The sequence below is a fragment of the Zalophus californianus genome, chromosome 17, assembly GCF_009762305.2.
Source record: "Zalophus californianus isolate mZalCal1 chromosome 17, mZalCal1.pri.v2, whole genome shotgun sequence".
Lineage (NCBI taxonomy): Eukaryota > Metazoa > Chordata > Mammalia > Carnivora > Otariidae > Zalophus > Zalophus californianus.
Genome location: NC_045611.1, coordinates 14,560,229 through 14,632,317, shown reverse-complemented (window position 1 = coordinate 14,632,317; position 72,089 = coordinate 14,560,229).

Here is a 72,089-nt window from a genome sequence, read left to right as displayed (position 1 = left end):
CACAGCTGTTAGGATGTTTTCAAGCAAGCTACTATTATTCTTCCTTGATATTTCAATATAATTTATGAACCCCTAAAAATTGTGAACTCCTTTGGGGGGGCAGAGAGGACAAATTAGGGAATGCCTAAACAAATAATGTTTCTTCAGTGCCTACCAATAATCAGATACGTGCATTATCCCATGGCATTAATTCACTTCTGCATTTCTTTCACACACTAACTTCACTTAGTATACATTCTGGATTTTCTACTAGTACCTAGTACCTAGTATATTTAATCTGGAAAAAGCATGAGGAGAATGAGAGTAGAATATTTGCTTACAAGTTAAAAAAATCTTGTTTGTATGCTACTTCCACCATGTATTGGCTATTACCCTAGGCTCTTCACCTGGTCTTTCATATCTGTAATATGAGCATAATAAAAATATATAGTTTATATAAGCACCTACATAATGGACCTTCAAATAGTGTTAGTTCTGTCTAAACATTCTAAAGAAAAGCATCAAGACAAAATCAAAATGTGTTGTTAATGCAAAGATGGCATTAATTTTATACAAATAGGACATATAATTTCAGTTATTTATATAATAATAATGATGGGTTACTTCAAGCAATAAATATTTTAAAATTGAGGCTCCCTGTTTAACTGACAACACACATTTATGAGAAGACTCAGGATTTTTTACTCTGGAACAGTTTTTTATGCCAAATTTGTGTAAATCAAGCGTTTATCCTTGTTTTCATAATCCTTATGATAAATCTAAGTGGGATAATTTTTTTTTTTTTTTTATAAAGATTTTATTTATTTATTTGACAGAGACAGAGAGAGCGAGAGCAGGAACACAAGCAGGGCAGCAGGAGTGGGAGAGGGAGAAGCAGGCTTCCCGCCGAGCAGGGAGCCCGATGTGGGGCTCGATCTCAGGACCTCGGGATCATGACCTGAGCTGAAGGCAGACGCTTAACGACTGAGCCACCCAGGCGCCCCTAAGTGGGATAATTTACTTATACAAGTCAAATTATTCCAGCCTCATGTTCCATGCACCCTGCCTCATTTTATATACTGTTCCTTATTTCACAAGTATTATCCCACTTTCTTCTTTCATTCAACATTGACATCACATATGTGCTTCTATTTTACTCTTCCTAAGATAAAATTACCTGTGATGCTATCAATATAACTTTCTATCCTATTGAAACATCATAAATTCAAACCTGTGTGGGTGTCATATCAGATTCCCTAATGAGTTCCATTTCCTGGTTGTAGTACCTAATTTGCTTCTGAAACTGATTTTTACTTCTAATTCTCTTCCTGACTTGATCTATATTTGACTAGTCATTGTCTCATATCTAATTATTTCCTTTGCATATTCAGTTTTATTGAAACGTTATAAAGGTCATTGAGAAAGAATAGACACTTTTAGTAGTAATAGTAACTATTATTATCATTATTATTAAAGATTGAGTTCCTACTGTATATACTAGATATTGCTTTAGGCTATATAAATTTTTTCCCTTAATTTATGCAATTAGGTTAGAATTTCAAGTTCACAGATGAGGAAAATAAAGCATATATAAGTTAAGTAACTTACTCAAGGACACATAGCTAGTGAGTAAATAAAGCTAGGTTTCTAACATAGGTCTATTGACACCAAAGCCTGTGGTTGGCCATTATTGACTTTTGAGAAACTCAGCAAAATAAGTGCTGTTATTATATTGTAAAATGATAGGCATAGTTTCTTTTTTCATTTTATGTCATTATTCATAGAACAAAAGTTTAGTGTCAGTTTGAATTCTTGTGATGCCTTTCTTTTAAAAGAAATAGTGTGTATGGAAGTGCTTTGTACATTGTAAAGTCCTAGATAAATATAAGGTAAATTATAATAGTAAATGAATTTGAAGCACCTTTATATGCCCTTGTCAATAATTATGGATTTTTATCCCAAATATAGGTATATTTTAATCTGTGTAACAAATATTTTCCTGAAAAACTATAATTTTTAAAATTTTAAAAACAATACTATTTTAAATGTATAAAAGAGCTTATTATATTTGGGTGAAGCCTATAATAGTAAAGAATTAGTTTGTAATGTGACTAATTCCCTAATTATCTGCTTTGAATCTTAAATTTTTTAGCATTAAAATTTTTAAAGTAAGGTTCTCTTAAATAATGTTGACTGGCACCTGAAATCTCTTGAAATAATTGCCAAAAAGACCATGGGAAAGCTGCTAACATATTTTTGAGGTCAGAAACCATCATAATTAGAGCTACACATTACAGAATTCCTAGCTTTATGTTAATCCATAGCCTGAACTATCATCACTACACATTGATGTCCACTAAAATATCAACAACCAGACCTATTTCAGTAGGAAAAAAATTAAATCCCTGTCTATATTTCATTAGGAAAAAATTAAGTCCCTGTCTATAAATCAGTTCAAACATTTCATGTATGCTGTGAACATGCACAGTACTTCAATTTGAAAGATATTATGAGAGGCCAGATGATTTCCTATTACCTGTCATTCATTTCCAAAAAACATAATATCTAATTCTCTCTATTAAAACAGTATTTTTTAAATTTTTTTCTAAAAACCCAATAAAAACTTTTAAATCTTTCTTTGGTAATTAATTCTCAATGTAGGACATCCATCACCTCATAAGACTACCTTCCTTATGCTACATTCATTAATTATTTATTTTAACCTTCTGAAAAACACTATTTCTTCTTCATGCAAAGTTATGAAAGATATGTATTATCTATGTATGTATTTCCACACATAAAGAAGCACATACAAGCATTGTGATAATGAGTTAAGCCAAGAGTCATGTTGTTAATCCCTAAATTGGCCAGTTGGTTGTAATCTCTCCATGATCACAAAATACATTCCTAACTTTAGACATAGCATTCGTTAATGACTATTATGTCAATAGGGGGCAAATTGAGTGGAAACGTGGTAGAAAGCATCTGGGTAAGCATAAAAATAGGTATTGCCTTAGGGTAGATATTCTACAGTTTGCTTGGCTAAGTAAAGATTATGTATCTAGCCATCCTGATTCAGATCCTGAAAAAAGTACAAGCTCATGATATAATGATCATATAGAGTCAACTATTCAAATGCATGCTCAAAGTCTCATTATACTGAAAGTAGAATTTCTGATAGATTCATGGTTTACATTGCTAATAATTTGCATCCTCAGTAGATGGAAGAAATGATTGGGAGACTAATTATATTAACCTATTTTTGATCAACAAGTGAGAACTTCTCAGAGAGGTAGAAAAAAATTAGAACCCTGGAAGAAAGTAGTCATTGATTCTTAGAGCTTAAAATATCCAGGAATGATGAATATTGGACATAATCGACATGTACCCTACAGCTACCTGTCCAATAAGTTAGCCCCTTTAATTAAAATTAAATTAAAGATTCAGTTTTTCAATTGTACTAACTGGTGGCTACCCACATCAGATTTCCATCAATGCAGTCAGTTCTTTTGGACATTGTTATCCTGGACTTCAGAAAGAGAAATTTTTAAATATTCAGATTAAGGATAAATATAACTTTAGGGACATCATCTCTAGAAAGGTACTCAAGAAAAAATAGGACAACACTAAAATTGCACCTAACACATGTCACATTGTATTATAATTGGCTTATTGCTATATTGCATACCAATCTTTAAGGAGGAGTATGTCTTTCTGTTTCACTGAGTCTGAGACATAGTAAGTACATTAATAGGAACTTAGTAATTGATGAATAAAATAAAAAATTGTCAGAGAAAAGGCAAGGGGGATAAGGTGAAGAAGAGCAATGTGATTTTTAGGGATCTATTTGATTAATTTTAGATAATAAATTAATATAAAAGATATAAGGAGGAACATAGAGAAAATTTGGGAGCTGTTTTGGGGGAAAAGTAAAAGAGACTTACTGCAGAATTTTGATGTTCTGTTAAGAAATTACTAAAAGAATAGGAGAGACTAAGGGAGAGAGAATGAACTATTCTTCAATTTTTTTTCTGTCAATACTAATGAACTTCAGATTAAAAAGGACAAGAATAAGATTTGTTAGTAAGGGTTATAGCCCAAGATTGGGTAAAGAGATTAAAAGAGAACAACTAATTGTTGGAATTAAGTCTCCTATCCCAGGTAGATTACTTTCAAAGGTACTATTATATTTTGCAGTGAGCTTGTGGAACTATATCTGCAGTTGCCTTGAGGAATTACAAGTTTTTAGGAAAATAAGCAGATTTAGCGATATGCCAAAAGCCTGAACAAGAAGAAAAAATCATTCCCAATTTTCAGAAATGTTAAGTGTTAATTGTCGAATCAGTTATTTAAAAGTTGTTTTCTGCATGCACTTGGAAAAGCAAATTTTGATCACTAGGAATAAATATAGATTCACAAAGAACAAATATCCTCACTTGCTTTTTTGATGGAATTATTTTTTAAAAATTCCATAATCAGAATATATCTCAAACTTTCAGTTTTCTTTATTTAAGACAAGATGCTAAGAAGCAGATCGGAAAGCTGCTGAAAGCTAAGTAGAGCTTTCACATTCTTACAATGCTAGGAAGACAAAAATTGGAGTTTAAGAGCTGTCAAGGAAGTGGGACTTAAGAGATGAGGTGAACCAGATGTAATCTGAGCTTTACAAAGACTACAGTCTAGCTTTAAATCAACTTATTCATTTATTGGATTGAGGTGATCTGCCCTTGTTCTGCCTTTCTGCCTTAAATGATACAGTACATTTTCTTCAGAGGAAGATATTATCATCCAGAGCCTGTAAAATTTTCACACACAATATCTGGCATCAATTTAATACTTTCCAGGAATATCAAGAATCAGAACCAAAAGGGTGGGGGGGGGGAAGCAGATAGTAGAAACAGACTCACAGAAAACCAGATATTGGAGTTATCAGAAATAGATATTTACCTCCATAATGATAATATTTTAGAGAACAAAAGAACTGCAACTCACAAAAAAGAATCAAACATACTCTAGAACTGAGAAAACACAATAACTGAAATTAAGGCACCAATAACTAGGTTTAACAGCAGATAGGAAACAGATGAAGAGAGGATTATTGTATGATAGATCAGTTAAAATTATTCAAGCCAAAGCATAAAGAGTTAAAAGAATGGAAAATAAACAGTATAAAATACATGAGACATATTGAAAATGTCTAGCATATGTGTAATTGGAATCCTACAAGGAAAAGAGAGATTGTAATAAAAGTAATGTCTAAACTGATAAGAACCAACAATTTCCAAAAGGGAGAAAAGATATCAAGTCACAGATAGCCCAATCACAATAAACACAAAGAAAAGCACACCAAAGCACATCAGTAAAACTGCTGAAAATAAAAGATGAGGAGAAAACCTTAAATGAAGGTAAAGAAAGACGTATTATTTCATAGAAGCAACAATAAGACTGACGGCTGACTTCTCAATGGAAATGATGGGGACCCAAAGCCAATGGAATGACATCTTTAAAATGCTGAAAGAAAAGACCTGCCAATCTAGAATGCTACACTCAGTTAAAATATCCTTCAAAACTGAAGATGAATTAACTTGATAGACAAACAAGAACGGAGAGAACTTATGAGCAGCAGACCTGCCCCAAAAACCAAAGGGAATTCTTTAGATAGAAGGAAAGCAGTCCCAGAAGGGAACATGGAAATGGAGGAATGAACAAAGAGCAATGCACAAAGTAAATATATTGGTAGTCTAAATGAATTTTGACTGTACAATAAAAAAATTAAAATATGTGAGATTTAAAATACATGAACAATTAAAATTCATGTTAATAAACATAAGGGGGTAAAAAAATGAGACTAAAGTTCTAATATTGTCTGGGAAGTGATAAAAGCGCTAATTCATAATAAGATATAATAATAATATAAATAAATAAATATAGTAAGTTCAGGGATGCGTGTTGTAATGTTTAGGGTAACACTTAATAGCAAAATAATGTATTACTAATAAGCTAAAAGAAAAAATGGAATAAGAAAAAATATTTTCATTAATCCTAAGGAACACAAAAAAGGAGTGAAAGAACATAAATCAGGTAGAATGAATAGGAAACAAATAATAAGCTGATATGTATATAATTTAAAATATATCCATAATTATATTAAATGTAAATGGACTCAATTCTGCTAAAAGACAAACTTGTTAAATTGGATAAAAGATAATAGCATAACACATAGAGAAGTTGAATCACTATGTTGTATACCTGAAACTAACATAACATTGTGTATGAAGTATACTCAAAAAAAATTTTTTTAAGAGAATGTTAAAAAGAAGATAAAAGCCAACAAAAAAAAAAAGAAACAAAAAGTTGAAGGTAACAAGCTGTACCAAAATATAACTGGAATAACTATATTAACATTAGACAAAGTAGATTTTAAGGCAAGCGATAAAGATGTATATGGTATAATTATTAAAGGGTCAGTTAAACAGAATATAATTATTCTTAATTTGTTTGCATCTAATAACATAGAAAATATATGAAGCAAAAATTGACAAAACCAGAAAATACATACACCAATTTGCAGCTTGGTATAAGACTTTAGTACATCTTTCTTGTGGTAAACAATAAAACAAGTACACAAGCTGAAGAATAAATCAGTAAGAATATAGGTGAACTAAATAACATAATTATCCAATATAACTTAGTTATATGTAGAACACTGCATCCAACAATGGCAGGATTCATTTTATTCAAGTAGACATTTCCTAAAATTGACCATAAAACAAGTCTGAAAAAGGTTTAAATCATTCAAAGTAGACTCTGATGACAGAAATTTGGAAAACAAGAACAAGAAACTAAAAATCAAGAACAGTAAGATAACTAAAAATTTTGTGAATGCTACACTTCTGAATAACCTATAGACCAAAGAGGAAATTATGATGTAAATTGGGAAATATTTTGAACCAAGTGATGATAAAAATATGACATATGAAAACCTGGGAATTGTATCTAAAGCTATGCTTAGAGGGAAAAGAAGAGCCTTTAAACAAATGTTAAAAAAAGAAAAATAGGCTGAAAATCAATGATATAAATACCTTCTCAGGAAATTAGAAATAGAATAGAAAGGAAACCCAAAGAAAGTAGAAGAAAGAAGGTAAGAAAAGAAGATAATAGCAATCAACTTTATAATGCAGGAAATCAATAGCAGAATATCTTCTCAAGTACAGATGGAATTTCAAAAAGTAGACTATCAGGCCATAAAACAAATCTTGAGTTGAAATTATACAGAATATATCCCCTTAATATAGTAATGTTAAGTTAGAAATCCATAGTAATGAGATGCCTAGAAAATAACCAGATATTTGGAAATAAGCAGCATACTTCTAAATAACACGTGTGCAAGATTGGAAATTACAAGAAAAATTGTTCTTTAAATCTCTAATAAGTGATAATGAATTCACATCCTATGAAAGTATGTGGGATGCAACTAAAACAATTCTTAGACAGAAGCATATGGCTCTACATATCTATATTAGAAAAGAAGAAAAGTGTAAAATTAATTATCTAAGGTTCGATGTTGTGAATCTAAAGAGAAGCAAATTAAACCAAAGTAAGTACAAGAAAGGAAATTATAAAATTAAGAGTAGAAATCAAAGGAAATTCAACAGATAGAAGTTGATTCGTTGAAAAGATTAATAAAATTGATTAAGAGACTGACCCCCCCAAAAAAGAAAGAAAAAAGAAATCACCAATATCACAAATGAAAGAGGGACATTACTAAGGTTTTGACAGGCAAAAAAGTAGGATAATAACAGGATATTATGAACAACTTTGTTCCAATCAATCTGATCACTAAGATGAGATGGATAAATTCCTTGAAAAACAAAGGTTGCAAAAATTGACACAAGAAACTGAAAATCTGAAGTGCTAGATCATTTTCCTAAAAATCAAATTTATGGGGGTGCCTGGGTGACTCAGTCGTTAAGCGTCTGCCTTCAGCTCAGGTCATGATCCCAGGGTCCTGGGATCAAGTCCCGCATCGGGGTCCCTGCTCAGCGGGAAGCCTGCTTCTCCCTCTCCCACTCCCCCTGCTTGTGTTCCCTCTCTCGCTATCTCTCTCTGTCAAATAAATAAATAAAGTCTTTTAAAAAAAATCAAATTTATGATTGGAAAATTGCTCACAATTTGTAGGCCCAAAAGCTTCACTAGTATATTCTATCCAACATTTAATGACAAAATAATAACCATCTTACACAAACTTTCTCAGTGTATCGAGGAGGAGGACACTTTCCAACTCATTTCATAAAGTCAGCAAGACCCTGATAACAATACCAAAGTTATTTTAAGAAAAGAAAATTATAGACCAATAGCTCTCATGAACATGGATTCAAAAATCCTTAACAAAAAACATTAATAGGTCAAATATGCAATATATTTATATACATATACATATTACATATATATATATGATTGATAGATCAGTCAATCGTGACCAAGTACCATTTGTCCCAGGATTGCAAGGTTGGTTTAACATGTAAATCAGTCATTGAAATCACCATGGCAGCAACTCTAAGCTGTTATTTGTTTCAATAGAGGCAGAAAAGACATTTGACAAAATTTAACAACCATTCATGAGTTTAAAAAATTCTTGGCAACTTAGCAAGATGGAAACCTCTTCCACTTGATAAAGGCATTTTTCTTAATGATGAAAGACTGTATTTTTTCTCCCCTAAGTTCAGAAACAAGGCAATGATGTCCGCGAAGATTAGAAGCAAGGCAAAAATGTTCATTCTCACCACACACCATTTCTATTCAACATGGTACTAGAAGTCCTCACCAATAAAATAAGACAAGTTAAAAACAAAAATTAATGGACATGATTACTACAAATGAAGATGTTAAGCAATCTACTCACAGATAAAATTACTGCATTTGTAAAAAATTCTATTACCTTTTTTAAAAATACCATTTGTGCACAAAAAAATGGGAGAGAAAATATATTAATAACTTATTAATATCTGGGTATAGATATTATGTCTGGAAGGATAAAGAGGCCAATAACAGTGATTACCAATTTGGAGGTGAGGTTAAAAACTCATGGCTAGAAGAGGGACTAGAGAGAGACTTTTTGCTTTCTACATTATTGAAATTATTATTTTAAAATAGTTCATATTTTACCTATTCAAAAATATTTTTTTGAAAAAAAAAGTACTTAAAATTGACATTGCCCTGTCAATGTGGTAAATAATGAGCATCTCTCAGTTACCATAGTCTACACCAGCCATGATAGAATTCTCTTATCAGACTGTAGATTCCATGCAGCATGATCATCATTTCCAAATTACACATGCATTTTTAAAGGAAACTTTTCAAGGATCTTATATGAACTGCCTTAATACAAACTATAGTTTGACTTTTGATTATTGATCATTCGTAATCTATCCACCATGGAAATCTATTTAATGCTTTCTCATTAAACCTTTTCCATGAATCACTACTTAATAAAGATTGAATGTTATTTCCCTCTCCCTATTTCTCTCAAATACTAACCAATACACTGAAGTAACAACAATATAGCAACAATAAAATATAACGTTATTTAGCATTTATGTGCAAATACTATGCTGAATTCTTTACATGCATTGTTTCAATATTTAACAGCCATAATTCTGTCAACAAAGATGGAAAAAATAAGAGGTTAAAGGCCTGATTTAGATTCAGATTAAATAGCCATTCTCCACATAATCATTAAGTCTTTGTACTCTATAGTTTGGTACACTTTACCAGTTGAGAATCATGTAGCAATTGAGAAGTGTGTGTGTGTGTGTGTGTGTGTGTGTGTGTGTGTGTGTGTGTGTGTATGTTATAAGGGAAACTCATAAATGAAAATACCGGAGATTAATGGGTGAAGAGCAGCAGAATTTAGAACAGGCTTACATGCTCATATATAAATAAAGACCAGTTCCAGGTTAACATTATGCATTCAAAGAAATTTGTACAAGTACATAGACCAAAGCAAAACTGTCTTTGTCTTTAGGTAATTTAAACAGAAGTATAAAATTGTTTTAACCTAAATTATTAAAGTAATTTGAACTATGTACACCTGACCAAGCAATGAATTCTCTCTTTTTTTTTCTGACCGCTGCTTCTTGTTTCAGTTTTCTTTTTTAATCTTTTAAGGCTGTAGTAATATTCGAAATATTTTATCAGTTTTGAATCCACCCAACAGGCTCATTCACTATCTGTTCATCCCTATTCATCGTAAACATGCACTAATCCATACTGGTAATTTCAACGTTCCAAAAGTGTTAAAAAAAAAAAAAAAACACACGCAGTAATCTTTACCCCGAGAATTAACCAGCAATGATATTATCAGGCCTGCTTAAGCACCCAGATGATTCCATCTGTTCTTTAGCAATGTATACTGTGATAGCACCAAGAATTCCCTCTGTCACAAATACCTGGACCAGGAGGCACTCTACTGCATCCCCAAATTAGGAGTAGATGTGCTTTTGGCTTCCGAGCTGTAGACAGCTTGGTGGGGGACAGGCACCAAGTTGCCGCTGCTTTCCTCAGCCTCAGACCTAGAGGGCCTGTCTCGGTGCTCATCTTGGTAAACCCTGATAGCTCCCTGCAACAGGAGCCCCCATCTGAGACTAATGAAGTAAAGATGGTTTCTGAAAACCTCGTGTACTACAAAACATTATGCTGTGGCTCTGAATATACTCCTCTTCATATATTCTCTCTTCTCCTCTCCCTTCCATATCCGTGCCCTTGTTTAGTTCCAGTTTCCATTAGAAATGCTATTTGGGCAGCAAATTTCACAGATTGGATCCTTCTCGAGATGCTGCCATGCAAAGAAAACACATCTGTCTGACTCTTCATTTAAAATAAGGAAAAAATTGAAATAGCAAAATGCTGTAGTCGCTCTGAGCTATTTCCTAATGAGCCAGTTTGTCCCATGAGCTGTACTGAGGAGCTTCTTCTCCTCGGTGAGAACTCTTTATGCATATTAATATTATGCATGTTTTCCATGTGACTCCTTCTGACTTGCCCTCACCCCACCCTTTGAATTCATTTAAATAAAAATAATTTATGTGGACATTCCTTCAGTCAGGATTTTCTCTCCCCTTTTCTTAAAGACATTCATAATATTTCGTTGATGCTTTGCATCCAAACCGAGTCGTTATGCTTTTGCATATCATTAGGGCTTTATAAAGAACAACAGCGACATCTGCATGTGCTGCAGCGCCAAGGAGATAGGAAAACTACCGAAAACAAACTCCGTATTGGCTTGAAGGCTGTCTTGCTCTCTGTCTCCCCAGCAGCCCCTGCCACCACTATGGAGAGGAGTAATTGTACAGTGTAATCACATCATGCCTCATCTGAATATTCATAACAGAGACAAAGCTTTGCAGGATAAGGGAGGAGTGGGGATAATTTAAATATAAAACAGCATCTCATTTCCAAATCAAGTTGTGCCAGTTAGACTGTGTGCACCAGGATTCAATATTAAACCAACATCGTTTTACAGTTTGGAAATTGGAAGTGGAGAAGAAGATGGAAGAGAGAAGAGACTTGATAAAGAAGAGATGACATTATATTCTCATTCTTGACCGAAGAAAAACAAAACAAGACAACAACAACAACAGCGACAGAATAAAAATACTTCAAGTGATATTTGAAGAGTCACCAACAGTGGCTAACCAGCTGCTGTTTTACCAGGAATGAAATAGCCTATTGAGGGAGCTTTAAAAGCTCCCAATTAATATGTTGTGCATGTATTAGATCTACAAAGAACTCACTGTATTCCTCTCTCCCCACAAATCCCCCCACTACACACATATTCCCTAACCACCACCTTTCTTTCCTGTCGGGTGCAGGAGAAAAAGATCAGAGCTACAAAATAATTGACTAATCGCTTCAAAAGTGACAACATCCCCCTTAAAAGAAAGGACAAAAACAAACACATACAGAAAGGTGACTGTTCATTAATGAAGGGATAAATTACCGACGGCTTCTTCATTCTCTTTAGTTCATTACCCCCCAAAGGAAACAATATAATCCACGTGTTAATATTTCTTGTCTTCGCTTTCTTTTGTTTTAATATGATGCTCTTTATTATTTTTTTTTAACTGTTGGTATTTGTAGAAGCCTCTGCCACTGCATTCCCCAAAGAGCTACTAGTTTCAACCCACTGGAGTTTAATATTCCTTTAATTGTCTAGTGCAGGAACATTTCTGCTGTTTTTAAAAATATACCGCTCTGCAGGAATTAGAAGAATCCAAGGTTGTATCCAACTTCAAAGGTTTCCAAGTCATAATGATTTTAGCAAAAGTAGAAGACAGATCATGGAACAAGTCCCTGTTTGAAGATAAGCATCATAGGGACCTTTTTTTCTTCCCTCTCTCCCCAACTTTGTACTCCTGGCTCTGAATGCCCCTTGCTAACACGGTTTAATGATATGCAAATGAAATATGCATAAAACCATTCTACTGTATGATGATTAAACACTGGAGACATTAACAGCGGAGGCTTCACTCTTTGTAATAATCCTTCCCGACCATCCACTTTGATTGCAGAGTTATGGAAACCCATAGCAGTTGGCAGAGAGAGTGAAAGAGCAAGAAGGAAGGAAAGATGCAGGGACACATCACCCATCTCGGTGCTTCTCCCACTCCAGGAGAGGTCCCCCCCTTTGTACTGCGTTCCTAGTGCTGTCTTTTGTAATCCATCCATGCAGTCGCACCAGAGCGATTAACGGAAAAAACCTCTTTTCTCTTAATGTTTCAAAGCTCATTAGCCAAACGATTATTCCTCATTAACAGCGAAAGCTCATTCATTAAAAGGAAGAATATGCCCAAAAGATGCCAGCGCGGTTAATCCTGAGTCCTGTACTGGGCTGTAAATCCCATACTACTTGTATATTCCATGCGAAAGGGACACGCGCCAATCCACATTTAAAAAAAAAAGAAAGAAAAAGAAAACAGTTTGTGTGTTTTGTAAAATCCACAAGAGCAGCAATTAATATTCCCATAGAATGACTTTATTTTTTTAATTTATTATTATATATATATATATATATATATATATTTTTTTTTTTTTTTTGTCTCTCCCTTTTGTTTCCAGCACCTGCCCCTGGCTCAGCGCCTGGTGCCAACAGAACACCTTTCAGGATCCACAGCAACGCAGACAACGTAAGTACCAGCCGTTTCCTGAAACCCTTTTTCAGATTTTTTTTTTTAAACGACCACCTAAAACATAAAGAGAGAGAGACAACCCTCTTTCCCCTTCTTTCCCCTTCTTCTCCCCTGCGTTATGCCACCAGGGTTTCCTAAGTAGCACCTTCCAAATCCCTCTGCCTTCAAGTTTGTGCATGTCTGTGTGGCATCCCTCCTCCTCCTTCACTCCCATAGTGGATCTTGTAAAAGGGCTTCAGATCGGCCCCATTCATCTCCCTGGTGATAGCAGTGAATGTAGATAAATCTCTGACTGCCTGCTTGCTGCTGGAGTATGATTTTTATTTTGTCTTCTGTGTATACCTGGGTCAAAAAGTGGGATTGTATGCACACACATACATGCACATACACACATTTCCCTCTCCTTAGCTGTCCTCCTCTCCTTTTCCTCACACATGCATACATCCCACACTATGTGTATATATGCATAAACATATACACCTATATACATACCCATACCTAGAACACAAAAATATATACATATCTAAATGTTTAATTTGTCTGAAAATCATGTGTATTTATATACACATACAGCCTTACAAATGTGTCTATATGCAATCGATAGGTGCCTATCTTTTAATTTATACCCATCTATGTCTCCATTTAAAATTCCCTCTCTTCTCCCCGAAGAAGCTGTGTGCAATTGCAATCCGGGATTGTATAAGCGGTATTCTTTCCTTAGGATTTCTATTTGTAGACCTTTATGCTCCCTTCTCTGCCTTCTTCCCAGCTGTAGAATTGGCATCTTTCCCTGAGGTTTCCCGAATGGCAAGTGGCACCGGCTGTGGCATGTATTCATGCCGCTTCCTATGGCATTTCTCTTCCGATGTCTGCTTTTTCTCTTTGTTTGTTGTTGACTTGGCTGAATGGTGGGGTTGTTTTTTTTTTAAGTTAATTATAAACGAAGTTGAATAGCAAACAAACCAACAGCTTGCCCAAAAAGAAAAAAAAAAAAATAGCCCCACACAAGCGCCTTCTGCTGCAACAGATGCCCACATCACCCCTGGCATGGGCAAATGGGCACACGATTTTGGTGGTGGTTAATTTTTTTCTGTTTGTTGCTGTATTTGTTGTTTGTTTTCCTGGTTTCCTTTTGATTTTTCAAGGAGTCCAAGATCCCGGCCTCTGCTTGGAACGGAACAGTGTCATGGCGGAGGCGACGGCCTTTGTCTTGCTGGGTGTGAAAGCATCCGCGGCGCTGGCTCCACTGCGGCAGAATCAAGTTTAAAGGAAGAAAGTGATTAAAGTCAGCTTTGTGCCTCTTTGGTGTGGAAGACCCCCAAACCCCAAGTAGCCGAGTCTCTGGGTCCGAGGAAGGGCTCATAGTTGGAGCAGCCTAGGCTGTAATCCTGGCACTTGCGCCTTCGGTTGCTGCTTTCTGTTCGCTCCTGGGGGTCTGGATAATCTCCCTTGGCTTTACCGCACTGTCTGGCCCGCATACGGGGCCCTCGTAACATATACCCGCTGCTGCTATCACACGAAACTGTGGCGTTGCCCCTGAATGGATGGCACTGTGCCAACTCTTCTGCCATCCGCCCTTGCAGCTTTTTTCTTTCCTCCCTCCCTCCCCTTCTTCTCCTCCTCCTCCTCCCGTCGACTTGACGTTAATTAACACACGGGTTAATTGATTTTAAAAGCCGAAGAATTACAGTTAACTTTTCCCACAGGGTACAGACGCCAGCCGCTTGGCACACTCTGCCTTTCGCACTGGTGCAGGGGGGCAGGAAAAGCCCGCAGCAAAACTGGCAACTGCTGAGGGAACGTTGCCTGCTTATTGGAGTAGAGCCGATAGAAGTCGACGTGTTACTGCCTCGTCCTTACAGTATATATAGCCATTCTATATTTTGTTAAATAATCAGAGCACACCTGTCTTTCTTCTCCTTCGTGTGTCAAAACAGGAAAACCCTTCAGAAGTTCTCATAGGGGGGAAAAAATCCCTCCCCTAGCCCATTTTATCTCATCCGTAATATGCTTTTTTCCAATAATAAGAAAATACCTGAAGCCTTTTTTCTTTAAGTTACAAGGAGGAAGGCTACCCCTTCCCTAAATATCACACATAAAGAAGATTTTTTTTTTTTTTTTTTTAGGGAAAAAGTTCCATGAAGTTTCTTTCTCTGTATCTCAGTGTTTTAATTTGTTCCCATTCCTCTTGACTCAGACCGGTTATTTATGATGAAGGATTTCACTAAGAAAGTAGGTACATTGTAATTAAGAACAAAATTCATTTGAAAGCTCTTTTTGTTTGTTTGTATGTTTGCAGAATTTTGCTTTCTGTCCTTTTTACCCCTTTCCCTGTAGAAAATGAAAGCAATTGATACTGTAGTTGGGAAGGAGACAGGCAAAGCTGGAAACTTGATGCTTTCACCTTTTCATGCTTTCATTTTATTTCATTTTGTTTTTTAAAAGCATGCAGCAAGTGAAGCGACAAGAGGAATCCATTATGCAAATCATGTCACTTTGCATAATGTCTCATGACTGGAATATGCAAATGAGCTGTATAATTTATGAGTGCCAGTGTCTGTCTAAAAGTGTTTCACATAATTTACAAAGTGAGTCTGAGAGACATGGGGAAGGCAGCTCTTCCATCCCCACTGCCAAGGAAGCTCTATATTTTCCTACAAGTGCTCCCTGGTAGTATTGTCAAGTGCTATTTTCAAGAAATTAAGGTTCCAAATATTCCTGAAAGACGAAGATTTTCCTCTCACTCTCTTCACCCATATTCTTTGCCTAAAAATTTACAAGAAACTAATAGACTCTAAAGCATTAATTTTTGGATTCATTTTGGGGGGAAAAAAAAGCAAGTTTGAGCCAAACTTGCTATTTGTGTATGGATTTTCCTTCCTAAAGCAAGGACTGTCTTAGAGAAACAGACACCTTATCCATTTCTCTGGATATTTGAAGGCAGTAAAATGGGATTTCTCATTTTGGTTGGTTCTGTGTGTGCCCTGCTGTGTGCAACATTTTATAAATTATATTCTCTTGGATGTGTTAGACATATAATATGGAAGTCAGATGCATTTAAAATTCTTCTGAAGGTATAATTCTGCTTTCAGAGATGTCTTCAAAAGAGAAATGCCATTCATTAAAAACCAGGTTTAAGTTCATTAAGTCAGCTTAGTTGGCTGCTCCATGTCTCATTTTGGTAACTTTTATTGAGTTGATGATTTTAAACTTTTTGAGAAGTCATAACATCTTTGATAATCTGCTCTTATATTTTTCATTTTAATCATAATAAGTCCTATGAAAGAGACATACAGGGTGCCATGAAAATGTATACAACGAGGAACTGATCTTTGGAGAGAATGTCAGAAAAGGCTTCTTGAAGAAAGTGAATTCAAGGTGAATGCTGAAAGTTGAAGAGAAATTAGACAAAAAGAGGAAGAAAATATTTTCCATGTACAGTATATTCAGTAAATCCTAAGACAGAAAGAGATTTGGCTGCTTGGAAGAACTAAAAACCAGTGTGGCTAGGGCATAGACAGTGGATCATTGGATCATACTAGGAACAGATTAGAGGATAAGCATGTGAAGAGATAACTTATTCATTATCTGCATTTCTTTGCTGGTATGTTTCTTATGTCATTATTAGTTGTATATACATGTACTTTGTTAACTACTTACTATCATAATACTGTCTATAAAATAATTTTTTATTTTTCAGATTCATGCACTGAACCATCAGATTTCTGAATCCAACATTATGTGACCTATTCCTCCTCTTTGTGAAGTTTTATTTTCAAAAAGTTAATAGCCATTTAGGAAAATAAAAATAAGAGGAACATTCCACCTACCAAGAGCAAAATAGATTCCTTTCAAATATACATGAAAACAGATCACTTTCTGGTCTTAAAAAAAATTAAAAATACTGAAGTCAGACAAAGTGTATTATCTGACCACAAATTGAACTAGAAGTCAATAACAAAAATTTGGAAAATCCCAGTTTTTTGGAAATTAAGCAGATTTCTAAATAACACATAGGTCAAAGAAGCTGTCACAGGAAAATTAGAAAATATTTTGAATGACAATGAAAATGCACTACAAAATTTGTAAGGTACAGCTAAAGAAGTACCTACAAAGAAATCAGATTTAATGCCTTATTTTAGAAACCAAAAGTTTTGAATCAGTAATCTAACTGTCTTAAGAAAACAAACTCAAGACAAGAAGTAAGGAAATAATAAAGATAAGAGCATAAACCATGAAACTGAAAATAGTGGGGGAAATCAATATGCCCAAAAGTTGGTTCTTTGAAAAACATACAAAAGTTGATAAGCATCTAGACAGACTGAACAAGAAAAAAAGTGAGGACACAAATTATCACAACCAAGAATGAAAGAAGGGACATTACTAAACATCTGACAGATATTATATGGATAATAAGGGACAAGGAAATAACAACTTTGTCAATAAATATGATAACCTAAATGAAATGGAAAAATTCCTTGAATAACAATCAACGAAAATTCAGTGAAGAGGAAATAATCTGCTTAGTTTTATCTCTATTAAAGAAGTAGAATGTGGGGCACCTGGGTGGCTCAGTCATTAAGCATCTGCCCTCAGCTCGGGTCATGATCCCAGGGTCCTGGGATCGAGCCCCACATCAGGCTCCCTGCTCGGCGGGAAGCCTGCTTCTCCCTCTACCACTCCCCTGCTTGTGTTCCCTCTCTCGCTGTGTCTCTCTCTGTCAAATAAATAAATAAAATCTTAAAAAAAAAAAGTAGAATGTGTAGTTAAAATACCTTCCTATAAAGAAAACACCCAGCACAGATGGTATCACTGGCAAGCTCTTCCAACATTTAAGGAAGAAATCATGCCAGTTCTAAACAATCTCTTTTAGGAAATAGAAAATGAAGGAATAGTTTCCCACTCATTTTATGAGGTCAGCATTACTTTTTTTTTTTAAAGATTTTATTTATTTATTTGACAGAGACACAGCGAGAGAGGGAACACAAGCAAAAGGAGTGGGAGAGGAAGAAGCAGGCTTCCCGCCGAGCAGGGAGCCCGATGCGGGGCTCGATCCCAGGACCCTGGGATCGTGACCTGAGCCGAAGGCAGACGCTTAATGACTGGGCCACCCAGGCACCCCTGAGGTTAGCATTACTTTGATGCCAAAATCAGGCAAAGGCATTGTAAGAGCAGAGAACTACAGACCAGTAACTTTCATGAACACAAAAATCTATAACAAAATATTAACAAATTGAATTGAATGATATATAAAAAGAATACATCATAACCAAGTCAAGTTTATCCCAAGAATGAAAGGTTGGTTCAACTTTCTAAAATCAGTAGGATTCACCATATCACTGTATTTTTTAAATCATCAATTCAATGGATGTCTTGGTCCGGGGGGGGGGGGGGGGCGGGAACACAGTATCAAAACAGTGTGATAATGATGTAAGGATAGACTGAGAGATTAATGGAACAGAATAGAAAGCCCGAAGATAGACACAAATTTTTGACAAAGGGTCAAGACAATCCAATGGAGAGAGAAGAGTCTTTTCAATACATAGTGCTGGAACCAAGTAAATAAATACCTTTACCCATATTTCACTATATACAAATATTAATTTTAAATTGGTATTAAACACAAACCTAACACTCTACAAGTTCTTGAAGAAAATATAAAATCTTTGTGACCTTAGGCTAAGTAAAAGATTTTATAGATGGGGGAAAGAGACCTGACCCATAAATAAATAAAAAAAAAAAAAGTTGGACTTCAGCAAAATTGACAACTTCTGCTATTTGAATGACATTGTTAAATGAGTGAAAAAGTAAGCTACAGACTTGGACAAAATATTTACAACCCAGAATGAAGAGAACAATTAATCTAAATCAAACCAAAATGACACAGAAGACAGAATTAGTAGATGAAGACAGCTATCACAAATGAATTTCATATATTCACAAAGTTAGAGGAAATCAGGAATATATTAAATAGGCATATGAGAGGTAAAAAAAAAAAAATACTCTAATTAAACGTTTAGAGACTAAAACTACCATGTCTGGGATAAAGATTATCATGTCAGGAAGGAATTCAGAGATTAGATATTTCAGAAGAAAAGATGAGTCAACTTCAAATCTTATAAAAAGAAACTATTCAGAATGATACACAGAAAGAAAAATAACAGAAAAATAATGACCAAAGCATCTGTGAGTTGTGGGGTAACTTTTTGTGGCCTAATTTTTGTGTAACTGAAGCCCTGTGAAGGATAGACAGGAGTACAAAAAAACATTCCAAGAAATAGGTGAAAGTTTTCCAAATTTGATGAAAATTATAAACCCAACAGGTCCAACTATCTCAACAAACCCCAAGCACAAAAAATATGAAGAAAACTACAGTAAAGCACATTATACTCAAATTGCTTAAAATCAGTATGAAGCAGAACAATTTAAAAGCCTCTAAAGAAAAGAAGACACATTATGTATAGAGAAACAAAGTTAAAAATGACAGCAGATTTGTCACTGGAATCAATGCAAGCCACAGGACAGTGGAGAAACATCTTTAAAGTATTGGAAAAGAAAGAAAGTTAAACAGAAATTCTATACCAGCAAAAATACATTTGAAAGCAAAGATGAAACAAAAATTTTTTCGGATGTACAAAAGCTGAATTTATCATTAGCAGACCTGCACAACAAAATATCTTAAAGGAAACTTCAGACAAATGGAAAATTATACCACATAATGAAAAACCTTGGAAATGGTAATTATGTTGGTAAATTCTAAAAACTTTTTTATTAAGTATGTTTAAAGGTAACTGATTATTTGAAACAAAAACAATAGCAATGTATTGTTTTTATAACACATAAAAGTAAAATCCATGACAACAGGAGCACAGAAGCTATGGAAGAAAAAGGAAAAATGAAAGAATTGTTATAAGGTTCTTATACTGTATATGAAGTGGTATAATATCACTCAAAGGTGGCCTGATAGATTAAAGTTGTATACTATAAACTCTTAAAAAGCAGCTAAAATGACCTTTAAAAAGAGCTATAGTTAATAAGCTAACAAAAGAGAATGGAGTTATCAAAAAATGCTCAATTAATTCAAAACATTTAGCAAGATAATAGACTTAAATGTCATCTTCACTAATCACAGTAAATGTAAATGGCCTAAATATCCTAAATAAAGGACAGAGATTGCCAGATTGTGTGGAAAACAGCAAGACCCATATACATGCTGCCTACAATGAAAGCACTTCAAATATAATTTTTCAGATAGTTTAGAAGTTAAAGGATGGCAATAAATATGCCATATTAACACCAATCAAATGAAGGCTGGAGCATATATACTAAGATAGTATATTTCATTGCTCATAGAACCAGATCCTAGAAAGATGAAGTCAGCCACTACTGTATTCTTTTGCTGTCTGTAGACAATAAGGAGACCCTAGGTTCTCTTTCGATTGATGGATTCTGGATCTGAGAACTGGCTCTGGTCTGGAAATAGCAAGGGATTATGACTTTCCATTGAAGTGGCTGACTTCATCTTTTCTCATTCAGTCTTGATCTCTTTTGAATATATGTTATAAATATAAAACACATTTATTGGCTGCCTATTTATCTTGCCCCTAGTAACATCAAGTTCTATGAGCCATGTCCATAAATCCCTGTGCATCAGGCACCCCCTGGTTTCCATCTGAAACTTGCTGCCTATTATAGTACTAATTTCCACCATCCTCCTGATAATTAAGTGCTGCCACCTAATCTCTGCTTTTCCTGGATCATATCATCCACAGTTCTAGAAGGGATTCCATTTTCGATAACATTATCATCACCTTCAAAGTCCCCACCTACAGAAGACAGTCACTACTAAGCTACCCAGCAATGATGGTAAATGAAGCATCTTCCAAATCCTTCCAGGGAACATAGTAAGCTGGATCTTATGTATCATGTCCACTCCAGCATACCCACTTCTCTGAGGTTTTTATTACTTTCTGAATAGTTTATAACACCAGTTATCAAATCTCTATTTAATATGGGCCATCACTCTTTCACTTTTCCAAGAACCACCCCATCATTGTATTAAAAACTGACTCAAAGACCCCTTCCTAGGGCATTAAATCTGAGTCACAGGAAAGATTGCCCATTAAGCAATTTATATTCCAGTTCCTTGTTTCAGCACCCTCAAGATTTACTTCGAGGCATATTCTGGCAGTTCCTACATACTTTTTAGCCAGGTGCTTCCACTCTCTTTGGCATTAAATCTCCTCCCTTAGCAGACCCAAGATTTCTCCAGTGGGGCTATTCTGAGATTTGACACTCATTCCTCTGGTGCCCAGAAAGTGAAATGAAGTCAGGGTCTGAGAAAGGAAAGCATTACAAGGCATCTGCTTCATTTGAAACCTCTGTGTGGTCATCAAATCCCTATCCCCAACAAGTGGAAGTGGGTCCGTTTCATAGGTCCAAAGGATTGAGGATAATCAGGGTTTTCAAACTTCTCAACTGCATCATTAATATCCCCACCTCAGGGCTCAAGGTCCCAACTCTCCAATAGGGCCCTGACATTGGCATAGAAGACTTGACTGGGATGAGAAATCAGCCTTCTCTTTAGCTCTCCTACTCTTATAATTAAGTCACATTTCTAATTTTAAATCATGTTTACCCTTTAATTTTTATTCTTTGCTTTAAATTGGTGCTTAATTGACCTAAGTCCTCATTCTTTTCCTTCAGTAAATCACTGGTGTTCAGCAATAACCACCCAGTTCCACAGTCCTAATACTTAACTCTCTTCACCATTGCTCTGAAATGAAAGAGAAGTTACACAAGCTGGTATATTTCTTTCCACCTTTATCACATCTTATTCACCATGGATAAAAATCTTAACCTTTGCACTCATACAGCCTGCCAGACTCTAGGACCTTTCCTAGACTATGCTTCTAACTATCAGTCCTGGTAACAACTATGCTAGATAGGGTTCCCTAAAGGGAGAGCCTTTATTGGGCAGAGCCCTCATGGCATCTATAATAGCCCAGTAGCCAATAAACATATATAAGTGTGTTTATGTTCATTAGCTATGGAAATCAAAGCCCAATGAGATACCATATGTTCCACATGCATTGAAAAAAAATGTATACTCTGCAGTTGTTAGGTATAGGTTTCTAATTGGTTCTTTTGATACTTATTCCCATCTATATATTTTCTCACTTGTTTTCTGCTTGTTCTATCAATTGCTGAGAAAGGAGTGTTAAGATCTTCAATTATGAGTTGGTACTTTTTTATTTATCTTTATTTCTGGAGACTTGAGGAAAAGATGGCAAAGGAGTAGGGGACCCTATTCCAACCAGTCCCCAGAATTGAGCTGGATTTCTACCAGACCACAAAATCAGCCTGAGATGTAAGAAGATATATATGGATCTCTACAAACAGAATATCGCAGGTGATTGGTTTTGAGGTATGAAGCAGGGAGCAGTGATTCTGTGGGCCCATATCAGAAGATAAACAGAAGGGGGAGGGAGCCATGGGGCTCTTACACCACCAGTGAGCAATAGCCTCCCGCGTCGGGGACGGCAGACAGACTCTCAGACCTATAGTGGCAGGGAAAGGATTTTAGGGCAGCCCCCTGGACTGAAACCTCCAAGGATGCATGCAAACTGGGGGCAGCTGATGGTTTTAGAAGCACAAAGGTCAGAGACGTGTCCCTGTGCCCCCACCTGGAGGCGAGGACCAGGACCCCTGCTGAGGGACGCACAACCCAGGATGCTATGGTTTATAGCAGCACCGACAGAAAAGGAAATAGTGTGGCCTGGAGAGCTCATTGAAGAACAAACTGCAATCTCTCTGCTCTGAGGCAGAGTGTTGGAAATGATCCCTTCTGCTCTGACTCTTGGAAGAGATGTGGAAAGGCCAGGAAAGCTGCCAGAGAACAAAAGCCCCCCAAAAATGTTTTCACTGAGCCCATCCTCCCCACACAGGGGCAGGGAAACTCTGCCCAAACAGGGTTGCCTGAGTAACAGCCCAGCAAGCCCCTCCAAGAAGACAGGCTGGGACAACAAGAGGCCAGCAACCCTAAGGTCCCTATAAAACAGGTGCATCTTGCTTGGGTAGTGGTCAATAATTTGGACTCTGTACATTCCCTCAACCACCCCTGAACAGAATGACTAGGAGGAGGAACCCCCAAAATCGGAAAGACTCAGAGACTGTGACTTCTGCCACAGATTTACAAATGGATGCAGATATTACCAAGATGTCAGAGATGGATGTCAGGGTAGCAATGGTGAAGACAATAGCTAGAATGGAGAAATTGATTAATGGCAACACAGAGTCTCTAAGGGCAGAAATGAAAGCTGAACTGACAGAACTTAAAAATGCTATCAATGAGATCCAGTCTAAGCCAGATAATCTAACAGGGTAAGCAAGGCAGAAGAACAAATTAGTGATATAGAAGACCAATTGATAGAAAAAGGGGAGGATAGGGAGAAACAACTCAAAATCCATGAAAACAGAATCAGAGAAATAAGTGACACCATGAAACGTTCCAATGTCAGGATTATTGGGATCCCTGAGTGGGTGGAGAGAGAGGACTAGAAGATATATTTGAGCAAATTGTAGCTGAGAACTTCCCTAATCTGGGGAATGAAACAAACATTCATGTCCTAGAGGCAGAGAGGACCCCTCCCAATATCAAGGAAAACAGGCCAATGCCCTAGCCTGTAATAGTAAAACTCACAAATTTTAGAACCATGGAAACCATCTTAAGGGCAGTTAGGGGGAAGAGATTCCTTATGTACAGAGGGAGGAACATCAGACCTATCCACAGAGACCTGGCAAGCCAGAAAGGGTTGGCAAGACATACTCAGGGTACTAAATGAGAAGAATATGCAGCCAAAAATACTTTATCCAGCAAGGCTGTCATTTAGAATGGATAGAGATATGCAGAGCTTCCAAGACCGGCAGAAACTGAAAGAATATGTGACCATGAAGCTGGCCCTGCAAGAAATATTAAGGGGGGTTCTATAAAAGGAGAAAGACCCCAAGAGTGATATATAGAACAGAAATTTACAGAGACAATCTATAGAAACAAGGACTTCACAGGCAACATGATGACAATCAATTCATATTGTTCAATAATCACTCTCAATGTGAATGGCCTAAATGCTCCCATAAAATGGCACAGGCTTGCAGATTGGATAAAAAGACAGGACCCATCCATATCCTGTCTACAAGAGACTCATTTTGAACCTAAAGATACATCCAGACTGAAAGTGAAAGGATGGAGATCCATCTTCCATGCCAATGGACCTCAAAAGAAAGCTGGGGTAGCAATTCTTATATCAGACAAATTAGATTTTAAGCTAAAGACTGTAGTTAGAGACACATAAGGACACTATGTCATTCTTAAAGGGTCTATCCAACAAGAAGATCTAACAATTGTAAATATCTACGCCCCAACATGGGAGCAGCCATCTACATAAGCCAACTGTTAACCAAAATAGTCATATTGATAACAATAAGTTAATTGTAGAATACCTCAATACTCCACTCTCAGCAATAGACATATCATCTAAGCAGAAAATCAACAAAGAAAGAAGAGCTTTGAATGACACTCTGGACCAGATGGACCTCATAGATATATACAGAACATTCCACCCTAAAACAACAGAATACTCATTCTTATCAAGCGCACATGGAACTTTCTCCAGAATAGACCACATACTGGGTCACAAATCAGGTGTCAACGAATACCAAAAGATTGAGATTTTTCCCTGCATATTCTCAGACCATAATGCTTTAAAACTGGAACTCAATCACAAGAAAAAATTTGGAAGAAATTCAAACACTTGGAAGCTAAAGACCACTCTGCTCAAGAATGTTTGGGTCAACCAGGAAATCAAAGAAGAACTTAAACAATTCATGGAAACCAATGAAAACAAAAACACATCGGTCCAAAACCTATGGATACTGCAAAGGCGGTCCTAAGGGGGAAATACATAGCCATCCAAGCCTCACTCAAAAAAATAGAAAAATCCCAAAGTCAACTAACTCCACACCTTAAAGAACTAGAGAAAAAGCAACAAACAATGCCTAAGCCACGCATTAGAAGAGAAATAATTTAAAGCCAAGATCAATGAATTAGAAACCAGAAACACAGTAGATCAGATCAATGAAACTAGAAGCTTGTTCTTTGAAAGAATTAATAAGATCAATAAACCACTGACCAGACTTATCCAAAAGAAAAGAGAAAGGACCCAAATTAATAAAATTATGAATGAAAGAGGAGAGATCATGACTAACACTGAGGAAATAGAAACTATTATTAGAAATTATTATCAACAACTATATGCCAATAAGCTAAGCAACCTGGATGAAATGGATGCCTTCCTCGAAACTATATACTGCCAAGACTGAAACAGGAAGAAATTGACAACCTGAGTAGGCCAATAATCAGTAATGAGAGTGAAGCAGTGATCAATAACCTCCCAAAAAACAAGAGTCCAGGGCCTGATGGATTCCCTGGGGAATTCTACCAAGCATTCAAAGAAGAAATAATACCCCTTCTCCTGAAGCTGTTTCAAAAAATAGAAACAGAAGGAAAGCTTTCAGACTCATTCTATGAGGCCAGCATTACCTTAATCCCCAAACCAGGCAAAGACCCATCAAAAAGGAGAATTTCAGACTGATATCCCTGATGAATCCATATTCCAAAATTTTCAACAATATCCTAGCTAATAGGATCCAGCAGTACATTAAAAGGATCATCCACCACGACCAAGTGGGATTTATCCCCAGGATGCAAGGGTGGGTCAACATTCGCAAATCAATCAATGTGATAGAACACATTAATAAGAGGAGAGAGAACCATATGGTCCTCTCAATTGATGCAGAAAAAGCATTTGACAAAATACAGCATCCTTTCCTGATTAAAACTCTTCAGAGTAGAGGAATAAAGGGAACATACCTCAAGTTCATAAAATCCATCTATGAAAAACCCACAATAAATATCATCCTCAATGGGGAAAAGATGAGAACCTTTCCCTTAAGATCAGGAACATGACAAGGATGCCCACTCTCACCACTAATGTTCAACATACTACTAGAAGTCCTAGCAACAAGCAATCAGACAACAAAGAGAAATAAAAGGTATTCAAATTGGCAAAGAAGTCAAACTCTCTCTCTTTGCAGATGACATGATACTTTATGTGGAAAATCCAAAAGATTTCACCCCCAAATTACTAGAACTCATACAGCAATTCAGTAATGTGGCAGGATACAAAATCAATGCACAGAAATCAGTTGCTTTCTAAGAGAAATTAGAGAAACAATTCCATTTATAATAGCACCAAAAACCATAAGATACCGTGGAATAAACCTAACCAAAGAGGTAAAGGATCTATACTCTAGGAACTACAGAACACTCATGAAAGAAATTGAAGGAAGAAACAAAAAGATGGAAAAACATTCCATGCTCATGGATCAGAAGAATAAACAATGTTAAAATGTCTATGCTGCCCAGAGCAATCTATACCTTCAACGCCATCCTGATCAAAATTCCAGTGATATTTTTCAAAGTGCTGGAACAATCCTAAAATTTGTATGGAATCAGAAAAGACCCCAAATCACCAAGGAAATGTTGAAAAAGAAAAACAAAGCTGGGGGCATCACGTTGCCCAATTTCAAGCTATATTACAAAGCAGTGATCACCAAGACAGCGTGGTACTGGTACAGAAACAGACATATAGACCAATGGAACAGAATAGAGAACCCAGATATGGACCCTCAACTCTATGCTCAAATAATCTTCAACAAAGCAGGAAAAAATATGCAATGGAAAAAAGTCTCTTCAATAAATGGTGCTGGGAAAATTGGACAGCTAGATACAGAAGAGAAATTCGACCATTCTTTAACACCATACACAAAGAAAAACTCAAAGTGGATGAAAGACCTCAATGTGAGACAGGAATCCATCAAAATCCTAGAGGAGAACATAGGCAGTAACCTCTTTGACATCGGCCACAGCAACTTCTTTCAAGATACATCTCCTAAGGCTAGTGAAACAAAAGCAAAAATGAACTTTTGGGACTTCATCAAGATGAAAAGCTTCTGCACAGCAAAGGAAACAGTCAAGAAAACAAAGAGGCAACCCACAGAATGGGAGACGATATTTGCAAATGACACTACAGACAAAGCACTGATTTCCAAGATCTATAAGGAACTTCTCAAACTCAACACCCAAAAAACAAATAATCAAGTCAAAAACTGGGCAGAGGACATACAAATCGCTAACAGACACATGAAAAAATGTTCATCATCATTAACCATCAGGGAAATTCAAATCAGAACCACATTGAGGTACCACCTTAAACCAGTTAGAATGGCAAACATAGACAAGGCAAGAAACAACAAATGTTGGAGAGGTTGTGGAGAAAGGGGAACCCTCTTACACTGTTCATGGAAATGCAAGTTGGTACAGCCACTTTGGAAAACAGTGTGGAGGTTCCTGAAAAAATTAAAAATAGAGTTACCCTATGACCCCATCAATTGCACTTCTGGGTATTTAGCCCAAAGACACAGATGTAGTGAAAAGAAGGGCCATATGCACCCCAGTGTTCATAGCAGCAATGTCCCCAATAGCCAAACTGTGGAAAGAGCTGAGATGCCCTTCAACAGATGAATGGATAAAGATGTGGTCCATATTATACAATGGAATATTACTCAACCATCAGAAAGGATGAATACCGAAATTTTATATCAACATGTATGGGACTGGAAGAGATTATGCTATGTGAAATAAGTCAAGAATAGAAAGTCAATTATCTTTATTTCTGTCATTTTTGTTTCATATACTTTGAAGTTTTGTTATTAGATGCATACATGTTTAAGACTGCAGTACATTCTTAGTAAATTAAACTTTTTATCATTTGAAATGTTTTTCTTTGTCTCTGGCAATACTCCTTGTTTTGAAGTTTATTTTATGTGATATTAATATTAATTGTTAATCATGTTCCCATAATATAAATTGTTTCCTAAAGCATAGTTTTTAGTAATGCATACTTAGGTGGTAAATTTATTAGGGGAAGCTGGTAACTAGATAACTTAAATTCAAGGCATTAGTTTTGTTTAGGAAAGGTTGGGTATTAAGCAAGGATGATAACGAGAACATAGCACTTAGAATGTTTTTTTGTCACTAGCAGGATTGTACTTTTTTCACAACTGAGTGGTAACACAGATACCTGCTTTATAATAATTCGTTAAGCATATAATTATATATGGTGCCCTTCTATATGTTTTCTAGCTCACAATGAAAAAAATCAAAAGCAAAAAAGAATATTCATTATGTCATGCATAAAAAATATTTATAAAAAATTAGCCACATGCTTTGTTACAAAGGAAATTTCAATAAATGTCAAAAAATGATATTATTCAGATTGTGTTTTCTCAGCAACTCCCAATCATATTCAAAATCAACCATAAAAAGTAATTTTTAAGACCTCATGTGAATAGAATATATAATTAAAGTAATGGATTATAAATCATAGCATTAAATGAATATCTATGAAGCTACACTGATATAAAAATTGAATAATCTGGGGCAAAAGGACAGCTCTTCTTTGTAGTAAAATTCCAATAAATAAATACAGAAAGAATAATGTAAATAGAAAATCACTTCTTCGCAAATACTACATAAATAATTATTGCAGTCAATAATTATTCATCTGTGGGTGCTAAAATTGCTGGGTAGAAGTATGACAAGAAAGAGACTATCCTTTACTTGCTTCCTTATCCCAACTTAAAGTATCTCCCCTGTAAGATATAAATTAATTACAAAGGGAAAAATATAACTTTACTATGGGGAATCCTGGCATATACCACCTGAAGGACTTGTATTTGCTTGGCTGTTAACACCCAAATTATTTTTAGGGGTATATTTCACATTTAACTGTTTTCTTTAGTGTTAAGGATGTTGGAGGACAGACCCATTTAATCTACCAGTACTTATTTGTATTGTTGGAACATGGTTTGGATTAAGACTGAATTTAGCCATCCAAAATTGCTTTTGTGTGTGTGTGTGTGCTAAACTGTGAATAATGGTATGTCCCCTGCCTAAAACTATGTAATATTTGATCATCCTTTTATAATACAGATAATGTTTACCTAAAGCAGACCTGAAATCCATTTGCACTCCCAAAGTATTTTGAGAATTCCACTTGGCAGCAAAACTTAAATCAAGGAATAAATTTACACTGCTTTTTCTTCTTCATATAGTAAATCACTTTTAACCTCTTCCCCCAGTCATTGTAGGATATTACAGTAAAATGCTGGGATCATCTCAGTGTGTTCCCCAAATACCCAGCTTCCTGGCCAGGCACACTGCCTGAGGGTTCAATAAGTAGGTTAATTCTTCCTTCAGGGTTGGCCTGAGGGTTAAATTTCCTGATGAACTGAGTAGAACCTGCATACCAGAAGAAGGTGGGTTGATAAAGTATATGAGAGCTAGGGAAGAAAACTACTCTTGTGCAGCTGAGATCCCAAGATGATCTTTATTCTACTTCATGTATATCATCTATTTCTGATTTCTTGTTGATTCTTTGTTTTTGGCTTATTTTACAGTCCTATTATAGCCAAGCTCTTTCAACATCTGATGAATGATTATTATGAATACATCTTGCAGTATTTTCACACACTTGTTTTAGTGGAAGTTCTAGATCCTATTCCTTTTTGCTTTTGCATTTATTCCAAATCTTTGCCTATTTTACCTTTTTAGAATAAGATGAATTAAGGAAAGGAAATCCATGATAATATGGAAAAGTTTAGTTTTACTTGATTAAATATTTTTTCTATGACATCTCTAATAGTAATGATGATGATGATCTCATCTCATATGCTGGTATTTTATATGCTTTTTGTGTTAACCATTTTCCCCATTTTTAACAGACTTTACATTTTACTAGAGAAAAAAGCAGACTCCCTGAATTTAAGTAACTTGCCTAAAGTCATGCAGCAGGTAAGCAGCAGAATAAGAGTTAATAGCTACAAAATAGTTTCAAACACTGGTCTCTCTGGCTCCTAAGCCAAAACTTTTTCTTCCATGCCAGTTTTTCTCAATCTGGGAATCCTGAAAGGTTGTAGTGTCCCCAGATGTCATCTTATGACAAGTTTTTCATTCTTTCAGCACATTTACTGAGTGCTTATTATGTGTTGGATGCTATTCTAGGCCCTTGAAATACATTATGGAGGAGAAAAAGAAAATGTTGCTGCCCTAATGAGTTTACATTCTCATGGGGATGGAGGTTATAGTCAATGAACAAAGAGGTAAAGTATATATGTTAGAAGGTGATAAGTGCTATTAAAAAAAAAAGAATTCTGACAGTTTTAAATTGTGCTTTCATCTTATTGATTATAAATATTTAATGTGATGATATCATGAATAATCTTAATGACCTCCTATAACAAAGCACTGACTTGTGATTTCAGAACAATTATGTATATTTGTGTTTTCTCTCACATTTTTGGCTAGTGAATGCAAAGAAATGTCATGGTGCAATTCAAAAGTGAAGTTGTCATAGTGGTTCAAAAAGGATTCATAACAGCATGGCAGTAAAGGTCCATGAATCCAAAATTGCAGCATTTGGTTCCATATTGAATTTATATTACTGTTGTATTACACAGACCCTATCTTTGTGCCTTTTTGAAATAATTCTATGGTGTTCAATACCCTGTTCTAAGTCCCATCAGATTATTTAGTGTAGATTTGAATAACAGGAATATGTAAATGTATTTTCAAATAAAAGATAATCTCTACAATATTGATAATAATACCTTGTTAAAATAGGCACTCAAAGATTTTTATATAAACAGGAGTTAATTAAATATAAATCTGATCATACTATAGTATCAAGCAAAGCCTTTAAATTGTGAAAAAAAAGGTTTAGTTTGTATATGTTAAAGTATGGAAATATTTAGTGTGAGACTCAGTGAACATTAAGGCCATTTTATACAGTATACTTATGTGAAAAGGCAATGTCCACATTAGTAACATTAAAATTTAAAAATATAGAAACACATTAAATATAGAACCAGACCTGAGGAAATATCACCCTACATTAAACCCAACATTGGCAATTTAGTTTTAGTAAAACAAAATAATTTATTATTAAGTTATGTTTATTTAAATATTATTGGTTTTTTAAATGTTTTTAATTTATAAATTTTAGTTTTATAGTCATAGGAGCTTAAGAAAATGCATTATATCAAATTTTATGATATTATGTTTATACATATGTAAGTAATACAACATTAAGATTCTGTGGGATTACTTAGAGGTTTGCATATTTCTTTTTTTTTTAAGATTTTATTTATTTATCAAAGAGAGAGAGACAGAGGCAGTCAGAGGGAGAAGCAGGCTCCTTGCTCAGCAAGGAACCTGACGTGGGACTCCATCCCAGGACCCTGGGATCATGACCTGGGCGGAAGGCAGACGTTTAACCGACTGAGCCATCCAGGCGTCCCGGTTTTCATATTTCTTACATATGAGAAACACTGCAGTATGCAGCATTGTCCTCCTAAATAAAACTTATTTGGTAAACAATGAGTTTATTTGAGCACCTTTAATGCTCCAGCCAAACTCTCTTTGTTTGATTCCTAGTTACCATCTGGTAGGCTGTTGTGTTTTTGTTTTTGTTTTTTTAAGATTTTATTTATTTTTATTTATTTGACACAGAGAGAGAGAGAGATAGTGAGAGAGAGAGCACAAGCAGGGGGAGCGGCAGGCAGACAGAGGGAGAGGGAGAAGCAGGCTCTCTGCTGAGCAAGGACCCCGATGGAGGGGCTCGATCCCAGGACTCTGGGATCATGACCTGAGCCGAAGGCAGCCACTTAACCAACTGAACCACCCAGGCATTCCTGTTGTCTTCTATAAGAAATATAATCTATACCCTTCTAGTTCCCATTTGTAATACTGTCAGCAAGTAGTGATCATGTTGGTGATCAGATTGAACCTATGCTGTCATTTCAAAAATTACAGTTCAGTTGGAAAATTTTCACACATAGTAATTCTTCCTTTATACATCCTTATTATAGAAATTGCAATTATTCTATCCTTTACTGTGTTTTCATGTTAACAATTTTACAATTCTGAATTCCTAATTTCTAAATTTAGATTAAGAGACTTGATTGAAGTAGAATTAACTTTATAATCATAAATTATACTGAATAAGTAATCCATATTTCCCAGGCTAGTTTTGGGGAAGATTTGAAGCAGTGAATTAGAGCACATGTTTATATCATGGCAACTTCAATTCAATATTAGACATCTCTACTCTTAAAAATGTCTTATGCCACTCTACTGTGGATATAATTAAAGCCATTGAATTATATGCTTTAAATGGGTGAGTTGTATGCTATGTGAATTAAATCTCAATGAAGCTGTTTTAAAAAAAATTACAGCCTTACAAGTCTTTTTCCACTTACCATCTTTTTCTTTGTAATAATATTTTCATATGTAGTACATTTATGTGCATTAACCCAATATTTGTTATTATGTTTCCCTTAAATAGTCGTATTATTTTAAATATTAAGAAAAGGAAAATATATTCTCTTTTATATTTACTTTGGTGTATACTACTTCTGGTTCTCATAATTTCTTCCTATATATATGTTTCTATCTAAGTTTCCTTAACCTAAAGAATTTCCTTTCAAATTTCTTAGAGTACTGCTCTGCTGACAAGAGGTTCTCTCAATTTTGTTTTTCTAAAAATGTATTTATTTTGCTTTTATTTTTTAAGATAATTTTTCCCAGATATAGAATTCTCATTTGACAGTTCCCACTCCCCCACCGGTTTAAAGATGTTCCATTCTCGCCCACCCTCCATTGTTTCTGCTGAGAAGTCAGTTGTAATTTATATCATTCCCCGCCCCCCTGTTTGTAATGGAGTTTTTTCCCCACTGGCTGCTTTTCTCTTTTTCTATGTTTTCTATCATTTGATAAGTATGTGCCTAAGCATGGTTTTCTTTTCTTTTTTTTAAGATTTTATTTATTTATTTGAGAGAGGGTAAGAGAGAGCACAAGAGCAGGGTGAGGGGCAGAGGGAGAAGCAGACCGCTGCTGAGTAGGGAGCCTGATGTGGGGCTCAATCCCAGGACTCCAGGATCATGACCTGATTTGAAGGCAGACACTTAACTGACTGAGCCACTGGATGCCCTAAGAATGGTTTTCTGTGTATTTATCTTAATTGGAATTCATTCATCTTCTTGGATTTGTAAGTTTACATTTTTCAGCAGGTTAGGAAAAATTTAGCCATTATTTTCTGAAATACTTTTATGCCCCATTTTCTCTCTCTGAGAATACAATTAAATATAACTTAAATCATTTAAATATGGTCCCACAAGATCACTGAAACTTTGCCTATTTTTTTCAATATCTTTTCTCATCTTCAAATTGAATATTTTTTATTCTCTATCTTCAAATTTACCATTTTCTTTATTTGACTATCTGTAATCTGTTGTTCTCATCCAGTAAATTTTTTTTTTAGATATTGTATGTTTCATTTCTAAAATTTCTATTTGGTTCTTTTTTGGGGGGGTAGTTTGTATGTTTCTGCTGAGATTCTCCTATTTGTTCATCTTAGCCATATTTTACCTTTAATCCCTTGAACATATTTATATCAGCTGTTTTAAAATTCTTCTAACTCTAACATCTGGGTCATTTTAGTACTGGTTTTTGTTAACTGTTTTTTTCTTAAATGTAGGCCACATTTTCCTGTTTCTTTACATTTCATAATGTTTTAGTGTACCCTTGTAGAGACTATGAATAGCATCATCTAAGTAGTGTTGATTGTGTTCTAGCAAGCAATTCAAGTGGCTGACTCAAACTTTAAACTCTTCCCTGAGCTAAATCTTCACTTCTTTCTGCCTTCCAGCTGTTGCTTTCTGCAGGCCCTCTGCACATACATTAATCAAGATCAGCCAAGAATTTAAAGGAGTTTGTATATGGGTTTTTCTCCTCCAGCTCCTTAGCTTCCTCTTTTCTGAGATTTTTCTTTTATGTTCTAGCCACGCCCATAGTCTCAACTCTTACCTCTGAATTCTCAAATTAGTTAGGACTGAAGTTTTCTGCTTTAATTCCAGCTGTTCCATGCATTGCAGACTAAGAAGTGCCTTAGGTGGAAAGCCAGATAAATGCTTCCTTTCTTTCATGTGTCAACTCCCTTCTAGTTTCTGCCTGCCTTAAATTGCTTTCAAGTACAATCAAACAGCTGTTTTTATATTTTTCCCCATTATTGTTGTCTGCTAGTAAAGTAAGAAGGCTAACTTAATAAGAACTATTGCACCATTATTAAAAGTGTAACTTCTGTATCATATTCAAATTTGAAGAATAACTATATGCTGAGAATACTCCTTTTTAATAGCATCTTCTTCTTGTCTCATTAATGCAATCAAGATGTTTTCTTAATTCACTGAGAATATTCATTATAGGTCTTATGGTTTTTTTTTTTTCCATCCTATTCTTTTTCCTCAAACTTCCTTTTTTTCCTTATTTGGCTTTTCAGTGTGTTAAAAGAGGGCCTTTGTTCAAATATCTGGTCCTTTCCATTCATATTTGAGTGCAAGGTACTAAAAAGATCATTGAAAGTTCCCTATGTATAAGTGTGGGTTGCTTTTTTTTGGTGTCACAAAGTTACTTTCATTTGTGGGTGACTAGTTCATTTCATTGACCAATGACCGGCCATTTTATTATGGACCTCTAAATGTAGGTATTTCTAAATCTTTTATCTTATGATGATTTTTCAGAAAGGATATTTCTAAACACTTGTTTTGAGAATATGAGCTTGTCCTCCAGTATACTTGTAGCCAAGTTTGGAAAAGAAGCTAGTATCCACATAAAGTTCAATTTAATACATATGATAATTTACCTTTTTTCAAAATGAAAACAGTCTTTAGCCCAAAGAGTTGTTCCACTTCAAAGTCCCACTGATTGTGCCTCCTCAGAGAGTAAATAAATCTCTAGTCTTCTACATGGAGTAGGAGGGGAAGGTTATTCAGATATATGTTTGACAAAGGCTATCTGTAGATCTAACTGCTTCTTATTCAAACTTTTACCCAATTCACATTGTTTTTTGCATTAGCTATACCCCCACATTCAGAAGTACCTAGGACCTATAATTTCTGTATCTTTATGAGTGGTATGAATTGACTTGTTTCTGAGCAGCCTCTCCTCCTGGTTTAAGTTTCTGTTTTCAAAGATTTATTGAGTCAGTTTCTATTTATCTACCTGCCTTCTGGCTTTTTTAAATTATTTTTTTAAATTCTTTTAATTAACATATAATGTATTACTTGTTTCAGGGGTACAGGTCTGTGATTCATCAGTTTTACACAACTCACAGTGCTCACCATAGCACATACCCTCCCCAATGTCCATCACCCAGGCACCCATCCCTCCCACCCCCCTCCACTCCAGCAACCCTCAGTTTGTTTCCTGAAATTAAGAGTCTCTTATGGTTTGTCTCCCTTTCTGGTTTCATCTTGTTTCATTTCTCCCTCCCCTCCCCTATGATCCTCTGTCTTGTTTCTCAAATTCCTCATATCAGTGAGATCATATGATACTTGTCTTTCTCTGATTGACTTATTTCGCTTAGCATAATACCCTCTAGTTCCATCCACGTCATTGCAAATGGCAGGATTTCATTTTCTTGATAGCTGCATAATACTCCATTGTGTGTGTGTATATATATATATATATATATATATATATATATATACCACATCTTTATCCATTCATCAGTTGATGGACATTTAGGCTCCTTCCATAGTTTGGCTATTGTGAACATTGCTGCTATAAACATTGGGGTACACATGCCCCTTTGGATCACTACATTTGTATCTTTGGGGTAAATACCCAGTAGTGCAATTGCTGGGTCATATGGTAGCTCTATTTTCAACTTTTTGAGGAACCTCCATACTGTTTTCCAGAGTGGCTGTACCAGCTTGCATTCCCACCAACAGTGTAGAAGGGTTCCCCTTTCTCCACATCCTCGCCAACATCTGACGTTTCCTGACTTGTTAATTTAAGCCATTCTGACTGGTGTGAGGTGGTATCTCATTGAGGTTCTGATTTGGATTTCCCTGATGCTGAGTGATGTCGAGCACTTTTTCCTGTGTCTGTTGGCCATTTGGATGTCTTCTGCCTTCTGGCTTCTAAATGTTGTTTTCTCCTGTTATATTTGGCTTTGTGGGTTTATCCCTTTTTTATTCTTTTATTTCTTTTATTCTACTATAATTTTAGTGGAGTTTTCAGAGTGAGAAATGTAAGTTTATATGGTCAAGCCACTATCTTTAAGTTGGTCTTCTTTATCTATTCTTGGGACTATTATGATAACTTACTATCTAATCTACTTGTCACTATTCTCCTCATTTTGACATTTGCACCCCTACTTTAAACTTCCAGTGGACAAAGACCCAAACTCAGGTTACTTGGGTTACTATAGAATTTTTTATGGTCTATAACTATGAATACTTTGTCTTTAGTCAGAATGTGGCAGGAGTTTTCTACTTTTATCTCCCTACAGAACACCAGTTGACAGTCAACCACAGATGAGATTAACTTTGTGGGAGTCCAGGAGTCCAGCAAGGAGGTTCCAGCACATTGTTGGACCAAAAAATCCAAGAATAAATGCACTGAAGAAGGTAAGAACAGTTTCATTTTACGTGTGTCACCTTGTCCTCAAACAGCACAACTCAGCACCAAGAGACACCCCTTGGCCAGTGATTCCTCTCACAAAACAAATCTTAACAAATTTAATATTGAAATCATACCAATCTTTTCTACCCACAGTGGTATGAAACTAGAAATCAATAATAGGAGGAAAGCTGTAAAATTCACAAATATGTGAAAATTATACAACACTCTTGAACAACAAATGGGCCAAAGAAGAAATCAAAAGGGAGATAGAAAATTTCCTAAAACAAATGAAGATATAAACACAACATACTCAAACTAATGTGATGAAGCAAAACAGTTCTAAGAGGCAGATTTATAGCAATAAATGACTACATTTTAAAAAGTTCTCATAAAAGCAACTTAAACTTACATCTCAAGGGACTAGAGAAAGAAGAACAAACTAAGCGCAAAGTTACAGAAGGAGGGAAATAAAAATTACAGCAAAAATAAATGAAATAGACAATAGAAAAACAGTACAAGAAGCTAAAGAAACTAAGCTAGTTTTTTTAAAAAGGTAAAGTTGACAAATCATTAGCTAGACTAAGAAAAAAGAACATTCAAATAAACGAAGTCAGAAGTAAAAGAGGAGGTATTAAACTGATACCACAGAAATACAAATGATCATAAGAAATTACTATGACCAATGATATGCCAACAGACTGGATAACTGAATCATGAAAAAATAGGAAATTTAAACAGGCTAATTAATAATAAGGAGATTGAATCAGTAATCAAAAACTTCCCAACAAAGAAAAGTCCAGGATCAGATGGCTTCACTGGTTAATTCTTCCAAACATTTGAAGAAGAATTAAAGCCAACCCTTTTAAAATTCTTCCAAAAAACTGAAGAGGAAAGAGCACTTGCAAACTCAGCATACTTTCATACCAAAACCAGTCAAGGACACTACAAGAAAAGAAAATTACAAGCCAATATTCCTGATGAGCATAGATCCTAAATTTTCAGCAAAATATGGGCAAACCAAATTCAAGAGCATATTAAAACAATCATTATACCATGATCCAATGGGACTTATCTCTGGGATGCAAAGACTCTTCAACATATGCAGATCAATAAATGTGATACATCACTTTAACAGAATAAAGTAAAAATCATAGTATCATCTTGATACAAAAAAAGCATTTGAAAAAATGTAATATCCCTTCATGCTAAAAACTCAACAAATTAAGTATAGAAGGAGGGTATCTCAATATAATAAAGGCCATATACAAAAAACCCACAGCTAACATCATACTCAGTGAAGAAAAACTGAAAACTTTTCCTCTAAGATCAGAAACAAGGATGCTCACTCTTGCCTCTTCTACTCAACACAGTAATTGAAGTCCTAACCCGAGCAATTAGGCAAGAAAAAGAAATAGAAGGTATCAAATTGGAAAGAAAGAAGTAAAATTGTCTCTTTGCCAGTGACATAATCTTAAAAATAGAAGACTCTAAAGACTCCAACAAAAAAACTGTTAAAACTAAGAAACAAATTTAGTAAAATTGCAGGATAGAAAAACAGCATACAAAAATCAGTTGTATTTCTATACACTAACAGATTATCTCAAAAAGACATAAGAAAACAATCCCATTTAAAATAACATCAGAAAGAATACAATACTTAGGAATAAATTTAACCAAGGAGGTGAAAGACCTGTACCCTAAAAAGATATTGATGTAAAAAATTGAAGGAAAAATAAAATAAAAGGAAAGATAACCCATGTTCAAGAATTGGAAAAATTAGTTTGTTACAATGTCTATACTACGGAAAGCAATCTACACATTCAATGAAATTCCTATCAAAATTCCAGTGACATTTTTCACAGATGTATGAAAAATAGTCATAGTTTGTATGGAACCACAAAAGACCCTGAATAGCCAAAGAAACCTTGAGGAAGGACAAAGCTGGAGGTATCAGACTTCCTGATCTCAAACTATATTACAAAGCTATAGTAAATTTAAAAATATGGTACTGGCTTGAAAACACACACATAGAACAATGAAATAGAATGTAGAACCCAGAAATTAACCCGCATGTATACAGTCAACTACATATAGTCAACTAAGCTCTAGCAAGAATACTAGGAACACATAAGGGGAAAGGATAGTCTCTTCAATAAATAATGCTGGGAAAACTAAATACCACATACAAAAGAATGAAATTGGACCCAGTCTTACACCATATGCAAAAGTTAATGGAAAATGGATTAAAGACTTAAACATAAAACCAAAATCATAAAACTAGAAGAAAACATGAAAAAGCCTCCTTGATACTGTGTTGGCAATAATGGTTTGACTGTGACACCAAAAGCACAGGCAATGACAGCAACAATAAGCAAATGAGAATACATCAAACTAAAAAGCTTCTGCACAGCACAGGAAGCAATTAACAAAATGAAAAGGCAACCTATGAAATGAGAGAAAATATTTGGATATATCTGACAAAGGGTTAGTATCTAAGACACATAAGGAACTGCAGCAACTCAGTAGCAAACACATAACCTGAATAAATAATGGGTAAAATAACAGAGAGTTTTCAAAATAAGACTTACAGATGACCAACAAGTACATGAAAAGGTGCTCAACATCGCTAATCATCAGGCACATGCAAATCAACATCACAATGAGATATCACCTCACACCTGTTAAAAGGATTATTATCAAAAAAATAAGTGTTGGTGAGGAGCTAAGGTAAAGGGAACCCTCATACACTGTTGGTAGGATTATCAATCATTATGAAAAACAGTATGGAAGTTTCTCAAAAAATTAAAAATAGAACTGTGTGATCCAGCAATACAGAAGTGGATTGGAAAGGAAACAAAATCAGAAACTTATACAGATATCTGCAGCCCCATGTGCATTGCAGCATTATTCACAGTAGCCAAGATATGGAAACAAGTGTTGAAAGAATATGAATGGATAAAGAAAATGTGATACACACACACACACACACACACACACACACACACACACACTTGAATATTATTCAGCCATAAAGGAAATCCTGCCATCATCAACAACATGGATGAACATGGGGGACATTATAGTAGATGAAATGAGCCAGATAGACAAATACTTTGTCTCACTCATATGTGAAATCTACAAAAACAAACAAAAAACCCTTGAACCCAGAAACAAAGAGTAGAATGGTGGTTTCCAGGGGCTGAGGAGTGGGATACTTGGGGAAATATTAGTCAAAGGTACAAACTTCGAGTTATAAGATGAATAAGTTCTGAGGATCTAGTGGACAACATGGTGACTGTAATTAGTAATACTGTATTGTATGTATACTTGAAAGTTGCTAGACAGTGGATGTTAAATGATCTCACTACAACAAAAAATGATAAGTATGTGAGGTGATGGATGTGTTAACTTGATTGTGACAACCATTTCACAATGTATATTTATATCAAAATACCACTTAGTACACCATAAACATATATAATTTTGTCAGTTATAGCTCAGTAAAATTGGAAAAAATATTTCGTGATTTTTAATGAGGTCCTGAATTTCAGGTACAAAGAATGGCAGAGTTGATAAATGCTTAGAATCAGGAAGTAAAGTAAAATGTATGTTCTAGAAGCAGCAAGTACCTAGTTCTGTTAGATATAGGGTATCTGGTTAAAAAAAAAAAATGACAATGTGTGATGGGGAAGAATAGTTAATGACCTTTAATGGCCAGCTCAAGAGGAATAGATTTGTTAATAATGCTTTTTGAATTATAGCTTCAGAGATGACTACTGAACTAGAAAAGGAGTTCTATTTGTCTAAGAGATTTGATGCAACTCTTTTTATTTTCTCACACTTTTCTCCAGCATATTCTATGTAGGTTTAAGCAGTCAGAACTAATGACAGGCTAGAGAAAATATTTATTTTTGACTTTTTGCCGCCCTTTAAGTGGAGATGGGTAAAGGTTGTTGAGATTAAGGACTTGATCAACCAAACAGTGTCTCTAAAAGTATCTCTCACAGTAGAGACTGTGCAAATACTTGAGAAGAAATTGATTTCCTGATTCCTAACACTGGCTAGTTAGGAAAGTTTTCCTTAAAAGCATTGTGGGAAGTAGTCTTTGGAAATAAGAGGGGACATTTCCTTTGCTCTAGGAGCAAATATGCAAAAACTAACAGAAGAGAGCATTTTATCAGTCACACTAGTAGCTGAGTCTGGAAATCTCTTCAAATTTATCTGCCCTGGTATTACTAGCAGCCTTACAGAAAATATTTGTTAATACGACTGTGCCAGCCTCAAAGACCTAACCCTACTCTATTAGTCTATTGGTATGTGAAGACCTGGCTGTGAGCCAGTCACAAGAAGCAAGGTGGGTAAGTGCCGCTGAGCCCCTTCCATGCCTTGGGGGGGTTCTCACAGGCTCAAAAGCTCAGCAGGCTTGCTCTGTGCAGGGTGACTAGATTTTCATCAGGAAACTTTGTCCAGTTTATTGTGGCTCATCCAGTACTGAACAGTGTGGCCGCAGAATATTTTAATAGTTACAATAAAGACTGGTGGGACCACTGAGTTGTCTTTGTTTCAACAGGTATATCTTGTGCCAGTGACATTAGTAACAGCTGAAAATTCATCTCCTTTGTTGACTAAGTAGAAGATAGTTACCAGAACTGATCTGTAAGTCTAAACAAACATCCCCAGAGATCTTGGAGTTTTCGGCAAAGTGAGTATCCTGAGGGGAAAAGAAAGGGAGAGAGGACTTTAATGTGAAAATTAAAAGGAATATGACATTACTTTGTGTCCAAATAACTCAATATGATAAGAAATGTGTTTATAGGCATATAACAAACATATATGTACTGAAAATATGTACCAAAAAGTACTTAATACAGTAATATATCAACAGCTGCATACAGAAAAATTCTAAATAAAGAGCACAGATACTGAGTATATTTTGTCCATGTACAGTCATCCAGGAAAGATTCCTGAAGTTAAATTCTTAACTGGATTTTGAAGAGGAAAAAGTCTATGAACCTCTAAAGATGAAAGAAGTAGTGGTATAAAGTTAAAATCTAGGCTATCAAGTCAAGAAAAGATTCAGTTGAATTCCTTCATTGATTGCAGAATAAATAATCATCTGCAGAACTTTTTCCCTTCCTTTTGATGATCTCCCACTCTCATCACAATAACAAAGGTGTTTTAGCAGTATTATACCTGTGGCAGACCTGAAACATGGAAGGCAAGAAAAGACAAACTTGGGATAGCAAGCATAGTACAGTAGTTGAAGCAGAATGTCTTTTATGGAAGTAAAGTTGTGGTTAATAAAATTGTAGTTCCAATCCTGAAGTACCTTAAGAGACAGACTTACTAATTGAGATTTTATAAAATAAAGAATAAGCAACCACTATGGACACCTGAGCTGAAGAATAAATAATGTTGTACAAATACTCTCAAAGTTTGATTATTGTGGGAAAAGTCAAATGATGAGGGGAATTCCTAATAAGCCATTGAAATGATCCACACATGAGATAGTTAAGGCCAGCTGGGAAGTGGAACAATTGGGAACTGGAAGTGGGGAAGTGATGAGACTATAATGTTAACAGAAAATGAATTCCAAAGTTATTACAGAGAAAAGATTAGCAGAATCTATAATTGTAGGTCAAAACAGGGAAAAAAAGAAAAAAAAAAACACCAAAGTTTATAAGCCTGGAAACACTGAAGGTGTTGTGGATAATTATGGGAAAATGTGTAAAGATAGCTCTTGGAGGGAGGGAAAATGGACTTGTTTTTCAATATGTTTCAAGAGTTGTGGCATTTAAATTCAAATGTTCTATGCACAATGGTGGATAGGGAACTAGAAAGAAGGTAAGAAGTATATTTGTAGATGCATATATGGTAGCCCAAACTTGGTAACATCTGAAGCCTTCAAGGACAAGGTCAAAGGAGTAAAAAATTTGGAAGTTAGCCTTGGGAAATTACCAGAGTTATAAAAAATGAACTTGTAAAGAACACATCATTGAGAGTTAGAAGGAATTGTTTGATCTCCAAGTTCTCATATAATCCAAAAGGCTATGAATTCACCTCTATAAACGTTTACAAAAATGGACTTCCAGTCTGCTGTTAAGAACCTGAAGCCAAACTATGGAAAGAGTCTAGATGTCCATCAACAGATGAATGGATAAAGAAGATGTGGTATATATACAATGGAATATTATACAGCCATCAAAAAAAATGAAATCTTGCCATTTGCTACAACCTGGATGGAATTAGAGGGTATTATGCTGACCAAAATAAGTCAATCAGAGAAAAACAATTATCATATGATCTCACTGATATGTGGAATTTGAGAAAAAGGGAGAGGATCATAGGGGAAGAGAGGAAAAAAGGAAACAAGATGAAACCAGAGAGGGAGACAAACCATAAGAGAGTCTTAATCTCAGGAAACAAACTGAGGGTTGCTGAAGTGGAGGGGGATCGGGGGATGGGGTGGCTGGGTGATGGACACTGAGGAGAGTATGTGTTGTGGTGAGCGCTGTGTATTGTGTAAGACATGAATCACAGACCTGTACCCCTGAAACAAGTAATACATTATATGTTAATAATAATAATAATAAAATCTGAAGACACTGTTTCATTTAAGCCAAAGCAAAAGAGGGAGTGGAGAAATAATTCCATGGTTTACAATGTATGACGTTTCAGGATGGTGCAGTGCTTGCCCAAACAGTATCTTTACTTCCACGATAACTCAGTGAAATGACTATTACTATCCCCTTTGTTCTGATGAGGAACTGAAAGAAGGACTAATTGTCTAAATTTCAGAAAGAAAGGAAGGAGGGAGGGAGGGAAGGAAGGAAGACTGAATTTGGGTAAGGAAATCATTTGAGAAAACATTGAGTTTCTCAAATTTTTACTTGTGATTTGGGAAAAATTATTTCCACATAGGCCTTCTTTTAAAGATGGGAAATTCTGGGGTGCCTGGATGGCTCAGTTGGTTAAGCATCTGCCTTCTGCTCAGGTCATGAGCTCCCTGCTCAGTGGGGAGTCTGCTTCTCCCTCTGACTCTACCTCTGCTCATGCTTGGGCATTCTCTCTCTCCACTATCTCAAACAAATAAATAAAACCTTAAAAAAAACAAAGTTGGGAACTTCTCTCTTAAAAATTCTTGCTGATGGTGGAAAACTTTCTTTAGTTTGTCATGATCAATGTCTCATAATGCAAAGCATAATGAGGAAACCTAGGCATCTACTCTTAAAATTCTGCCAAGTTTATTAGAAAAAACTGACGGGTTCGGTGTTGAATAAACTGTCTTAATGTTTTATTCTATATATATCTGTTTAGATATATTTCATTTTGATATAACTTTATACTTCTATGCCTGCTAATTCTTGAGGAACGTTTCTGTTTTAAACTATACGTAGAAACTGTTTTAAACTATAGGCAGGAACTGTTTTAAACCATAAGTAGGAACTGTTATAGTAAATACCTGAAAGAAAATAAATTTATAAATATAATAAAGAAAATACAACTATCCTCATTTTATTGCAGATTCAAAGAAGTACGTGCTAATTCTAACCCCTTCTCTTCCTCCTTCTTAAACCCTCCGTAACACTCTTCAATTCATTGTACTTCTCTTTCCCACTCCACCAGTTTTCTGCCCCTCCCACTCCCCCCCAACTCTTCCCACCTCCCTCTCTATATATTCAGTTTAAACCTTCCCAGGGTAGATCTATTTTGTTTAGCATAATCTACTCAATTGTAAGGAAGAGCTAATCAGACAGTCTCCCCAATATGTGGTCACAAGTAGACTTCAAAATGGGAAAATGTGATGTGAGCTGGGAAAAGCTTATTTTCTGAGTTAAATATAGCATTATACAGACCTAACAATTTAAAAAAATTTCCCTGTTATATGCATTAGTATGTTTGTATATATATATGTATATATATACACATACCTATTCTTTTTTTTTGGAGAATATATTTAATCTAAAGTTTGTAATGTGTTATGAAGATACTTCCCGGGCAGTCACACCATTCATTCATTACTAATCTGCCCCCAAATTAGTCATAGTCTTTGTAGTTTCTTAAAATCTGCCTTTTTGTAGGTTTCCCATTAGTTAAGTGACTTGAAAACTACTCTTTTTTTTTAAAGATTTTTATTTATTTATTTGAGAGAGAGAGAATGAGAGATAGAGAGCACGAGAGGGAAGAGGGTCAGAGGTAGAAGCAGACTCCCTGCTGAGCAGGGAGCCCGATGTGGGACTTGATCCCGGGACTCCAGGATCATGACCTGAGCCGAAGGCAGTCGCTTAACCAACTGAGCCACCCAGGCGCCCGAAAACTACTCTTAAACATTAGGAATACAAAATAGTCCCATATATCCTTTATCCAGACTTTCCAGTTGCATTATTTTCTATACCCAAAAGGCTCTAGATCTATGGATCCCAAACCATGCACCAAGGTGCACCAAGGCACCCCTGGGTGTTACAGTCAACTCCCAGGGCCACTACAGGACTTTTTTAAATTTTTGAGAGAAGCATAGTGACATCTGTTGGGCATGACCTGAACTACTACTACTAAGTTGGGATTTTCTTTTCTGAAGAAAAGGGCCCCATGAGCTGACAAAGTTTGGAGTTTGGGAATCTCTTGCTCTAGGCATTAAAATATCTTTTCTATCAAATTAACATTAGAATCATTCTTTGTATACAATTGATCAAAACAATTTAAATATATTACCCAAATTTGATAATTATTTTTAAAAAGGAAATTTTTGTCAAAAACCTATTTATTAATGAGATTCATAGGACTTTCCCCCCCACCCCACATTAGTCCATGAATATGAATTTTACTGACTGGACTGAATCCATTTTTATTTATATTTTTGCTTTGCTGAGGTAAGCCTTGAGAAAACTGGTTTACATAAGTGAATAGATAGATATACGCAGATATTTATTATAGCAAGGTCATTATTCTTTGAACTACTTTTGAGTTATATTACAAATATTTATACAAAGAATTGGAAACTACCATACCTGTAGAAGAATTTATTGTCTAGACCTGTGCTGACTAGTAGACATTAGTTATATGTGGCTATTTAAATTGAAATTAATTAAGATTAAATAAAATTTAAAATTCAGTTCCTCAATGTACTAACATTTCAAGTGCTCAAAATCTATGTATAGCTAGTGGCTACAGTATTGGACAGTGCAGATACAGAACATTTCCATCATTGTGTAGAAAGTTCTATTGGATATTGCTGGTCTAGACATTGAAGTCTTCTTTCTCAACTCTTATACCAATATTTTAAATAACTTTTGGAACCTCAGGGTTTTTTCTACTCCAGGGTAAATGCAGCATAGTTTTTATTTTAATATACATGTTATCATACTGATGTATTTTTTAGTGATTTCCCTCTTTTATTCAACTTTATATTTTTGAGATTCAATCATTGATTTATGTAGCTTTTGTTCATTTGTTTTGCTGTTGAATATTCCATTGTATGAATATACTTTAACAACCTTCAAACACATGGGTCTTTTTTTCCAGTTTCTTTGTCATTAAAATCAGTGCTGCTCTGAGATTGTTTTTTGTGTCTCCTAGGGCCTATGTGTAAATTTCTTTACGATATATACCCAGGAGTAGAATTCCTGGGTCATAGGATATTTCCCTTGTCAACTTTCCTGGATAATGCTATATTGTTCTCAAAAATGGCTATCCTAATCCACACTCCCATCAGTAGTTCTTGCTTCCTCATGCATTATTTCAAATTGGGTTTGGCTGTGATTGACAAAAACAAAGAAGCAAACATGAATAACATTGGTTTAAACAACAAAAATTTATTTCTCTTCATGTAGATAAGGTTCAGAGGTAAGCAATCTATTGCAGTGTGGTGGCTCCAGACTCATTAGGATCCTAGTTTCCTTTCTTGTTGCTCCACCATCCTCAACATGTGGTTTTCACTCCATAATACAAGGAGGCTGCTTGATCTCTAGCCATCATGTTTGCGTTCAACCCATCAGAAGGAAGAAAAGGAAAGAAATTAATGTCTTCTGGGGCGCCTGGGTGGCTCAGTCATTAAGTGTCTGCCATCGGCTCAGGTCATGATCCCAGTATCCTGGTATCGAGCCCCGTATTGGGCTCCCTGCTCTGCGGGAGGCCTGCTTCTCCCTCTCCCACTCCCCCTGCTTGTGTTCCCTCTCTCGCTGTGCCTCTCTCTGTCAAATAAATAAGATCTTTAAAAAAAAAAAGTTAGTGCCTTCCTTCCCTAACATTAATAAAAACATTTCCTAGAATCTGAGCAATCTATATCTGCTTATAATGTCCAAACCTTAGTCATATAGTCACAACAAGCTACAAGAGTGACTGGAAAATGAGATCTTTATTCCAAGTGGTTATGTACCAAATATCAGTGGTCTTTAGACCAAAGAAGTTAAATAATATTGGAGGACAAGTGATTTCTTTCACTTTCCGTACACTTTCCTTTACTTCCGTGATTACTGGAGAGGATGAACATGTTTTAAAGCGTATAGGCCATTTGAATTTCCAGTTCTATGAAGCAACTGTTTTGTTTGTTCATTTTTTTCAACTTCATTTTATCTTCCTTATTAAGTTTTAGGATTTTATTATACATCCTGAAATATTCCATCTGCCTTTCTGTGGCCTTCCTTATATTTTAGTCATTGTTCTTGTAACAACCATGTAACAGAATTTTTAAAACTCTGTAGTCTAACATCATCTTTTATCTGGTGAATTTAGTCCATTTATTGTGGTTACTAATATGTTTCTATTTCTTTTATCATTGTATTTTGTACTATTTATTCTGCTTTCTCTGTCTTTTGAAAAATTTCTTATTTTGAGTTGTGTCTTTTTCTTTTGCTCCCCTACTGGTTTAGCAGTTATCTGCTGTATTAATACTATTTTAGTGGTTACATTTTAAATTCTAATATGCATACATGAATGATCTAAAAATAAAACATTTACAAGAACATTTTAAATTCTAGGGGGTAGGAGCAAGATGGTGGAGGAGTAGGAGACCTAAATTTCGTCTCATCCCAGGAATTCAGCTAGATAGTTATCAAACCATTCAGAACACCTACAAACTCAACAGGAGAGTGAAGAAAAGAATAGCACCAACTCTGTGAACAGAAAAGCGACCACTTTCTGGAAGGTAGGACATGCAGAGAAGTGAATCCGAGGCAATATACGGGAAGATAGACCATGGGGGGAGGGAGCCTCCATCAGCCAGCTACCAGCAAGTGATAGAACAGCAGAGCACAAAATCCGAACATTAAGAAGTCTGCTCCTCTGAGGAACATCACTCAGTAGCTAAGCGGGGGGATGGAACACTCACTGGGACAGTGTGGTCTCAGGACCCTCAGTGTCACAGAAAGATCAGGGATGCCTGAGTGTGGCAGAGCTCCCAGATAACAGAGCATGGAAGCCAGCTGCAAAGACAGAGCCAAGGAATGGGCTCTCAGCTCAGGGTTGCCATAAACCATGATCCACGGCACAGTCGGGCCACTACTCTTCAAGCAGGGACCCAACAAGCAGCAGATCTGGGGAGACTCCCCCTTCCTCCCCTTCCTCCCCTTCCTCCCCTTCCTCCCCTTCCTCCCCTTCCTCCCCTTCCTCCCCTTGGGGGAGTGTGCCACAGGAATCTGCTGGGTTTGGAGACTCCAAACAGGGTCATGTGCCAGATAGAAACACTCGGTCACAGGCTGGGTGAGCACGGAGTGCGGCCCAAGACCAGGGAGACAGGAGTGACTGATTGCTTTTCTCTGAGGGTGCACTGAGGAGTGGGGCCCCAAGCTCTTGGCTCCTCTGGGACCAGAGATTGGGAGGCCACCGTTTTCACTCTCAACCTCCAAAGCTGTATGGAAAGCTTTCAGGGAACAAAACCTACCAAGAGCAAACCTGAGCAGATACTTAGTCTGACCCCTGGCAAGGGCAGGGCAATTCCCCCTCAGGCAAAGACATTTGAGAATCTCTGCAAAAGGCCCCTCCCCCAGAAGATCAGCAAGAACATCCAGCCAAGACCAAGTTTACCAATCAATGAGAACTGCAGATCTCCAGCACTAGGGGAATACAGCACATAGAATTCATGGCTTTTTTTCCCATGACGCTTTAGTCTTTCAAAGCTAATTTTTTAGATTTTTTTCTTTTTCTATTTTTTTAGCTGAATTTTTCTTCTTTCCTTTTTCAAGCAACATCTTAATTCCTTTTTTAAAATCTTTAAATTTTTACACTCATATTCTATCTCTTCATTGTATTTAACCTTATTATATATATATATATATGTTTTTCTTTCTTTAAAATTTTGACATATGGTTTCTTCTAACAGACCAAAATATAGCCTAAATCTAGTGTATGATGTTGTCCTAATCTCCCACCTCATCACATTCTTTTATTTTTTTAATTTTTTTCATTCTTTTTTCAACCACCTTCTCTTATCTCTTCCTTTTTTAAAAATCCCTTTAATTTTCATCTTTACAATCATATTCCATCCCTTCATCATATTTACCCTTATTTTTGTATATATGTTTTTCATCCTTTAAAATTTTGGGAGGCAATTTCTCCTAACAGACTAAAATACACCCAAAATCTAGAGTGTGGCTCTGTTAGGTTCACCAGTCTGATCATATTCTTTTTTTTTTCCCCTTTCTTTTCCCCCATTTTTTGGTCTCTTCTGATTTGTTTAGTGTATATTTTTCTGGGGTCATTGTTACACTTTTAGCATTTTTTTTAGCATTTGGTTCTCTCACTCATCTATTCTCCTCTGGACAAAATGACAAGATGGATAAACTCACCTCAAAAAAAGAGCAAGAGGTAGTACCAACTGCCAGGGACCTAATCAATACAGACATTACTAAGATGTCGGACCTAGAGTTCAGAATCATGATTATAAAGATACTAGCTGGGCTTGAAAAAAGCATAGAAGATAATAGAGAATCCCTTTCTGGGGAAATAAAAGAACTAAAGTCTAACCAAGGTGAGATCAAAAAGGCTATTAAAGAGATGCAATCAAAAATGGAGGCTCTAACTGCTAGGATAAATGAAGCAGAAGAGAGAATTAGTGATATAGAAGACCCAATGATGGAGAATAAAGAAGCTGAGAAAAAGAGAGATAAACAACTACTGGATCACGATGGCAGAATTCGAGAGGTAAGCAGTACCATAAGACGAAACAACATTAGAATAATTGGGATCCCAGAAGAAGAAGAAAGAGAGAGAGGGGCAGAAGGTATATTGGAGCAAACTATAGCAGAGAACTTCCCTAATTTCAGGAAGGAAACAGGCATCAAAATCCAGGACGCACAGATAACCCCTCTCAAAATCAATAAAAATAGATCAACACCCGACATCTAATAGTAAAACTTATGAGTCTCAGGGACAAAGAGGAAATCCTGAAAGCATCGGGAGAAGAGATCTGTAACCTACAATGGTAGAAACATTAGATTGGCAACAGACCTATCCACAGAGACCTGGTAGGCCAGAAAGGACTGGCATGATATATTCAGAGCACTAAATGAGAAAAATATGCAGCCAAGAATACTAGATCCAGCTAGGCTGTCATTGAAAATAGGAGAGATAAAAAGCTTCCAGGACAAACAAAAACTAAAGGAATTTGCAAACACAAAACCAGTCCTACAAGAAATATTGAAAGGGGTCCTCTAAGCAAAGAGAGAGCCTAAAAGCAACATAGAACAGAAAGGAACTCAGACAATATACAGTAACAGTCACCTTACAAGCAATACAATAGCACTAAATTCATATCTTCCAATAGTTACCCTGAATGTAAATGGGCTAAATGCCCCAATCAAAAGACACAAGCTGTCAGATTGGATTAAAAAATACCCATCGATATGCTGTCTGCAAGAGACTCATTTTAGACCCAAAGACACCCCCAGATTGAAAGGGAGGGGGTAGAAAACCATTTACCATGCTAATGGACACGAAAAGAAAGCTGGGTAGCAATGCTTATATCAGACAAACTAGATTTTAAACCAAAGACTGTAATAAGAGATGAGGAAGGACACTGTATCCTACTTAAAGTGTCTATCCAAGAAGAAGATCTAACAATTTTAAATATCTATGCCCCTAACATGGGAGCAGCCAATTATACAAGGCAATTAACAAAAGCAAAGAAACACATTGACAACAATACAATAATAGTGGGGGACTTTCACACCCCCCTCACTGAAATGGACAGATCATCTAAGCAAAAGATCAACAAGGAAATTAAACTTTAAATGACACATTGGACCAAATGGATTTCACAGACATATTCAGAACATTCCATCCCAAAGCAACGGAATACACATTCTTCTCAAGTGCCCGTGGAACATTCTCCAGAATTGATCACATCCTAGGTCACAAATCAGGTCTCAGCTGGTACCAAAAGATTGGAATCATTCCCTGCATATTTTCAGACCACAATGCTTTGAAACTAGAACTCAATCACAGGAGGAGAGTTGGAAAAAACTCAAATACATGGAGGCTAAAGAACATCCTACTAAAGAATGAATGGGTCAACCAGGAAATTAAAGAAGAATTTTAAAAATTCATGAAAACCAATGAAAATGAAAACACAGCTGTTCAAAATCTTTGGGATGCAGCAAAGGCGGTCCTAAGAGGAAACTATATAGCAATACAAGCCTTTCTCAAGAAACAAGAAAGGTCTAAAATACACAACCTAACTCTACACCTAAAGAAGCTAGAGCAAGAACAGCAAATAAAGCCTAAACCCAGCAGGAGAAGAGAAATAATAAAGATCAGAGCAGAAATCAATGAAATAGAAACCAAAAGAACAGTAGAACAGATCAACGAAACTAGGAGCTCGTTCTTTGAAAGAATTAACAAGATTGATAAACCCCTAGCCTGACTTATCAAAAAGAAAAGAGAAATGACCCAAATAAATAAAATCATGAATGGAAGGGAGAGATCACAACCAACATCAAAGAAATACAAACAATTCTAAGAACATATTATGAGCAACTCTATGCCAGCAAATTAGATAACCTGGAAGATATGGATGCATTCCTAGAGATGTATCAACTACCAAAACTGAACCAGGAAGAAATAGAAAACCTGGGCAGACGTATAACCACTAAGGAAATTGAAGCAGTCATCAAAAATCTCCCAACAAACAAAAGCCCAGGGCCAGATGGCTTCCCAGGGGAATTCTACCAAACATTTAAAGAAGAATGAATACCTATTCTCCTGAAACTGTTCCAAAAAATAGAAATGGAAGGAAAACTTCCAAACTCGTTTTATGAGGCCACCATTACCTTGACCCCAAAATCAGATAAAGACCCCATCAAAAAGGAGAATTACAGACCAATATCCTTGATGAACATGGATGCAAAAATTCTCACCAAAATACTAGCCAATAGGATCCAACAGTACATTGAAAGGATTATTCACCACGACCAAGTGGGATTTATCCCTGGGCTGCAAGGTTGGTTCAACATCCACAAATCAATCAATGTGATACAAGACATTAATAAAAGAAAGAACAAGAATCATATGATCCTCTCAATAGATGCAGAAAAAACATTTGACAAAGTACAGCATCCTTTCTTTTCTTTTTTTTTTAAATTTTTTAAGATTTTATTTATTTATTTGAGAGAAAGAATGAGATAGAGAGAGCATGAGAGGGGGGAGGGTCCGAGGGAGAAGCAGACTCCCTGCTGAGCAGGGAGCCTGCTGCGGGACTCGATCCCAGGACTTCAGGATCATGACCTGAGTCGAAGGCAGTCGCTTAACCAACTGAGCCACTCAGGCGCCCCAGCATCCTTTCTTGATCAAAACTCTTCAGAGTATAGGGATAGAGGGGACATACCTCAATATCATAAGAGCCATCTATGAAAAACCCAAAGCAAATATCATTCTCAATGGGGAAGAACTGAGAGCTTTCCCCCTAAAGTCAGGAACATGGCAGGGATGTCCACTATCACCACGGCTATTCAACATAGTATTAGAAGTCCTACCACAGCAATCAGACAACAAAAAGAAACAAAAGGCATCCAAATCGGCAAAGAAGTCAAACTCTCACTCTTTGCAGATGACATGATACTTTATGTGGAAAACCCAAAAGACTCCACCCCAAAACTGCTAGAACTCATACAGGAATTCAATAAAGTAGCAGGATATAAAATTAATGCACAGAAATCGGTTGCATTTTTATACACCAAAAACAAGACAGAAGAAAGAGAAGTTAAGGAGTCAATCCCATTTACAATTGCACCCAAAACCATAAGATACCTAGGAATAAATCTAACCAAAGAGGCAAAGGATCTGTACTCAGAAAACTATAGAATAATCATGAAGGAAATTGAGGAAGACCCAAAGAAATGGAAAAATATTCCAGGCTCATGGATTGGAAGAACAAATTTTGTGAAGATGTCAATGCTACCTAGAGCAATCTACATATTTAATGCAATCCCTATCAAAATACCATCCACTTTTTTCAAAGAAATGGAACAAATAATTCTAAAATTTGTAGGGAACCAGAAAAGACCCCGAATAGCTAGAGGAATGTTGAAAAAGAAAAGCAAAGCTGGTGGCATCACAATTCCGCACTTCCAGCTCTATTACAAAGCTGTCATCATCAAGACAGTATGGTACTGGCACAAAAACAGACACATAGACCAAAGCAACAGAATAGAGAGCCCAGAAATGGACCCTCAACTCTATGGTCAACTCATCTTTGACAAAGCAGGAAAGAATGTCCAATGGAAAAAAGTCTCTTCAACAAATGGTGTTGGGAAATTGGACAGCCACATGCAGAAGAATGAAACTGGACCATTTCCTTACACCACACACAAAAAATAGACTCAAAATGGTTGAAGACCTAAATGTGAAACAGGAATCCATCAAAATCCTAGAGGAGAACACAGACAGCAACCTCTTCGACCTCAGCCGCAGCAACTTCTTCCTAGAAACATCGCCGAAGTCAAGGGAAGCGAGGACAAAAATGAACTATTGGGACTTCCTCAGCTTTTGCACAGCAAAAGAAACAGTCAACAAAACCAAAAGACAACCGACAGAATGGGAGAAGATATTTGCAAATGACATATCAGATAAAGGGCTAGTATCCAAAATCTATAAAGAACTTATCAAACTCAACACCTAGAGAACAAATAATCCAATCAAGAAATGGGCAGAAGACATGAACAGACATTTTTCCAAAGACATCCAAGTGGCCAACAGACACATGAAAAAGTGCTCAACATCACTCGGGATGTTGAGCACATCAGGGAAATCCAAATCAGAACCTCAATGAGATACCACCTCACACCAGTCAGAATGGCTAAAATTAAGTCAGGAAATGACAGATGTTGGCAAGGATGTGGAGAAAGGGGAACCCTCCTACACTGTTGGTGGGAATGCAAGCTGGTACAGCCACTCTGGAAAACAGTATGGAGGTTCCTCAGAAAGTTGAAAATAGAGCTACCATATGACCCAGCAATTGCACTACTGGGTATTTACCACAGAGATACAAATGTAGTGATCCGAAGGGGCATGTGCACCCTAATGTTTATAGCAGCAATGTCCACAATAGCCAAACTATGGAAAGAGCCTTGATGTCCCTCAACAGATGAATGGATAAAGAAGATGTGGTGTGTGGGTATATAGATATATTGGAATGGAATATTATGGAATATTGTGCAGTCATCAAGAAAATGAAATCTTGACATTTGCAATGATGTGGATGGAACTAGAGGATATTATGCTAAGCAAAAGAAGTCAATCAGAGAAAGACAAGTATCATATGATCTCACTGATATGAGGAATTTGAGAAACAAGGCAGAGGATCATAGGGGAGGGAGAGAAAAATGAAACAAGACAAAATCAGTGAGGGAGACAAACCATAAGAGACTCTTAATCTCAGGAAACAAACTGAGGGTTGCTGGAATGGAGGGAGTAAGAGGGATGGGGTGCCTGGGTGATGGACATTGGGGAGGTTAAGTACTATGGTGAGCACTGTGAATTGTGTAAGACTGATGAATCACAGACCTGTAGCCCTGATACATATAATACATTATATGTTAACAAAAAAATTTTTAAAAAGAACATTTTAAATTGTAATACACATGCATTGCATGCATCTATAAAATCTAAAAATAAAACATTTACAAGAATTTTGGAATATTTTAACTCAAATCTTTTCTTTCTGTTTATTTGATGGCCAGTATCTTAGTCCTGTCTTATCTTTTAATCATAGACATTAGATGTTTTTGTAACTTTTTTTGAGAGAGTGAGAGAGCACACAAGTTGGGGGCAGTGGAGGGGCAGAGGAAGATAAAGAGAGAGAATATCTCAAGCAGACTCCACAGCATGAAGCCTGACATTGGGCTTAATCTCACAAACCTGAGATCATGACCTGAGCCAAAATCAAGAATCAGATGCCTAACTGACCAAGGCACCCAGATGCCCCTGTAACATTTTATTTTTATATAATCCCAAACTTTCCACAAAATATGCAGAAGTTGTATGAAAAATTCCCATATATACTCGACCCAGATTCTCCAGTTGTTGACATTTTGCCCTATTTGCTTTATCATTCTCTCTGTCTCTGTGTCCTTCCTTTCTACTTCCTACTACCATCTAAGAATAATTTGTAAAGTTGGTAATGTTATTCCTTTTTACCACTAAACATTCCAAGTGTATTTCCTAAGAGAAAGGCAATATCTTACAAAACCAAAGTACACCTTTTCAAATCTGAAAATTTAACATTATACTGTTATGCTGTAACCCCTATTCATATTGTCAGTTGTTCCAGTAATGTTCTCATAACCACCCCCTACCTACCCAGTCCAAGGTCTAATCCAAATTACATGTTGCATTTAGTTGCCATATTTCTGTATGCATATTTAATCTAGAACATCTACTCAGACTTTGTTTGTCTTGCTTGACCTTGAGATTTTAGGCCAGTTATATTTATAGGATGCCCGTCAATTTGATTTTACATAAAGTTTGCTCATAGTTAGATCCAGATTAGGTATTTTGGGCAGAAATAGCACAGAATTGATGGTGAGTCCTTCTCAGCAAATCATATCAGGAGGTCCATGTTATTAGTTTGCCCTAATATAAGTGATGGTAAGTTACATCACTTGGCCAAGGTGGTTTCTCCCAGGTTCTCTCCACCATATAAATTACTGTTTTTTTTCTTTGTAATTAATAAATGATGTATGAATAGATGCTTAGAGACTATGTAAATATCCCATTCCTCATCAAACTTTCACCTATTAGTTTTAACAAGCAAATGATTATCTAACTCCACCATTCCATTTCTACTTATTTACATTTTAATGTAGGGAAGATCTTTCCGTTCTCCCTAAAGTTTGTATGTTTGTTTGTTTATATCCATATTGTTATAGACTGCATGTTTTAATCTCCAGCCTCTCCCCCCAAATTCATGCGTTGAAACCCCAGTTCCCAATAGGATGATAACTGGAAGTGGGCCTTTGGGAGGTAATTAGGTTATGAAGGTGGAACCCCCCATGATGGGATCAGTGAGTATCCTTCTCAGAAAAGGAAGAGAGGTGGACTCCCTGCTCTCAATCATGTGAGGACTAGGAGAAAATAGCCATCTGCAAACCAGGAAGGAGGCTTTCACCACACACCAGTTCCGCCAGCACCCTGATCTTGGACTTTCCAGCCTTTAGTACTGCGAGAAATAAATATTTGTTATTTTAGCCACCCAGTCTATGATAATTTGTTACAGCAGTATGAACTAAATAAGGCAAGTATGGGCATTTATTTTATTCCACATGTTGTAGTCCAATACTGTCATCATATTTTTCGACATACAAATCATCCCAGATTTGTCAAGTAGGAGTCCTTTTAAATGGTCCTGCATCTTTTTTATGTCCCCACTATTCTTTGATCATCTCCTTGCTTTCTGGAGCAAAATATTCCAGGCTCTTCTTGTACTTCCCTAGTCCAGTCTAAAATTAGCCTTATTCCTAGAGAGCCTAATTGCTTTTAGTGGACAGTAGAATTTTGAAACCAAGTTCTGTACACTAAATGTGCTCACTGATAACTAGTATATCATTGTATCTAGGCTCTCTCAACTGACAGCTACAAAATATGTTTTAATATTTCTAAAACATGCATATGTTGTATATATATGTGTGTATATACACCTACTTCTATATTTGTTTTTCTAACTATCAAAGTGTGTTCATTCTGGTAACTCCAATTTCAGTTCAACACCATATGTTATATTCTAGTATTCCCTCTTTCCATATTTGTAACCCCCTTCTTTAACAGTGAAAAACCTGGCTTCCATTATCCTCAATATGTTTCCTCATTTGCTCTAGCCTAGAGTTCACAGAAGTTACTTTCAAATTGCTAACAGATATCATCACAAAAGCAAGCCTACTAACTGGAATTTAATATTTTATAGTTCTTTCTTTAGCTGAAATTCAAATACAGTGAAATGTACTCATGTATGTAATTTGATAGGTTTTATTCACTTGATAGTCTTAACTTTTATGTATAGAGAGACAGCAAGAGACTATGTATAGTCTCTAGAATGTATAATTGTTATCTGTAAGAAGTTTTGCCTGAAATCATTTGCACCACTATTGCCTAAAGTAAAGACCTAATGTTATCATTTTATACAGGTGTGTTGATTTAAATATACCCGTAACTAATGTACCCTTTTCTAAATTGTTTGTTTTTGCTTCTCATTTCTTATTGCACAATATACGTTCTTTCTGGGATAATTTACCTTCTTTCTAAGGTATAGCCCTGAAGAACTCCTCAGTGAGGGTTATTTGCTCATAAACTCTCAATTTTTGTCTGAAATGTCTTAATTTTATGCTCATCCTTTTTAAAGATAATTTCCTCAGAATATAGGTTTAGATTGCAAATTATTTTCTCTCAGTAATTTAAATACATCCGTGGTTTCTAGTTTCCATTGTTGCAGTTGAGAAATCAGATATCAGTGTTGTTTCTTTCATGGTAAATTGTCACTCTCTTTGCTTTTAAGACCTTTCCATGCTTGGTGTTTTGCAGTCACTCTGATGAGGTAAAATGTATGTGTGAATTTCTTTATATTTATCCTGCTCAGGATCATTATGCTTCTAGATTCCAAATATTCATGTATTCTAACATTTCTGAAAAATTAAAAAATATCCTTTTTAATCTTCTTTACTATATCATACTTTAAAAAACTGTGAATAGATGGGTTTTAGACCTTTTTAATTTCTTTTTTTATATTTTCCATCTCTGTCTCTCAATGCTTTATTTTGGCTGATTTCTTTAGTATATGTGCTGCCAAAGTGAGCACTTGGCTGATTAGTTTTATCTTTTAGTTTACCAATTCTTTCTTCATCTCTGTCAAATCTGATGTTTTCCCTGTCCATTGAATTTTAAATTTTAATTATTTTTTCCATAAACAATCAAAAATCTGTTTGTACTTTATATTCTCTTATATGTGGCTTATATTTCTATTCCCTCCTTTACTTCTTTTCACGTGTTAAATATGCTTTTTTTTCCTGAATTTTGTGATTCCAATATTTGAAGTGAAGTATTTCCTCACCAGATTTTTCTTTCTGTTATTTCTGTTGGCTCACAGTATCTTGTTTCTTCATGGATTCTGTGAATTTTCTTTCTATTTTTCATGACGAGATCATGTAAACTGGGACTCTTTCTGAGCAATTTCTTTGAGGCCAGGGTTAAGGATGAATTTTCCTAGAGTAGATTTGCATTTTCTCCTCCTAGATGCCTAGAAAGAACTGTTGGCCAAGGATTACTTTAATTTCTCAGCCTGGATATTTTTCAACCCATATAAGTGTGTGATTTCAATCCATTACCCAGGATTGAAATGACAGCTAACCTGTGGTTATGAATTAGGATGCTCATACATCCAAGATTTCCCAGTTAAATGTGCTTTATTTTGGTATAGTTATTAATAATACCTTCCACTTTTAAAAGATTTTCTGTTTGGGTTATAAATGATATGCCACCCTATTACAAATACTAAGAGGAGAGACTTTTAGTCCCTTCTAACCATAGCCAAGTCTGTAAAGATATTTTATTATTTCTTCTTTTGCAGGGCAGAATTTCTGGTTCACACATTCAATGAAGGTGTATCTCCCAGAATCCTGATTTTAAGTTGGGGTTTCCACTCCAGCTTCTCAAATAAGAAGCTCTAGGTTTCTGGGGATTGGCAGATGCCCTCAGGGCTGCTGCTGGCTTTAACATGTTTACCTCTCTGGATTCATGCTTCTGCTTAGTTCCTTGCCTCTAAGGATTTTTCTTACTTTATTGTGAGCTCAGCTATATATTTAAAAGGATGTTGTAAACCTTTTATTCAGAATATTTAGTTGTTTAGTTGCAGGAAGTTTTTTTCCCCCTAGAACAAAATCCCTGGGCTCCTCATAAATACTGATTTAACTGCATGTGGTATTGGAAGAGCCATTTTTTTCTAGTATTGAGGTAGCTCAGAAACTTCAAAGAGCAGGTTTTCTACTTGAGAGCTCTCACTTGTCCCACTTTGTTGAAAATAGGAGGACAATTTATCTGAAGAAAAACATGTCAAAAAATTATCTTTTAATGTTTTATATTCTCCACATACAAACTGAGAACATAAAGTAAAATCACTTTTATTTTTCTAACAAAAGAAACAGACAAGTGTCAGCACGGAAGATAAAAGATATTATTATCATATGCATTTTATAGATGAAGAAAATGAGGCATAGAGAAGCTAAATAACTTACCTGTGGCCCACTATTTGTAAGTGATGAAACTAATATTAGAACCCACAGCCAGCCTGTCTATAATATGCATGGCCCTTAACCACTAGCTCATATGCTCCTTGGCACGAATATATGCATTCTTTTATCTCATCATCATAAAATGTGTGCTCATGGGAGAAAGTACTGCTACGCTAATACCTGTTATAGCCTTCTTAGTATCTTGGATGTTGATAAATAACCAAAAGCCACTCAGTAACAGATAGAAAAGATACAAAAGGAGAAGGAAACAAGAATGCATGCTTTGTTACAGATGATAAGAACTATGAGGAAACACAGAACTCTTAATCCTAAATCATAAATGCTTTTCATTTCTCCATGCCCTCTCTTTTTCTGTTCTACTTCTCTGGAAGTTTCTTTCCTGTTGGTTTACCTGAAAATTTCTTGCTTATCCTTTAATACAATTCAAATATCTCCATTAAAAAAAAAAAAAACAAAAAAACGAAAACCTCATGAATCCCATTCTCCCCATAGGCTTTCTCAGACAGAATTAATGATTCCCTCATCTGTGTTCTCATAACATTTTTACATATCTTTACAATAATTCATCAATTGTATTATACTGAACCACATTAAATCATCATTTTTACAGGTCGAAAATGGTTGAATGTCAGCAAAATCATATGGTTCAACATAAATTTATTGTGAACATGTATGCCCTACTAGATATAGGGGTAGAGACAATGTGTCATTTACCTTTATTCCTTTAACTTAAGGCCTGAGTATATGCTCAAAATATGATTGTTGAATTGGATGAATGCTGATACCCTGGGGACAATATTGAAAAATATTAATCACTGACATACATTGCCTGGTCACTGACCAATCAGAACAGGTACTGGCATTAAACAGCTGCTAAAATTGTGCCCATTCTGTTAGCTGCACATCAGCCCAGCCTATGCCAAGGAAACATACACAATAAGATTTCTGGGGTTGAGGTGCACCCCAAAATGGGGTTCTAACCAACTACATTCAATGCTTGAATCTTCTCTGTAACAGTGTCACCAAATATCACTTCAACCTCTAGTAACAAGGAACTATGAACTTTCTGTAGTAATCAGTTCTATCTTTGAGTACCTCTCGTCCCTAGAAAATTCTCTCTCCCATTAGACACTACAGTTGTTCATTCTTTAACTTACATTCAGAGTCTAATTATATGCCTAAGGGCTTCAGCACAAATTTTATTCCCCTTCTAGATGACAGCTCTTAAGATATTTGAAGATGGCCATCGTTTATGCCCCTAACTCATTTCATCAAAAAACAAAGTATCCTTCATTTCTTAAACCAGTAATTATTTTACATTGCTCATATTCCCCAATAATAGTATTTTTCTTTGACTGTTTTTCTACCTCTGATGCCCAGACTGAGCCTTTATTCTGAAAGGGATATGAGCAGAACAGAGGAGAACAGAACTCTCCCATCCTTTAACCCCATTTAGGACATGGTTTGACTGTGATACACCAAAGCATTTCCTGTGATATAAACAAGAGTATAACCTAGTCCTGGGGAGCCGTGTTATAGGAAGGACAGGCTAGATAACTAAACTAGATCTGTGGTTCTTAACTCTGGCTGTGCAACAGAACTGCACAGCCTATGAGCTTTTATTTTTTTTAACATTTTATTTATTCATTTGTCAGGGAGAGAACAAGCAGGGGGAGTTGCAGGCAGGGGGAGAATCAGGCTCCCTGCTGAGCAAGGAGCCCAGTGTGGGACTTGATCCCAGGACCCTGGGATCATGACCTGAGCCGAAGGCAGACACTTGACCGACTAAATGTAGACACTTGACTGACTGAGCCACCCAAGCATCCCACCTGTGAGTTTTTAAATGACAAAGATGCCTGAACACCATGCCAGATTTAGTGAGTATTACAATCTAGATGTGGACTCTTTGGAAAGGGTATGGAAGGCAGTATAAAGTAGTCAGGAGTGCATGCTCTGGAGCAAGACTGGATTCAAATCTGGACTTATGTAAATGTAATTTATTTCTGTAAATTGCTTTAACTCTCTGTGCTTTCCCATCTCTAAAAAGATATAAAGATATAAAGAGGATGAAATGAGTTACTGTAAGTAAAGAATTGAGAACAGTGCCTCTCACTTAGTATGTGGTAAGTGAATATTGTCTGTTATTGTGGTCTGGGTATGCTTAAATCTCTGCTGCTAGTTTTCATGTTTTCAGGTACAGGCTGAGAAAGCACTGGTATAGGATATGATCTGACGTGATAGTCACCTCTGTCAAACAAGAATTCCTAATTCTTAATTCCCTCCTTTCTGGTGGACTTACCACCACAGTGACCCCAAAGAAAGTTTAGCTTGCACGTAATCATCAGGACATAACTGCTGCTGAGACAGTACCTCTCCCTTCCCCTCACTACACTCACTGGGTGCTCTGGATCAGTGCTCCTCACACCATTGGATCTTACAATACACTTTAAAAGGCAGGAACATGGATTTGCCAACCTTTCATATTACCAAGCAAGAACATTTAAAAATCATAATTACATCTACTGTCATCATAAAACAAGACATTGAAACACTAAAGAAATAGGAAGTTATAATCTCAGGATAAATTAATAAGACTACCATAATTAAGTTAAACCTGTGACCTCTCTATGACTGTAGTTTAATTGCATATCTTTATTTATTACAGATGAGGAAAATTTATTGTTAGTAAACATCATCCCTTAATTTACCTAACCCCTCACTTTCAATTATAATTATAGCATATGCATAAGGAGTCTTTAAATTTGGTAAATGCTGACTGAATAGAAAAAAAAAACCATGCCATTCTTGATTTACAGCTAAGTTTTGACATATTTATGTTTCTGTGGCTTTTATTTACTAAATTGGGTTTGCTTTGATAGTCTATTTTACTAGAATATTTATGAGCTGTACTTTAGAATAAAAAACAACATATATTTTCCTATACAAGTTTTTCTCATTTTAGCTAATGAAAATTGTGCCGATTAGGCAGTGGGAAAGTATCTGCCGGTAGTTAATGCTAATAGAGACACCAGAGCATTCTCTTTGCTATTAATCTGTGGATAATGGAAGGCCCATTTCTTAAGTACACACAGAAGAAAGAATAGAAAAAATACTGGCTATGACACCTAATGAATTGCCTTCCTCCCACACTGCTGTGCCCTTGTAACCTAGGGCATGTAGAGCAGGCTGGCAGCCATCGCATTACAGATTTAAAAGTGCTAGAATCTCTTGGTTCTGTAGCATGTTGCCTGATGGATTGGTGAGTAATGTACTTGAAGAGTGCATTACTGAGCTCTAGACTAATGGCCACCTCTTGCCCATGGCCTTTATGGTAGATCATTCATTGTGCTGCCTCAGCTTCCTGCCAGTCTGTATCTGGCATAAGCACTGGCTGTTCCAAAACTGATTAATCCCCTAGGAATTAGTCCCACTGCAGATCTCAGTGTGGATTACACAAAAATGAGAATGTTCTGGTACTGTGGGGACTACACAACTTTTCTTTGAATTCAAGAATCGTCACTTTAGAAGATGAAATTTCCTCACCAATCTGTGCATTGCCATATATGGCAAATCTTATACAATTTTAAGAAATTTCCAATAAAATAAATGCAATGACTGGTAAATTCCAGGTTTTAAGTTCTACAGCATGAAAAAATTTTAGAGAGAATATCAACATTGTAAACTCGTAACATGTCAGCCTAAGGAGACATCATATCACAACATCACTGTATTTTGCATTTTTATTCAGTTTTTCTCAGATGTGTTACTGATTCCAGAATTTTTTTAAAAGGTGAAATGTTCGTACTCGCTACTTATAAAGTAATGTAGACTTTCCTCTGAAAGATTTACGATATAATATTTACTATAAAGAGTCACAAAAGGAATTTGATAGTAGAATTTTTTTCAGTAGAAATGATGACAACATTTGCTTTTGATTTAGTACAGAAAATTATCTTGATTTTTAGCAGAAAAAAATTCTTAATTTCTATATTGTCAAAGTTGATTTATTTGATTTACTTTGTTATTGATTATTGATTTACTCTGTTATTATTAATTATAATTAGCACATTAAAGGAATAAAAAAACATTAAATATCTTAGGTCAGTGCTTTAATCAGCACAAAGATATCATATTTCTTCAAATTCAATTTCCTGAAATTGAGTATGTGAAATAAGACAAAAGAAACAAAGCAAATAATAAAAAAACATGTGTAACTCAGGACTAAGTATAGACTATAATTCTAGGAGAATCTGGAGGAGAGGGAAGTCAATGATGACTGAAGGAGTAAGAAACATCATGGAGGGTATGATGGTTAAGCTGACTCTTAAAGGGCAGAATTAGGGTAGGCAATGGGGAAGTTGGGTATTCTGAGTCAGTAAAATAGCTTTAGCAAAAGCACGGAAGTATTAAAGAATATGATATATTAGTAGACTAGAAAGAAGAAAAGCCTGACCACAGCAAAAGGTATGGATTTTTTTAACATATAATGTATTATTTGTTTAACATATAATATATTATTTGTGATGAATCACAGGTCTATGTTTCACTAGTCATTCACAGTGCTCACCATGGTACATACCCTCCTCAGTGTCCATCACCCAGCCACCCCATCCCTCCCACCCTCCACCACTCCGGCAACCCTCAGTTTGTTTCCTGAGATTAAGAATTCCTCATATCGGGGCACCTGGGTGGCTCAGTTGGTTAAGAATTCCTCATATCAGGGTGCCTGGGTGGCTCAGTTGGTTAAGCAACTGCCTTCGGCTCAGGTCATGATCCTGGAGTCCCAGGATCGAGTCCCGCATCGGGCTCCCTGCTCAGCAGGGAGTCTGCTTCTCCCTCTGACCCTCTTCCCTCTCGTGCCCTCTCTCTCTCTCTATCTCATTCTCTCTCTCAAATAAATAAATAAAATCTTTAAAAAAAAAAAAAAAAAGAATTCCTCATATCAGTGAGATCATATGATACTTGTCTTTCTCTGAATGACTTATTTCACTTGGCATAATACCCTCTAGTTCTATCCATGTCATTGCAAATGGCAAGATTTCAATTTTTGATGGCTGCATAATATTCCATTTTATATATATACCACATTTTCTTTATCCATTCATCTGTTGATGGACATCTTGGCTCTTTCCACAGTTTGACTATTGTGGACATTGCTGCTATAAACGTTAGGGTGCACAGACCCCTTTGGATCACTACATTTGTATCTTTGCAGTAAATACCCAGTAGTGCAATTGCTGGGTCAGAGGGTAGCTCTATTTTCAACGTTTTGAGGAACCTCCATACTGTTTTCCAGAGTGGCTGTGCCAGCTTGCATTCCCACCAATAGTGTAGGAGGGTTCACCTTTCTTCACATCCTCGCCAAATCTGTTGTTTCCTGACTTGTTAATTTTAGCCATTCTGACTGGTGTGAGGTGATATCTCATTGAGGTTTTGATTTGGATTTTTCCTGATGCTGAGTGATGTTGAGCACTTTTTCATGTGTCTGTTGGCCATTTGGATGTCTTCTTTGGAAAAATGTCTGTTCATGTCTTCTGCCCATTTCTTGATTGGATTATTTGTTCTTTGGGTGTTGAGTTTCATAAGTTCTTTATAGATTTTGGATACTAGAAGGGTATGGATTTTTAAGTGGTAGAAAATAAAGTACGAGGTGAGAGGACTTCTGACTCTGCCAATATGGTAGACTAGATCACCTAGAAACTCTCCTGCTATAATCATCTGGAAGTCTAAATAAAATAGAATAAATTTCCTTTGAAATACATATCTTAACTTCCAGAAAAATGGTAAAAATATACAGGGTTCAGAAATGTGCTAGAAACTTATAACCAGAGTGGTAAACATGTAAACAGAGGCTGTGTCTGCCCTAAGAAGTTGCATCTGGTGGGAGATGGAGTTTGTTGGTCTTGGAAATCTAGAAGCTTGAGTTAACAATCATGAGTGGATTGAAAGTGAGGCCTTGGACCCACATAATCCAAGGAGTTAGCACTACACCACTTGCTTCACACCTCCTCCTTAAAAAGCCAGCACTTTGAAGTGCTTAAATAACATACAATTTCTAGAAGGATAGATTAGGGGGTAAATGTACCTACTGCACAGGAAAATGACAAGGAAGCTTGTCAGTCTTGGGCTGGACTGAATTTTTTAAAAAGATAATTTTTATTAACATTAATAGCAATGACCTGCCATATGAGTTTGGGGAATACATTATTCATAGGACTTACATGTTCTGGTAATTCCCAAAGTCAGAAATTAACATAAAAATTTGCCCTGGAAGGTAGCTCCGTTTTTAATGACCCAGCAGTTGCACTACTAGGTATTTATCCAAAAGTTACAAACATAGTGATTCGAAAGGGCACATGCACCTCAATGTTTATAGCAGCAATGTCCACCATAGCCAAACTATAGAAAGAGCCCAGATGCCCTTCAACAAGATGAGTGGATAAAGAAGATGTGAAATGGAATATTACTCAGCCATCAAAAAGAAGGAAATCTTGCCATTTGCAATGACATGGATAGAACTACAGGGTATTATGCTAAGTGAAATATGCCAATCAGAGAAAAACAAATACCATATGATTTCACTCACATGTGGAATTTAAGAAACAAGCAAATGAACATAGGGCAAGGGAATGAAAAATAAAATAAAATAAAATAAAAACAGAGAGGGAGGCAAACCATAAGAGATGCTGAACTACAGGAAATCAATTGAGGTTGCTGGAGGGGAGGTGGGTGAGGGGATGTGGTAATTGGGTGATTGTCATTAAGGAGGACACTTGATGTAATGAGCACTGGGTGTTATATACAACTGATGAAACACTAAATTCTACCTCTGAAACTAATATAAATAAATAAATAGCCCTGGGACAGTAAAACCTCTGGAAAGAACAAACACAAAATTCTTTGGAAATACCTTTTACAGATAAAAGCCACTGAGACTACCTGTTGATTCAGTGTTATATAACACCAAAAGTAACTATCTGTAGTAAGTAAAGTCATTAAACAGGATAAATGGCAGGATTGAGCTCCATAAGCTGCCAATAAAAGATTTTTAGGGAGAAGCAGAATTAGACTTGTAAATATACAGAACAAATTGTTGGTTACCAGAGGGAAAGGGAGCAGGGGGTGGACAAAATGAGTAAAGGGGAGTGAGAGAGATAGCCTTCCAGTTCTGGAATGAGTAAATCACAGGAATAAAAGGCACAGCACAGGGAATATAGTCAATGAAATTGTAATAGCATAGTTTGGTGACAGATGGTAACTACACTTGCAGTAACCATAGCAAATCTAACAAAGTAATAAAGCTAATAAAAGAATACAGTCAGTCAGTGATGCCTGGGTGGCTCAGTCAGTTAAGCATCTCACTCCTGATTTTGGCTCAGGTCATGGTCTCACAGTCGTGAGATTAAGCCTCATGTGGGGCTCTGTGCTGGAGCCTGCTTGAGACTCTCTCTCTCTCGCTCCCTATTCTTCTGCCCCCCCCAACCCCACTGCTCTCATGTGCATGCTCGCCCTATCTCTCTCTTAAGAAAAAAAAAAGAATGCAGTTAGATTACTGGATACACATTTAATCAACAAAATGTCAATTACAGTCCACACAGCAACAAACCATATAAAGTGTAATTTTAGAAAAAATATCAATTTATAATAACAAAAATTGTAGACACCCAGGAATAAATCTAACAATATTTAGAGAAACCTCAGGGAGAACATTATAAAACCTTATTGGAAAAAATTTTTTTAAAGATTTAAATAATGCATAAATATATACCATGTTTGCAACTGAAAGTCTTAATGTTGTAAATATTTAAATTCCCCCCAAATTAACCTATAAATTAAATCCAGTTTAATTAAAAATCCAAATCATGGAAGTAGGGAAACATAGGAGTAGTGCTCTCTCACAGTTTTTCACTTTCAGTGTTCTCAGGGCTATTCTTACATGTTTGTTTTTCTATGTGAAATTTAGTATCAACTTGTCTTGCTCCACAAAGTAGTGTGGTGGTATTTTACTATAATTGTATTTAACTTACAAATCAACTTAGAGAGAACTGCCATCTCTATCGTGTTGAGTTATTCAATCTAAGAACAGGTGATATCTTTCCATTGGATAAGTCTACTTTGGGGGCTTCAAGAGTGTTATAAATATTTTTCCCATAAAATTTGACACATTCATTGTTGAGCTCATTTTTGGTGTTCAACTCCTTTTTTGATACCAAATGGGACTTTCTCTACTATTATTCATTGTTTGTGTATATAAAGGCTTATGATTTTATATGTTAATTTCAAATCTTACTACCTTGCTGAATTATTGTTTCGCTTAGTTTTATCTATTTTTCTTGATATGTGTTGGTATGCTATCATATTTTTAAATATTTTTAAACAGTTTCACTCCTTAACCTATTTCTATGCCTATAATTGATTTTTCTTTTCCAATTGCATTGGTTAATACCACTAGTACAATGTTGAATAGTAGTGAAGATAGTGGCCATCTTACTTTTTTCCTGATGTTAGTGGAATTGTCTCTAGTGTTTCCCAATTATAAGATACTGACTTTAAGATTAGTTAATTTTATCATGGTAACAAAGTATTCCACAGTTTCTATTTTCTTAAGCTCTTTTTTTTATCATGAATTGGTAATGTTGGCAAAAACTTTCAGCATCTGTAGGGGTAATCATATGATTCTTTCCTTAGATTTATTAATATGGTGTATGATAATGGATTTTTAAAATATTGGACTAACCTTGCATCCCTGGAATAAATTCCACTTGCTCATAGTGTATTATTTTTTTAATGTGGTGTTTGATTCTATTAGATAATATTTAGTTTAGAACTTTTGCATCAGTATTCATTGGATATAGACATAGGACCATAGTTCTCTTTCTTTGTATTATCTTTATCTGGTTTATATATCAGTGTTATACTTCTTTCATAAAAAGAATTAGAAAGTTTTCTTTCCTTCTCAAAACTGTGGAATAATTTCCAGAGCATTGGGACCAACTGGTCTGTGGAAGAATGGTTGAATTTCTTTGTGAAAACAACTGGGTCTGGTGGGTTTTGTGCAGTAGTTTCTTAATAACTCACACCATTTCTTCTACAGTACTTGGTCTGTTTAAGAGTTCTAATGCTACTGGAATTAGTTTTGGTACTTTGTGTCTGAGAAATTACCCATTTGATATAGGTTTTCAGATCTATGTAGAGGTCTGCAAAATGGTCTCATGAGTTTTTAATTTCTTCTGTTTTGATGGTTATTTGCTCAGTCATTTATGCCTTTGTTTAGTTATTCTTTCTCTCTTTATTTCCTTTGATGAGATAACTAATGATTTTCTCAGTATCATTACTTTTTTCAAAAAACCAGAATTCTGATTAGTTAATTCAGTATACTGTTTTTCCATCCAATTCCTCATTAATTTCTGCTTTTGTCTATTATTTCTTTCCATGTGTTTTTATTTTGCTTGACTTTGTTGTTCTTTTTCTAATTTTGTTGAGTGGGGAATTTGATTGATTAATTTTTATGCTTTCAATTTTTAGATTTTTAAACAGTTTTACTGCCATCCCTGTAGCAATATTTTTCTAGATATGTCTCTTGAGGCAAGAGAAATAAAAGCAAGAATAAACTATTGGGAGTATATCAAAATAAAAAGCTTCTGCACAGTGAAGGAAACAACCAACAAAACTGAAAGACAACCTACTAAATGGGAGAAGATATTTGCAAATGACATATCCAATAAAGGGTTAGTATACAGAATATATAAAGGACCTATACAACTCAACATCCAAAACACAAATAATCTGATTAAAATTGGGCAGAAGACATGAATAGACATTTTTCCAAAGAAGTCATACAGTTGGCCAATAGACATGAAAAGTTGCTCAACATTACTCATCATTAGGAATTACAAATCAAAACTACAATGAGATGTCACCTTACACCTGTTAGAATTGCTAAAATAAAAAACACAAGAAACAACAAGCAATAACGAGGTTGTGGAGAAAAAGGAACCCTCATACACTATTGGTGGGAAGGCAAACTGGAGCAGCCACTCTGGAAAACAGTATGAGGGTTCCTCAGAAAATTAAAAATAGAACTATCCTATGATCCAATAATTGCATTACTGGATATTTACCCAAAAAATACAAAAAGACTAATTCAAAGGGATAAGTACACTCCTATGTTTATTGCAGCATTATTTATAATAGCCAAATTATGGAAGGAGCCCAAGTATCCATCAATAAATGAATAGATAAATAAGATGTGGTGTATATATATGATAGAGTATTATTCAGCCATAAAAAAGAATGAAATCTTGCCGTTTGCAACAACATGGATGAAGCTAGAGAATATGATGCTAGGCATAAGTCAGTCAGAGAAAGACAAATACCATATGATTTCACTCATGTAGAATTTAATACACAAAACAAATGAACAAAGGTAAAAAAAAAAGAGAGAGAGAGAGAGAGAGAGAGAGAAACCAAAAAACAGACTCTGAACTATAGAAAATGACCTGAAGTTTATCAAAGGAGAAGTGGATGGGGGGAATGGGTGATATAGGTGATGGAAATTAGAGTACACTTACCATAATGAGAACTGAGTGATGCATACAATTGTTGAATCACAATATTGTATACCTGAAACTGTAAACCTTAACTATATGTTAACTATACCGGAATTAAAATTAAAAACTCTTTTTTAAGTATTACTCTCATACATACATAAAAATAAATTAATAAATACAATAAATTAATATACAATAAATTAAATGTAAGTGTACAATGTGATTGGCTTTCACATTATATATACCTGTGATATCATTACTACAATCAAGATAATAAACATATTTTTCACCCCAAAAGTTGTTTGTGTCCCTGTATGGACCCTCCCCCTTAATTCTGCCCCTTTTCATCCCCAGGCAACTATTTATTTGCTTTCTGTCACAATAAACTAATTTTAATTTTCTAGAGTTTTATATAGATGGAATTCTACAGTATGTAGTCTTTTTTGTCAGGCTTATTTCAGTCAGGATAATTATTTTGAGATCCATCCATATTGTTCCATATAACAATAGTTTATTACTTTTTCTGCCAAGTGATATTCCATTCCATATATTACACTTTATTCACTTAATGATATACATTTGAGTTGTTTTAAATTTTCATAATTACACATAAAACTGCTATGAATGTTTGGGTAAAATTCATGTATGGATATATGCTTTCATTTCTCTTGGGTGATACAATGGTGGATCATAGAGTAGGTGTATGTTTAACTTTTTCTTTTTTAAAAAATTTTTAATTTGAATTCAGTTTAGTTAACATATAGTGTATTATTAGTTTCAGGGGCAGAATTTAGTGTTTCATCAGTTGCATATAACACTCAGTGCTCATTAATCAAGTGTCCTCCTTAATGACCATCACCCAGTTACCACCTCCCCCCACCCACCTCCTCTCCAGCAACCCCCAATTGATTTCCTATAGCTCAGCATCTCTTATGGTTTGCCTCCCTCTCTGTTTTTATTTTATTTTATTTTTCATTCCCTTCCCCTATGTTCATCTGCTTGTTTCTTAAATTCCACATGTGAGTGAAATCATATGGTATTTGTTTTTCCTGACTTATTTCACTTAGCATAACACCCTGTAGTTCTATTTATGTCATTGCAAATGGCAAGATTTCCTTCTTTTTGATGGCTGAGTAATATTCCATTTCACATCTTAATCCACTCATCTGTTGATGGACATCTGTGTTCTTTCTATAGTTTGGCTATGGTGGACATTGCTGCTATAAACATTGGGGTACATGTGCCATTTTGAATCACTATGTTTGTGTCCTTTGGATAAATACCTAATAATGCATTTATTGGGTTATAGGGTAGTTCTAATTTTAACTTTTTTAGGAACTTCCATTCTGTTTTCCAGAGTGGCTGCACCAGTTTGCATTCCCACCAACAGTGTAGGATGCCCCTTTCTGTGCATCCTAGCCAACATCTGTTGTTTCCTGAGTTGTTAATTTTAGCTGTTCTGACCGGTATGAGGTAATATCTCATTGTGGTTTTGCTTTGGATTTCCATGATGCCGAGCAATGTTGAGCGTTTTTTCATGTGTCTGTTAGCTATTTGTATGTCTTCTTTGGAGAAATGTCTGTTCACGTCTTCTGCCCATTTCTTGACTGGATTTTTTGTTTTTTGGGTGTTGAGTTTGATAAGTTCTTTATAAATTTTGAATACTAGCCCTTTATCAGGTATGTCATTTGCAAATACCTTCTCCCATTCTGTAGGTTACCTTTTAGTTTTGTTGATTGTTTATTTTGCTGCACAGAAGCTTTTTATCCTGATGAAGTCCCAGTAGTTCATTTTTGCTTTTGTTTCCCTTGCCTCTAGAGACATATCTAGCAAGAAGTTGCTGTGGCTAAGGTCAGAGAGGTTGCTGCCTGTGTTCTCCTCTAGGACTCTGATGGATTCCTGTATCATATTTAGGTCTTTCATCCATTTTGAGATTATTTTTGTGTATGGTATGAGCAAATGGTCCAGTTTCATTCTTCTGCACATGGCTGTCCAATTA